This window comes from Eutrigla gurnardus (genome assembly GCF_963514095.1).
Source record: "Eutrigla gurnardus genome assembly, chromosome: 7".
NCBI lineage: Eukaryota > Metazoa > Chordata > Actinopteri > Perciformes > Triglidae > Eutrigla > Eutrigla gurnardus.
In genome coordinates this window covers 4837165-4909253 of record NC_139921.1, presented here as the reverse complement: position 1 = coordinate 4909253, position 72089 = coordinate 4837165, and the positions used below count along the sequence as shown (strand labels likewise).

Here is a 72089-nt window from a genome sequence, read left to right as displayed (position 1 = left end):
AACGCGCCCCCACGTCCCCCCACCCCACCCGCTATGCCGGATGACCTGCTACCTGTGGACAGCAAAGCCCCACGGCAACCCTTCCTGCTCCGCCACAGTGATCCTGAAAGTGACTTCTATAAGTGAGTTCATCTTAAACGCTCACAAGTCATTCGAGTTTAGATCTCACAACGTTTTTGTCTGGTATGCATCAATTCCACTTTGTCAGTCCTTGATAAGATACCTGGGCTTTGGGCATTGGCTGATACTGAGTACCAATCCGCTACCAGGTGTTAATCAATAAGCTGTACGCCTCACTGTGTGGAAGTGAAGTTATTTATAGTGTCACAGCAAAAGTCATCACAGGACACTTTACACATAGAGCTGGACTAGAACACGCTCATGAATTTCCCAACGTCACCATAAATAAACACATGCATATAAATGCACAAAATAATGAATTGTACAGCAGCAACTAAGTGAGAAATCTTCAAAATTCATGTGTAAACCTTTTTAATACAGCAACAAATTGGTCAAAAGTTAAACTGGAATAATTAAAACTCCAGAATTTAATTGATTAGCACGATTGTCACGATCCAGCTGATTGAGTTGGTATTTATTTATTTAATTGTATTTATTTACATGCTGTATTTCACAGATACAATCTCAGATACCAACCAGTCTTCTCCTTTCATCTCTCCCGGTTCTTTCCATCATTAGGGGTAAAGGCGAGCCGGTCACGGAGCTGAGCTGGCCCTCCTGCAGGCCGCTTCTCTACCAGTCGGTGGCCACCATCTTGGCCCACGCTGGCTTCGAGTCGGCCCAGGAGAGCGTGCTGGAAACCCTGACCGACCTGGCCCACGAGCACTACCTGCGGCTCGCCCGCATGCTGCGGGTGGCGGTGGACCGCGAGGCTCGGCTCGGAGCGAGTCCCTTCCCCGACGTGGTGGAGCAAGTGTTCCACGAGGTGGGCATCGGCAGCGTGCTGGCCCTGCAGCGCTTCTGGCAGGTGCGGATCAAAGATTACCACAGCTACATGCTGCAGGTGAGCTTTATATAGGTTTCAAATTAAACATAGTTCTCCTAACAGCTAAATGTAACAAATACATTCATATTTAATAAATATATTGAATTGTTATGTATTAAAATAATGGTATCCAGATCGGCCTTTTGTCACTGATAACAGATCCAGCTATTCAACATTCAAATATTCAATATCAGTGTCAGAACTGCTGCGTCTCTATTATATTTCTTTATCTATTTTAATATCTGTGGTTATATTATGTGATTGTTTGGCCAATGTTGCAAATCAATGAGACGGACTGTTTTTATGGCAGTACTGATTGTTATTATTGATTGGTATTTAATTTAAACAATAATTCCTGTCTGTTTATAATCTTGATATTGTTTCTCGTTTGATCTTCACGAAAACTATATCATATGCCAGTAAACATAAAATTACATATACTACGGTACATGATTTTATCCATATTGCCCACTCATATTGTGAGTATTTTTTTTTAAATTGCTATGCATCATGAAGCAGAGGAGAAGCTATGACATAGACTAGAAACAGTTCTGGTGCTGAAAACAATGAATCCTGTTCATCAAATAGTCCATTTAGAGAAAAGTTTAATAATCAGTTAATTGCTGAAGTCATTTATCAAACAAAACATCAAACATTCTCTACTTCCAGCTTCTCTAATATGAGTTAGCTATTGTAAAGTTAGCATTGTGAATTGAATCATTTCATTTTGTGGACGATCTCTGGGGAAACAGTAGAAGAAGTCCCCGCGGGTTCTGGTAAGCTCTGGGTTCATTGTGGCCATTTTGCATTATATTCTGACATTATATCGTCTAAAAGGAGAATTTGAGAAACAGTCAGCCGGTGACATGACAATGAAAACAATCCCGTTTGGCACAGTGCTGAAGAAAAAAGCAGACCATTTGAAAATGTCACCACAACAACGCTGAGTCATCTCAGAGAGCATACAGAACCACGTAGTGAGAACAATGGACCGGATGGCAACTCGTGTTCAAGCTGCTTGGAAATGAGACAGAAACCAAAGTGAGAGATTCACTGTCTTCGGTGCAAACATGGCTTCTAAAGATAGACAGGTTGATGGATTGAATTCAAATACTGTATAACGAACTGGTCCTGATAAGAGATTTCCTCTCCCAGGTGAGCAAAGATCTGTCGGAGGAATATGAACGCCTGGTGAACCCAGAGAAGGCTCTGGAGGACTCCAAACCCCCGAGGATCAAGGAGGAGCCCATGAGCGACATCTCCTTCCCCGTCAGTGAGGAGCCCGAGGCCGACCTGGCCTCTGGGGACCAAGCTCTGCCCATGGGGGTCCTCGGGGCCCACAGTGAGAAGCTGGCTTCAGGCCTGGATGGGGACCATTCTCCTCACACCTCAGGTGAGACCCCAGACTGTACGTTGGTTTGTGGACTTCTGTTCTAAACCATCTTGGCGATCTTTATTGAACCGGACTTTTCAAGCCTGCTATCAGAACCGTGTGGCCACACCCAGTTTAACCAAAGTCCTGCTGAAGCTTCGCCACCTGCTCTACCCAGAAATCCTACCGAGCCTTCACTTTAGGAAGTCTACACTCTCCTGCTGCATGCGCCTTGTTGAAGTCCTACTTCTCCTCATTGGTCACTTTGGTGGACTGAGGGCCATTCTAACCAATAGGAGAAAGAGGGCTTGTTCGCCCTCCTATTCTAAGGCAGTATCTGTACTTATGGGTATCTTGAGTCATTTTCGACTCTCTTGGCTCCAAAATACAACTCAGTTTACTCCCTTTATATGGGCCAAACTTCCCGTGGCTAGCTTTAAACACTTGATTAATGACTTCCTCCCAGACTGATGTGCCACTCCGGCCGAAACCTCCATGCAGAAGACCTCTCCTACCAGTTAAATCATCGCATATTTGTACCAGGCTGTACATCTTTTATTTTTGCTGTAAAATTGGGAATTTTAACATGTAAGTTGACTGGCGTTTGGGGCCACCCTCTAGTGGTCGATCCATGAACCGCAGCCTTCTGCTTTGCTGTTAGTGACGTGGAGGTCAAAGGTGCTGTGGTTGGTCTCGTAAATCGTTCAGCCAGTAACGTCTGATAAGCTCTGTGCAGAAGGTTAGCAGTGGAAATGCTTTGCTCAATGTGTGAAACTGAAAAGTAGAGATGACTTTCCTCGATATGCTTCGTTGTATTCAACACTCCATCAGAAAACAAATGGATCACCGTACCGGCAGACTCTTATTGTCATTATTAATATCTCTGAATGGGAACTCACTAGTCCCTGGCTGTTAAACCTAAAGCATCGCCATGTTGGATCAGGTGATTTAATCATGAAACTGCTTCTGCCTTCGTCGTGTGACACTCACAACAAATATGTAAACACCAAGTCAGACCGCTGATTGTATGAAAATGATTCCGTTCAAACCAGATAAATGTTGTTTACCGTCATGAACTGGTTTCTGGGTGAACGTCTTGCAGCAGAGATTCATGCTTTCCATTTATTTGGTGTTGAAGTTCTTCCCTTCTCGCTGATATTGAAGGTATTAGATCTCCTACTGTGAATGTGAATACGTTTCGCCTCCTCCCCAAAACATCGCCAGCTTCAAGTTGAGAAAGTTATCACCTCGTTGGCTTTGAAGTGTAACTACACTGTTGTTTCTCCAACCTTACAGCATATCTGCAGCGTTCTTTTACGCCTCCAGAGAGCAATTCTTTTTGCTTTGCATGTTAAACACGGCGTATTTCCACTCTCACTTTTGGAAGTGACTCATTGGATGGTAATACTCTGGTGTTGATATCAGACTTCTCCCTGAAGAAGGAAAAGATGAGAGCTCTTTTGGCTTCTCTAAAACAAATACACCAGTGCAAATGTCAAAGAGCTTTATTCTTTGCAGTAATACAAGTAGTATCATTCACACTGGGGGCAGCGACGTGCTTTAATTCAGCTTAGTCGTTCATAAGGCTTCATCTTTTCTGATCAATATTGAGATCATGATCATTGATTTTACTGACAAAATGTTTCTATTTCACATTACATAGTAGACTTACTTTCTGGCTGCATGATGTTTGGAAAAAAACTGACATTGCAATATTTTTTTTCTGTGATGTGTGTGTGTATATATATATATATATATATATATATATATATATATGTATATATATGTATATATATGTATATTGCAATAAGAAAAATAAACATGAATATTCAGCCTAAATTGTGTATACTGCATCTTAAAGTTAAGTGTACCAATCTGGTGGAAGCGAGATAAATAATTTAATCAGAAACACTTGGGTTGTGTAGCTGCTAACGGTGATGACATGGCAAAAAAAAGTCAGACCCACAACGTGGTTAACGAGAGGGGCTCGGTGTTTCAGGCTCGGGGGCTGACATCGCCCAGACCCCTCCCACTGAGGGGGTCCGGCCCGGTAGACGGCCGTGCTGGTTCAGTCCAGGTGAAGTGTGAACAGCTGAAGGTCGGAGATGATCCTCTCACAATGAGCGGCCGTTCCCGACCTTCTCATCGGAGAGCGGCGGCTCCCCAAACCTGAATCCAAAGCGTCCTGAACGCCGGCTGGTGGCTCTGAGTGAAGGTTTTTCAATTAGAAGCAGCCAAGTCTCCACATGACGGGATGTCCTGTTCATTTAATAGTGGGAAGCCACACCTGTGACCCCCCTTCATACTCAATTCATAGTGCAGCCTTACTCTTTAATTACACTGATTTTAAAAATTGCTACATTTTCTGGTGGAAAATCATCTTTGCTAAAGTGATGCTCTCTCTCTCCTAAGGTGGGGGCGGGGCCAACAACTCCCCACTCTGGCCACAGGTCAAAATGGAGCCGCAGGATGGCGACGAGGGCCAGGGTGCCGGCCACCACCACCACCACCATCACCACCACCATCATCACCACCACCACGGGGTCCTGGGGGGAGACGTGTTCGAGGAGGGGGGGCCCATGTCCACCATGAGCGAGTCGGGAGGAGCCATGGCGACCTCTCCTGGAGGCGGGGCATCAGACGCCAGCTACGCCTCGCATTCGCCCGACTCCTTGATGAGCACCTCGCCCGTCTTCAACCAAAGACCCAAGAAGCGGGCGAAGAAGATGTGAGGGCCAGATTTGTGGATGGAAGAAGCTCCGTGAACTCTGAACCTAAAGTCTTCCACATTCCCAGAATCTGACAGAAAATAGTGCCGAGACACATCAGCTGTCGAGATCACATTGGTGTCATGAATGAACTGATGTTCTGTAGTTTTTCACGTTTGTTTGTATGAGTACGTTTCTCTCTAATAGCTGAATATGTTGACTTTATAATGGGGTGAGATGTCAAAAGAATAAACATCTTTTGAAGTATCAGTTTTGTTCATTTGCGTTTATTAAGTGGTTTTCAGAGAAAGTAGGAGGAGGATGAGTATGAGCCTAATGAATAGAAGAAAACAAAGCGGTCCAAAAGCAAATCATTTAGTTTAACGGCTTAATAATTCAGCACAACGGTTTGTTTTCCCGAGCTGTTAAGTCTCGTTCTCCTCACACACCAATTACTGCCGGCGCCGTTCATTACCATTAAAGATGCTCCGCCGGAAAAGGAAAATATTGTTTTCTCCCTCGTAAAGATGCTGTTGCATATTATGATGTATCCCCCGCTGCTGTACACTTTACTGTACATGTCACAGCGGAACGACACACACACACACACACACACACTCCACACCTGTCAACCTGAAGCCGCTCCGCTAAATTAGCATCTGTTTGGGTAATGAGGCAAAGCTGGGAATGCAACACCAGAGGCAATTATGGCTGGAGTGTCTGCATCATGGAGGCGACATCAATCCCGTCTTAATGGCAAATTAATTGCGGCACGCATAATTCTGCATGCGGAAAGAGCGGGCTTCTTTGAAGCCACGTGATTGGCTTTTGTGTGGGCCTCTTTCATTCCCACAATCCGGCTGCTAATTGTCTTCACCTATGGGACGTGCTGACGGGGTCATGAGCTGATATTCAAGGCATTTAGAGTTGGTTTATGTGTGTTTGCGTGGCAGCGTAGTAAAACAGACAGCGTGTGTGATCCAGGTGAGCAGCTGGAAAACACAACCAGCATTCCAGACTCGTGGCTTCCAGCGCTCCGCTTGTCAACGTCGATACCTGGGAGAGTGTGACGTTCTGCCTGCTCTGACGTTCTGACTGCTCTGACGTTCTGACTGCTCTGACGTTCTGACTGCTCTGACGTTCTGCCACAGTCGCAGCAGAAAGACGGCATCGACGACCTCGTCACTCCCAAACCGATGGAGGCCGGTACTGTGCCTTTAAGAATGAAAAACACTCACACATGTCTACATATATCATACTTGGCAGAAGGAATATGTATATTTGACATTTTACATTAAAAAGAAATTAAAGTAAGTACATTTACTGACTGTGTAGTACTAGCACAGCTGTCGTCATGTAATGGACAAAAATTGACCTCAACAAAGTTTTTTATGTAAAATCCTGATCGGAAATATAACTAATAACCACAGCCGTCAAATCAATGTAGTGTAGTAAAAAGTAGAACAGCCTCATTATGAATTGTGGAGTAGAAGTATGAAGTATCATCGAATAGAAACACATGTAAGGCGTACCAAGGAGTACAAAATTGTACTATATTGTAAGTAAATGTATTTATTTTCCACATCTTCTGACAACTTCTTTCTTTATTCTACAGGAAACATTTATTATCCAATCAAAGCATCAGCAGCTGTGGTCGTGTAACCGTTTAACTGGAATCACGTCTTATCACAGAAAAGTAAATCTATTCCTGAGAGAAACCAGTTGTGACTGGTGGGATTGAACGGGTTCACGTCTTGTTATACTGGTGTTGTGACAACGTGACCCTCAGTCTGTCAGCAGCTGGTGAGGAGCTTCACGCCGGAGACGAGGCGTAGTTACAACAATGTCAGAAGGCTTTTTGAGCGGGGGTCTCTGAGAGGACCCAACAATGATTAATTACCTTCTACGTGGAATTTAATTCCTCCATGGAGTTTGAGTTTGCAAACAGAATGAGGAATACGTTGGTTTGCATGATGAGCTTGATGCTCCTTCGCTCATTTGTCTGTTTCCTTAACAAATCACATGGAAATGGGAGACAGTCAGCTTTGTCAGATAAGTGTCTACTTGGTGTTCATCAACATAGCGAGCCGGCTCTGCATGCTTTTTAGTGCATATATATACTGTATGTATATATATATATATATATATATATATATATATATATCATACTTTTTTAAATAAAAACTGCATCATGTTGAATAGTTCTAGGTTTCTATTCCATGGAATTATGTGCTTATTTCCTGTATATTTCAGTGATGATGCTTCAAATTCAGGCTCAGCCGTATGACCTGATATTGCAGCCTATTATTTTATGTATTATTTCTAAGAAGTATGCTAAAGTCGTGCAGTCTCTCCCCACTTATAAACCTCACAACTCATACACAAACAGGCCGACGCCGAAGACACTTTTATGTTCAAACAGGATCAGCACCACGGACAGCGCTACGCGGTGCTCAGCTCTCTTTTGTTTACTGTCATGTTTGTTTGATTGTTTCAGTTTTGTGCCTTTACTGGTTCATTCTAGTGAGACTTTACTGACGGTGGAGGCCGTTGGATATTTATAACTGATAAAGCGTCTCTAGAAAAATAACTTTTTGTTGGTTTGGACTCACATTTTGACTCATTTGAACTGACATAGTCATGTTCACTGTGTCATAACCCCTCAAACAAACTGCTATGTTGTTTCTTCTCTATGAGCTTTAATTATCTGGAGTTGAACACAACAAAAAACTACATGTTGTGTTGTGTGTGAGTCTGTACTTGAATTATATATTTCCGAGGGATACATCCTGTTTTATTCCGTGACATGTGTGGCCGAACATAACCCATAACCTCCACCATGTTTGCCCTGAAGCCTTCGATTGGTAGAGCTCAGGACTCGGGGGGGCGGGTCAAAGCAGACCGTTTCCATGTAGCTCTCTGTAACCTGCTTTTACATGATCCCTTTCATCTTTATAGAACAGGGCGACTCTGGAAATGGAGCCGCCTGGAAATCTATTTGACTGGAAACAATATTGGTCTTTTGAAGTGGCATTTCTGTGGAGTTGAATTCAGTTCATCATTCGTCCATCGGAGGGCAATCTTGTGCCGCTCACAAACTGTAGCTGGACTGCCCTCTCTGCTTCAGATGCAGGATTGAACATTCTCCCAGATGCACAGAGACCCGGGCCCTCCCAAGCCTTCAGAGGGAGGAAGGGTCGCACAGCATGAGAAGGCTGCAGACTTGTGTTGAGATGTTACTCAATGATTACGTTTCCACACGGCAGTAATTAGCTGTGGCGACTGCATGTTCTCCTGGATGTCTGAATGCCGATGCATCTAAGAAACCAACCCTGTAATGGCATGCCAAACCAGTGAGCACACGGGAGTCTTTATCAAGATAAAAAAAATGAAAAAAATGCATATAGTTCTGCAAGCTTGTCATTTCCCAGGACTTCCCCCACTCTGATGTCTGTTTTTCATCTTAATGTGCGTTTCCTTTTACCGAAAGGTGCGTCTGAATCAGGTTTTCAATCCCTAATTGCTTGTCAGTCACGGCAGCTCGTTGTGGAGTTCAGTGTTTCCTCACATCTGCCTTTGCAGCACAAGGGCGAGGTTAGCCAATTAGGGGATTGTGCCTGCACATAGCTGGCAGCAAGTGCACTAAAATAGCATCGCCATTTTCTCTATTCCATACACCAACTGATACGCCAGCGGGTAATGTATTCACATCAGCCACCGAGAGCACTTTAAATGGTACTATTGATATGATAAAGATTTCACCAATTAAGTACAATACGAGCTCTTAGTGTTCAAATGCATTAAAGTGTCTGAAACCACCTTTGCAGTGTCTGTGATGCTGTCGCCGGCAAAGAGAGAAAGTCAGCTTCCTTCTTCATCCCTGTTTTTTTTCCCTCGTCTATATTTTCTTTACGTTTCGGGTAAATCCGATGTTCTGGCGTTCTCAGTGATTTCTGAGCAGATCTATGGAGCTTTGTTCAGAATGGACATTGCAGGTTATATAATCTCATAAGGAGTTACAGTGAATCTAATAATATACGTATCATATCTAGATGTTCACATTTGACTGAGTTGTGATGACGACTATGATTTTTGACACAAATCTCAGGATTTAAAGGCTTTAAAGTAGATTTTCAGCGTTTTCCAGGCCCAGGCCCCCATTACATATAAATAAAATTATGTTGCTTATTAAACTGCTCAATAATAATGTGTAGCACAGCCTACAATGCCAGGTATAAAAGTACTTTTTATGGAATCAATACTAATACATTAAAACAAGAAATGTTGACAGATTCATATATTTATAGAACATTATTTCTACATCACAATTTCACAACATTTAACAAATAGGATTCTATTTAGGTTGTAGTCATGTGTATGTTTGGATATACTAACATTTTTGAAGAAAACAAGTTTGGGATCAAATCATTTTGGGGACCTCCTGTCCTCCTTTGCTTTTAAGCATCTTGATCGCTCACAGTTTGAAATACTCTGGCCCGGACATAAACTATCAGCACGACACATGTGGAAAATTACATCCATCTTTGCTTATATAATGCCACAGGGTAGGCCCACTTATGCCAGTTTGTCATTCTGGCATATCTTTTAATGAAACCCTCATTTTCCAGCGCTGTGGCAGAATAAAAGGGTCACGGGGTCGTTCCACCTCACCTCGCGGCCGCGTACTTGGGAAGAGGCTGCGTCAAGTGTGACACATTGTCAGGAAGCCGCTCGGCTCGGCAGCTGTGATGCTTTGATGAGTCCTCGTGTCAACCTGTTGAGTGTGTGACACCATCCCATCCCCATCAGTTGGCACATTTTCAGGAACTGTCAAAACACTTTGGAGATTGTGTGAAAGCTGAGTGCAAACGGCGACGGTTGACAGGAATGGAGGCACTCGCTTAAAAAAAAAGAAGAAATCTATATAGGTAGCACCGCTCCATCATGATGGATATTTGTTGGCATTCCCTGCAAAGCTGCTGAATTTAGATGTGCAGACGAGATGCCAGGCGGAGAGGAGGGTTTGTTTACTTGCTGGAGGTGATGTTGAGAACGGGATGAAATGGGGACCTAACCTTTCTGCCAAATCCCCATAGAGCAGCATTCCAAGTAAACAATCAGGTTTACTTCCATTCAAAAGGGCAACAAGGCAGCAAACCCACACACTGTGCACTATGTACTGAACGGCAGAGACGCGACACTGACTTATTATTTCTCTCCCACTCAAACTTTCTCCTTAAATGAATCCTCATATTTTAAGCCATAGATTTCTGTCCAACTTCACAGATTCTTGAGAACACATTTTTTTTATTAGGCTATAACACACTAATTATTATCTCACACGGAGAGAGATGGAGGATGTAAGCTTGTGCTGAGAGCTCCGTCCTCTTCCAGCTCTCTTTTATTCAGGGTGCAACAAAGTATCAGGTAGTACTTTATACACCGCTGTTGTATTTCGTAGATTAGTTGAAGTTCTTTTTAGTCTGTATCGTTGTTTCACTTTGTGAGCTTGAGCTTTTGCTGCGATCTCACTGTTTCTTGACAGAAATAAACTGCAACAAATGGTCCACAGCCTGTGGAGTTAACCCCGCTGTCTTTTGTCTCCTTTTACAGACGAATCAAACGGCAGCCGTTTCTTTTCACTGTTGCCTCCTCCTGCTGACGTTGAGACAAACGGGTTTACTTTCGAAGAAAAAACACTTTCTAAGAAAAAACGCTTTATATTGTTTGCTGCACTGTTGCCAAACATGTCTGATCTGAAGACAGTAAAACAAATGAAACTCATCACTGAATAAAGTACATGTACTCAAGTAATGTACTTATATGACTTTGACAGACTTACCTGAGTATTTAATGCTCCCTTACACTTCTATTCCACATTATCTGAGAGGCAAATATTTTACTTTTTATTCCAGCACATTTATTTGATAGTTATAGTAAAAACCATATGCTTATGGTCTACGATTTAGAATAAAAATAAATCCATTCAGTCTATCAGCCGTAGGCCTGCATAGACATTGACCAATGGGAGCCATTGCTCCGGAAGGCTCCCATTGGCTCGTACCCTCCATCCAATCCCCTCGTCTCCCCTGCTCCTCGTCATCCCGCCTCGTTGAATCGTGGAACACTGAGGGGAGGGGTTTGATGGGGGGGCGGGATGCTTTTTTTCAAATCCGTCTCAGAGGCTCACCTGATTTTCAGAATGTAGCTTTAAGTGCATAATTAATAAGCGATGTTGTGGAAAAATGAATCTGCCCAATAAAGATCAACAACCAGGATCAGCTCTTTCTCCGAGGTTTATTTCACTAAGTATTCTCATCTGCAGAGGAGGTTCACCCCTGCCTTCTGATACAAAGGTTCAGACTCAGCAGGAACGACCCTGAGTCCAACAACAGTCTCCCTTTTAAGGAGGAGGAACCAAAGGACGGATCATGTCCTATCTTACAAAGACAAGATGTACAGGCAAGGTCAAGATTTACAGAACACAGGCGTCATAGTCCTGAAATTATCTTATGTCAATGTGGCACTCATGTTCATATCATCTACAAACAGGCATTCATTTTCGTCATAGCATAACAGTCAGATGAGGAGATGCGGATCGACGTCTGGCCTGACAAATATTCTGATTATAAAGTACAAACATCCAAAATTCCCATTACAGTGACATGAAAATAAACCCCATGAAACCCCAACCACTGTGAAACTGTGTTGAAATATTCTATAACAGCACTTTTGAAGGCGCTGTTATGCAAACTGGGTACTTTTACTTTTGATAATTTAAATACATTTTGCTTTTTAAACGCAGTACTTTTTTCTTATAATGGAGTACTTTTAGACTTTCTATGTTGAGAACAGTGAGTGGGTCAACTGAAACTTCTCCTGTGGTCCTGTTTAGAGCCGGTGTTTGGTTTGTCCATTCTGGGCTACCATAGAAACATGGCAGCGGCCTCCATGAAGAGGACCTACTCTGTATGTAGATGGAAATGGCTCATTTTAAGGTAAAAAACACAGTGATCCTGATTTTCACTTATACACTAAATTCAGCATATTATGTTCAATTTAGATCCCCCTAACGCTGGACCTTTAAGTCAAGGATTCAAGGATTTCCTCCACCACTGCTGATCACATATCACTCAATATAATACCACATTTCATTGAGTAACTTGTCCCAGTAAAATGTCAGCATAATTGAGGGTTAGTGGGATTAGTAACTAATGTGATTACTGAACATCAAATTGCACCGCCTTGCACAGCTCATTACTGAAAAGGCATGATCTAATTCATTGTGTAACTCAGCGATGCTTTCTGTCCTGCTCGTGTTCATATGATCATAAAGATTGGAAACAGATAACCCAAAAACAGAGATACAAGGTGTTAGACTGTATATAACAACAGGACGTAGTCATCCTCCATCGGTTTGCAGACTGGCTTTTTTTTTGCCGTCACCATCTTGGAATATTTGCAACCAGTGAAGGAAGTGACCATATTTGGACTGTGGAGGAGTGGATTCTGGTGTGTGAAGCTGCTAACAAAGTTAGCTTCATAATTCAAGGTCATCTTTACAAGTGTTAAAGTCATCTTAGTCGCTAGCTAGCATTGGTAGCATAGTAGCAACATGTCAATCAGCAGGTAAGCCCCGCCCCCTAAAGCATCCCCTGCTTTCTGGTCTGGTGGACTCTAAATGGACCATAATGTACTAAATGAACATCATGCTGGATTGAAGAAGACTTTAAACTAGAGATTGAGACCATAAACTCATGTTTACAATGTTTACTGAGATAATACATCAAGAGAGAAGTAGGACCATTTTCTCATAGACTTCTATACAACCAGAGAGGAGTCGCCCCCTGGTGGCCAGCAGAGAGAAGTAGGACCATTTTCTCATAGACTTCTATACAACCAGAGAGGAGTCGCCCCCTGGTGGCCAGCAGAGAGAAGTAGGACCATTTTCTTATAGACTTCCATGTAATTGTTTGAGATGTTAAATGAGCTTTAAATGTGCTGGTAGACAGATTTAACTATTATGCCAATGTTTCATACAAGGAACACAATAATACACAGAAATAGGAATGAAATTGTACTGATCTTCTCATCTAAATCTCCGCAACAAGGCAACATATTTTGCAAAATGCATTTCTTTCAGTTTGGTGCAAAACTTCAAGGTCAGTTTCAGTCTTTTTGTTTTCCCTGGGTCAACTTAAATGTGGTTCCAAAAGAAACACATGGCAGTCTTGTAATATGGAGTCAGGTGACAGTCAAGTTGACATTTATTATGTCTGGAGTTATCAGGGTTTAAAAAAAAAAAAGACAAGTAACAGCAAGACAAGAACGCTCAACCTTGAGCTTCACTGCAGAGCCGGGCGGTTGACAGCAAAAGGATCCAGAGAGATTTTCTCTTGTCATCTATTTAATCCAGGAATATTGTGTGTGTGACCTACAGCTACCTTTATCACCACTAACTACTGCTTGAGACATTGCTTGAGTTATCATAGTTACGTGAGCTCAATTAAGCTTCTGTCATCCCGTTAAAATGCAGCCCATTGAAACCTCGTGAAACTGAGAAGTTACTACTTTATGCTCTCGTTTTAAGAATTTGTGGCCTTCATATGCTACACAAATGATTCAATTACTCCTCCTTTTAAATGTGCTAGCGGAGATAGCACTCTGCTGCCAGACAGCGAGGAGAGAATGAAATTAACCTCGACTAACTCTCTGTCCCCTCGACACTTGTATTATGATTTTCTATTAAAACCCTATCTTTCCTATAATGAATTCAGACCTTGTACAAGAGAACAGTCCCATACATTTGCACAGACTCATTTCGTGTTTGTGTTCATCTGAACGCTCAAATGAGAGGCCTGCTGTCGGCACGCCATGAAATATGGAATAAAACAGGGGCTTTTACACCAATCACATGAGCCAATGACTTGAATTGAAAACCTTTTTGTGTTCAGGAGAATACAGAAGCTTAGGGGATAACTTATTTGTGATATTGGTATACAAAATATATACTTTGTTATTCTATTTTCTGATTTATTACGGTAAAAACAAGATTGGAATCAGAAGTTGGAATAGAATTGTCTGCGTTTGAGTAAATTTGCCAGTGATTGAATCCCTCCAGAGCTTTCTCAGCCCTCTGTTCTTAAATCTCAACTATTTGTTCCAGTACATTTAGACGGAGGCTGTGAGTGAACGGTGGAATGATGAGAAAAAACACTCAACACATCTGGCAAGAGTTCCAGGATGATCAGCTGCTGCTCCACCAGACTGCACAGCGCTGTGAGGAATCCATCGTCCACGTAGAATATCGTTTCTTTTTCTTCTCACGTTGCAAACCGACTACTCTGTTGTAGGATGACATCACATGAAGCTTGACAAAAATACCTCTGTCTGGATCACACGATGCCTTCGATGCCTGTATTTCCCCGAGCTTTTGGTTTTCAGGGAGGTGAGGGGCTGAGTCTCCCAGCATGCACTGCATGAGAGGCAATATACGGTCTAATTAGATCCAGTTAAGAGAAATGTTTTAATCACTGGGTTCTCTAATAGGGGTCCATGTACTCAGGGTCTACTTCCCCATTCAGGAAAAGATTATTGGAGTTCAGCTAAAGGATAAAAAAAATATTTTAATATACAACACCGAATGTATGAAATTCATGTGTTTAATGTGGTTTTGTGGTTTTTTATTGGCATTATTCTCAGAATGACAGTGTAACGTTCCAGCTGAACCCCACAAGAAATCACATTCATGTATTATTACAATATTATTCCAATAGGCTGATTGCAGAGGACACGCATCAGCTTCAATTATTTTTCAATTAAGAAATGCGGAGAAAGTGGTAAGCAAGCAGAATTAAGTCTATGAATAATGGAAAGATGCAGCTTCTGCTGCGGTCGTACAAATGCAAACGTGACCAAACCTAATGGAAGTAAGGAGACAAAGACTGGTATTTGGGCTTCATTGAATCAAAAATGTTTCGGAACCAATATTTTCATCAATAGTGTGCCTTCAACTTTGCAGTTACTGTCTGGGTAAGGTCCTTTGTTTCAACATGACAGTTTCCAATCTTGGTGTGAAAGAAATGACCCCGACCCGGACCAGACTGACACCTTTGTGATGAGCTGGAACGGTGACTGGGAGCCGGGCCGTATTCCTCAATCTACTGCCCCAAGGACTGACCCCTACCTACCTCCAAGCATTAGTCAGACCCGACGCCCCAGCTCGAACGCTGGACTTCTGCTACCACCATCGCTAAGAGCAAGCAAAGGTCGCACAACAAAGTCACAACTCTTCTCTGTTTTGGCAGCGCGATGGTGGAACGAGCTGCCCGCCGATGGGAGTCGCTCCCCGGCTTCAGCAAGAGACTCAAGACTCGCTTGTTCACCTGGACTCTGCACAGCCTCCCTCCTTTACCCCGCACCGCCTCCAGTTTCAGTTCCAACTTCAGTTTTGGACTCATGGATGGATTTTGATTTTGTAATTGCCGTCAATATTATATCATCATAATTGAACCTGAACTGTGGACAGAAGGTTGGAGAGGAGGTGGCTCATGCCAGGTGGGCTAAAGGCAGAGGTGGAAAAAGTACTGAAATATTGTACTCAAGTAAAAGTACCAATACGCTGATAAAATATTACTCAAGTACAAGTGAAATTACCTGTCTGAAAAATTACTCAAGTAAAACTAATAAGGGGTTTGTTTAAAATGTATTTTAAGTAAAAGTTACTTAGTTACATTAAAAAAACCTGTAAAACAAGGCAGGGGGATCTCTCCCATGTAGTGAAAATAGGACAAGGGGTCATGAATGCAAAACTATTTTCTTTTTAATTAAATAAAAATCTATACAAATGATAAACATCTATACAAATGTTAATACTATTGCCAGTTTTGAATTTAAAAGTAAAACATTCATTCAAATGTGGCCAAGGGTTTTCGTCGTTTTGGGCAGCTTGCATTTCGACTGAAACAGTCTCTGGGCCATCTTCGCTCGCCTGATCCACCTCCATCTTCTTCTCAATCTCCAACTGAAAGACGTGGCGCCTGATGCTAATCATTTAAGTGGTTCCAGCCGCAATTTTTTTTCTTCCTTTCGTTTTCGTCAAAGTTGTTGCTGTTTTTTACTCAGTAACGGATGGGATTTGTAATGTAGCCAAATACAATATTTCACCCAAAACGTAATCAAGTAAATTTTAAATGACCAATTTTAAAAACTACTTAAAAAATACAAAATACACAAAATAATTACTCAATACAGTAGCGTGAGTAAATGTATTTTGTTACTTTCCACCTCTGGCTAAAGGTGCTCAGCAACATAATTACCCTGTCTGCTCTGAAAGACAGGGAACGACCGATATCTACTCACCATGAAGTATTTCACCAGAAAGTCTTTGTGGCCCCACAATGGGTATGACCTCTACAATCTAACAGCTGATTAACAACTCCAACCGGAGTTTCTCGGGGATCCTTAAGAAGCTGCCTTTTATTGCTTTTGTGATCAATTTCTATTCCGATCCGACGCTGTTCCTTTGGCCGCGAGACATCAGGGGTTGTTTCCATGCAGCTGCTCCGGCGAGAAGGAACTCGATAAACAAGATCAGATTGCACAGACGGGGGGGGGGGATGAGCTGTTGCTATAGCAACTCCCCCCCCCCACAGCATATCTCCCCAGAATCAACATTCTTCATTCTAGATGCCTCCAATGCCAGAGAGTCTGATGTGGCAGGACCTGGGAAGTGACAGACAGACGAGACTTGTCAGCGTAATCCAGAGTGCCACGACCCGATGACATCCGTACTGCATATTCTCCCTCTGAGCTTCAGAAAGAAACATCTGCCGGGGAGGAACGTGGAGGAAAACGTCAGCTGTTCATGCACAAGTACATTTTTAGCATTTACACACGACGAGCAGGCAGGAATAGATCTTTATACGTTTAAAAGCTCAGCACGGAGAATTATCACAACTATGGAGCGTCTCTGTCACACTCCTATATCACATCTTCTCACTTCTCTGCCTTTTTGTTCATGTTGATGATGGCGGCCATGTTATCTGCTCAGAGAGTTGTTTTTGTTGCTGCTGTTTGCATCCCTCTCTCCCTCGTTGTGCTTCCCTGCATTGCATAATGACAATAACTGATCCTATGAATAAGATGCTGCACTTGAGACGCCTGCATGCTTTCCTTGGATGTGCGCTGTCATACGCGTGTCCTTTTAAGCCGAGACAATTTCTGTAGTCTAATGAGCCCCCCCCCCCCCCAATTCGGTGTCACTCTAAAAGCCTCCTGTCACAAAGCTCATCCATAGGCAAGCATCGAGCCTATCAGGGAGGATTCTACATCGATCAATGAGACATGCACGGTGGCGACGTCACCGGCTGCCAACATAACGGAGCGTCAGCTGCACTGGGAGACGTCGCTGCTCGTACAGACAATGAGATATGTGACGTTTGTGGACGCAGATTTCAGGATTCATTGATTTATTGCGGCCGCGTGAGTCAAGCTGCAAATGCACGTTTGTCACATCCGAAAGAATCCAAGAAGACATGTCGCAAGTGGAAGCGAGGCCCCCACTGCATTATGGGTAATGATGGATAATCAAAGCCACATTTACATCAAAACAGATCATAGGGAATGTAATATAGGCGTAATATCACTCAACGTACATCATGTTCTCTGCCGGCATCTGTCGCCTGGTTTCCAGAGAAACCAGGCGACGCCGTTTCGAGTCGGAGCATCCGCCTGCATGCTATACTTTAGCTTGAATGGATGTGAGGCTGAGGCCATTTTTACACTGACAACCAACTGTGTAGCAAAGATGGATCATCAGTCAGCCCTCCTCCCTCCTACAGGGCACCATTGCTCTGCTTCACTTTCTCCTCTGCTCGCTCTCTTGAAGAGGAAGGGATGTGCTGGGGATGCACAAGTGGGGGGAGAAAAGAACTGCCAGCCAAAATAAATGCTGATCTTGGTGCTGAAGCATCTGCTCGACGGTGGACGGTGGAGGCAGAAACACACACATAAGGTGGAAGAGAAGAGCGGACTGTATCACATTAAATCCCTGGGGGGAGTGAGCAGGTGCTGCTGACATAATATCTACCAATATATGAGGAGGAGAGTTGCTTTGCTTTAACAATAATGTTGTAAAAGCAAAGCTCCTTCGAGATGAAGAGAAAAATACCTTTTAGATCCCAACACTCATATGTGCACCTGTTTAGCAAGATATGCAAAATAAATCAATTTATTTGTATATTTACATGAAAATCCAATTGTCTCTTCTTCGTCTCGCCCACTTTTTAGTCAATGAAGAAGAAGACTTTGATTTCAATTCCTCTTGTAAGCGTCCGTACTCAACTATTCTGTTTCTCTGAGGGATTTGCACAGTACAAAGGCCAATCATTTCACTGGGACTCAGTAAGACCTTCCCTTTCACACATGCCGTTTACAATGAAAGTCGAACTTCATAGTCATTTTTAAAATACTGAGTTAAAAATCCTATCTCTGGCTGACTTTTTAAAGTGACAGTCCGTAACATTTTCTATCTATTTAATTGTCTTTTAAGTTCCTATCTCTCAAAGAGTGAGTTAAAACAATGGTGATTGATCATGTGACCCACTAATGAAAGTGCTTGTTGCTCCTTTTTCCAGAAATATGATCTCTGTGTCTGTGGTGACATTCAGGGTGACAATACTTTTTACTTTTACTTGAGTCATATTATTCTAAAGTAACAGTACTCTTACTTGAGTACAATTTTTGGCTACTCTACCCACCTCTGATTCTAAATGAGTTTGATCTTTTTCCGTCAGTCAGCAGCGGTTGGTCTGCAGGTGGAGCTACTCACGGAAGTATGCTGCGTTTACTTGTAATCGGAAATCTGTAACTTCCAACTGCTGAGTCAGGCTCCCTCCAGTCTAAAGTTTTTGACCAGGTACATTTCATTAATGCTGACTCACAATGGAGGACCAACAGGCAGAGAAAGAAGACCATTCAACTTCCAGTCCAAGAAAAAGAACCAACAAACTAATGGAAGTGAAGAAAGAAAGTCATCAAGAAGCAAAGTGACGCCAACGAGGGGAAACCACGGAGCTCCTTTCAGTGTGGAGCATTTGAAGGCATCACGCAGATGAAAGACAGTCGACACTGTTGGTGAGGGAGATGAGTCCCAGAGGCCCTGCAGTTCCATCTACCACCAGAGAGGCCGCTAGAAGCAACGCATCTCAAATCTTATGGACTGTATGGCCATTATGATGAGGAAACATCAGTATTTACTCACAGATGTGATTACAACACACACAGAGGGACATGCTATTCTCTGCTCAGGTCAACATTACTCTACTATATCTTTATGTAGCTAGTAGTTGTTTGCTGCTATATTCATGCTCTGAATGCTGCATACTGCACCTTTAACACAACAAGAGAAGAAGTATTTTAAGATAAGAACTCACCACTTGGTTTGGCCAACGTAATACTATCTCGGGTAATACTTGAGCTGTGCTGGCTGTTGTGTAAACTTTAAATTTATGGCTGCATGCTCTGAGCTCTCCTGGTTGCAGTGATTCACACTTTATAAATCACAGTGGCGACGCCCAAGGAATACAATTTACCGCGGCACAAAAAGTCCAAGAATTAAAAGGCAGCCTGGATTCTCAATAGAATATGTTTGTAAAGAGTAACAGCAAAACAGGACGCAGCAGTGAAATGCAGCTTTATTGTGGCTGAAGAAGTCGCCCAATGTTTTTTAAAAGGTGCATTTATAAAGCAGTGTGTGCTGAAGGTTCCCCGACCAGAAACAGTTATTACTAAAACCATAATAATCGAATGCAGAGGCAATAATGTAATAAGAGAGTAGGTGCATTCATATTGTCTTACGGTTACCGGCAACATTCCCTTTGGGGGCAACCGTAATGTTGATGTTGCCCGGGATGAAACTCAGGTTGACACTTCTGCAATAAATCATTGCCAATCGCTCTGAAAACTCCTGAAAAACGATTGTTTTTAAATGAAGAAAGATTTTCAGCTGCTTGTCTTATCTCTCACCTCGAATGTTTTCAGAAACAAATGAACATAATGAGCCGACAGTATGTTAGCCCAGTTTGACATCCAGGAACTGGCCATGGATCAGACACTATGGCATCATGTGCATCCACGAGGTGTAAACGTTTCATGGGGCTCCGCCAATCACAAACGTTGCTGTAATACTTAAAGGGAGAGTAGGTTATATGGAAAAACCACAGAGACTTTGAACGCATCGCCAAACCGGAAAAGTCCCGCCCGTTCAATCAGACCTCTGTTTAAAGCCCCGCCCCCAGAACGCCAAACGAGTACTCGAGGTCAGCAGTGCGGCATTCAGGAAGTAAGCATTGAGAGACAGGCAGTCTGTCCAATTATCTTCTTTGTCCGACTTTTTTGATTGGACAGGATTTTTACAGTCCTGCCATGGCCAGATTACCTGATTTTTTTCTTATGTGAGAGCATTTAATTTATTAATTGCTATCAGTATGTTAGGAGGATTTCAAGTAATTTAACCAAAAGTGTTTCTGAATAGAATCACCAACTCAACCTTTAAGGATTGTGGATTGTGTAGTACTTCTCTGTTACACTGCAAATACAACCTATTTCCCATCATACAGACTTATGGGCTCTACAGGAGAATATACCATTGTTTCACAATCTCACTGCTTGTAGTCAAGTCGACCTTGGCAACATATTCTCTCGCCAATACATCAAATAGCGAAGCTTGGTCAGTGGCACTAAGCTTCAAACTATGACGGCCACAGTTTGTTCCCCGTTTTCCCCAAAAATTGTCCTATGTTCCCCGGTCGCAACACAAATATATTTAGTTTAGTTTATTTAAACTGCCAGACATAACATACCATAGGACCCAGGGAACATAGGACCCAGGGAATATAGGACCTGGGGAACATAGGACCCTGGGAACGTAGAACCCAGGGAACATAGGACCCGGGGAACATAGGACCCCTGGAGAACATAGGACCCGGAGAACATAGTACCCTGGGAACATAGGACCCGGGGAACATGGGACCCTGGGAACATAGGACCCAGGGAACATAGGACCCTGGGAACATAGGACCCGGGGAACATAGGACCCGGGGAATATAGGACCCTGGGAACATAGGACCCTGGGAACGTAGTACCCGGGGAACATAGTACCCGGGGAACATAGGACCCGGGGAACATAGGACCCTGGGAACATAGGACCCTGGGAACGTAGTACCCTGGGAACGTAGTACCCGGGGAACATAGTACCCGGGGAACATAGGACCCTGGGAACATAGGACCCGGGGAACATAGGACCCGGGGAATATAGCAATCAGGGAACATAGGATCCAGGGAACATAGGACCCAGGGAACATGAGACCCAGGGAACATGAGACCAGGGGAACATAGGACCCGGGGAACATAGGACCTTGGGAACATAGGACCCGGGGAACATAGGACCTGGGGAACATAGGACCCGGGAACATAGGACCCGGGGAACATAGGACCCGGGGAACATAGGACCCAGGGAATATAGGTACGCTCAGACTAACAAGGACTCCACATGATGAGAATCTGACACTTGCATGTAACTTTGCTTTAACTGTGTGAGCATATGTAAATAAGCACACTTCCCCTGCAGGCCATCGCTAGTTATTATTTGCAAGCAGAGCCACAGTGACAGGCAACATTAATTATGAAGTGTACCAGTCAGCCAAAATTCTCTCTACAAATAGGATCATAATCATTCGCCTCATCCATTTTCCAATATTACAATCCTGACTGAATGCAGTGATTGTGTAGACACGGAAACAACACAGAGAATATCAAGTTTAATGATCATGCAGTCGAGGGTGAGGAGAATTAATAAAACAAGGCTGTTCTTTTGGAAGCTTGTTTCTTGATGAACTGCTTCTTTTTATCTATGCTGGCTGTCTGAGGCAGATGTCACGTTCTCCATCTGAGCTTTCACCGATCTGTAGATTCGCTCTGTGACATTGTTGTTGTGTTCACTGGACGTTAAAGTTGATATTAATGACCACAATCTTTTCCAAAAGAGGCTTTTTAATACATACTATAATTCTGAATAAATAAAGCTTACTGCTCAGCATATGCATTCATATTTATATTGACATTAAATATTTATTACATTCAGAATGGGAGGAATATTTTTGAAACCCCAATGTATCAAACTGTGCAAACAAAACTGCAACCTTCTCTTTTCCTCCTGACATTTGCAATAAAAATGCTCCCGTCTTGGCATTTGGAAATGTGGATCTCGACTCTCGATCGACTGCTGGAGAATCACTCGGCGAACGCTTCCCTCTCCTCTTCTGGCTCAGACAGCCTGACATTGAACGTCTGAGCGGAACACACAGCGTGTATGCTCAGCTCACTGCTGCCGATTCTGGAAACAACATCGAATTCCACCAGAAATGATTAATGAGCTACAAATTTGATCCATACACAATTTCCTAGTTGTCTTTAGAAAAAAATATTTGTACCAGCAAACGTGAGTTCCTTCAGTTAAGCCACAGTGTTAAAGTGATTTTTCAACATTGTACTTGAATCAAACAGTATGCTTTGACCTTTTGTGGACAGTACCTACTGTAGCAGGACTACCACAGAGGCTGTGCCAGGTTTTTACATGTCTGGGGACATTTAGGATTTTGTGGTGCAGAATGTAGTCATGAAACTCTTCAGGTGTGTAGTTGAGCTCAAAATGAAAGGTGAGTTAGAAGATGCGTGGCCAGAGCAAAGGCACTGGGAGTGATGGGTTCGGAAGTGGGCCCATTTTACACACGGGTTGATCTCATTTAATTTAAAGCTCGTTATAATTGTAGTGTTTGTTTGTTTTTTGGCCACTTGGGGCCAGTGGAACAAGCTGTTAACACAGTATTGACATACCTTAAGTTGACATCAAGAGGCTAAATCACATCCCTTCTATGAATTACACATATTAAGTTTGTCTATTTAAAAGATAAATGTACACGTCATAAAGTGCCCTTGGCATCTGATAGCGAAATTAGAGAAAATGCTCAGGGAATGTGAGGACGAAGCATAAAGACTGAAAAATCCCCCACAAGGAGGAAGGGAGGTGGATGGTCTCAGTAAACCACCTACACAGGTCACAGTGTGTTCATTACAGCTTGTGTCTGCAATTGAGGTAGATGAGACAGGAATATACAGGTGATAGTAGCTGGTAATTGATGATGGTTTGTCACTAATAAATAACAATTTCATCCATTATTAGAAAAATAAGTTAGCTAGCATATATGCCGGTTGTTAGCATCGTATTAAAGTAGCAAATTTGGGACTTTTTTTCCTCTAAACTTCTCTCAACTCAATTTTTTTATTCCTCCAGTGGCCCTAATATGCCATCTTACAGGTTTAACCTCAATATTCAGTTGGCATGAATAATTAAAGTGTACCCACAACTTGGAAATAAAAATAAGTAATAGTGCTAGTACACATTTACACATCCCAGAAAACGCAGCATTTACTTTCCATTCTGGTTTCACAGTTGAGCTCAATTCAATTTCGCCCCGTCACTTTAAAAGAGTGGACCTTGAAGAATGTGCCGCACAGCACAACGTCCTCAGTGTTCCTTTATCTTACAGTTACACAGTGTCATTAGCTCCTAAATGGCATCAAGCAGACTGCTGACTTCCTAACTGCAATAAAGGAGGCGCTTCAGAGAGCAAGCGCCCCGTCATTATCGGCTGCGTTGGCTTTTCACAGATGTAGAAAAAGATGCTGAATGAGGGTTACAGAATTCAAATGCATTCAGCAGAATTGTTCCTCATCCCGAAAGCTGCGTCGCTGCATCATTTAGCAGCTCCGAAGCCGCACTGAGATTTGCTTTTCTAAACTGCTAAGAGAAGTGCACGCTCTGCAGCTAAAGGACTGCGACACACATTTAAAGCGTCAGTCCAAGTGCTACAGCATATCCACTTAGTCCACGCTGTTCTCAAGACGCTCTCCCAGGACTTCCTGCTTCCATCCTGCTCCTGCTTGTTTGTCTTTGTGACACACGGCGGTGCAGGAGCAGCACAAACTCGCCATGAAAGTCATACTGAGATGTGTCTAACAGGAAGAAGAGCTCTCTTCACAAAGGCACAAACACACTGCAGCTCCGAATCCGTCATCGGCATTTCAGGCATCATATCAACAAATGAAAAACGACGAACCCCAGCCTCTTCCTTCACAGATCGAGGGTGACGTTTTCTTCTGTTGGAGGCAGAGATAGTTAACTTTGCTGGACTTCTATTTTATCCATCCTTCAGACTTACCCACCTTCCCGGGTCACCTGACCCTCACCTGCCTGGGTCGTCTGACTCTCACCTGCCTGGGTCACCTGACCCTCACCTGCCCGGGTCACCTGACCCTCACCTGCCTGGGTCGTCTGACTCTCACCTGCCCGGGTGACCTGACTCTCACCTGCGCGGGTCACCTGACCCTCACCTGCCCGGGTCACCTGACTCTCACCTGCCCGGGTCACCTGACTCTCACCTGCCTGGGTCACCTGACCCTCACCTGCCCGGGTCACCTGACCATTCTGACTCTCACCTGCCCTCACCTGTTAGATGTGTCTAACAGGAAGAAGAGCTCTCTTCACAAAGGCACAAACACACTGCAGCTCCGAATCAGTCATCGGCATTTCAGGCATCATATCAACAAATGAAAAACGACGAACCCCAGCCTCTTCCTTCACAGATCGAGGGTGACGTTTTCTTCTGTTGGAGGCAGAGATAGTTAACTTTGCTGGACTTCTATTTGATCCATCCTTCAGACTTACCCACCTGCCCGGGTGACCTGACTCTCACCTGCGCGGGTCACCTGACCCTCACCTGCCCGGGTCACCTGACCCTCACCTGCCCGGGTCACCTGACTCTCACCTGCCCGGGTCACCTGACTCTCACCTGCCCGGGTCACCCGACTCTCACCTGCCTGGGTCACCTTACTCTCATAAATGCCGGTTGTTAGCTTCGTAATAAAGTAGCAAATCTGCAACTTTATGCAGTTGCAAATTTGCGATTTTTTTTTTCTCTGTATATTGCCCACCTCTCTCGGCTTTTCCCCCTACAGTGGCCCTAATATGCCATCGTGCGAACCTCTTGGGCCCTAGTTTCGTGGCGCAGCGCAGGGCGGCGCAGGGTGGCGGAGCCGGCGCAATGCAAGTTTCGACCCGCGCAGCCTTGCGCACGGTCAGTTTGGCAGTTTGGTGGATCGCCTGCGCCAAGATGGGTGTGGCGGCGCAGCAGGGGGAGGCGTCACAGATTCAGCTTGGCGCAGCGGAAGTTTCGTGGCAAAAAGCCTCGCCGAGACTGCGCTGAAAGCTCGCCAGCTCCGACCTAATCTACTCTCAGCGTAAGGTGCAAGGCGTAAATAAAGTCCATTCATTCAAGGCGAATCACCTCTGGCGGAGTGGAAGTTTGGCTGACGGCGCGCAGTGCGCACACGTCACCGAGACCTCATTGAAATCAATCCAGAACACATTTGTGTGTTCTGGATTGATGCTTTGAGATTTTATGTGAGAAGTGTGTGCAAACCTGAAAAATTGTGTGTTGTGTTTTGACAAGGTGATGTGAAATTGACATCAGAGTGTAAAGAAGGAAAGTCAGAGTTCTAATATGATAAGGAAATCTAAAGTAGTAAAAAATTGAGTCAAGCGATTGGGGACAGAAGTAACGGTTGTGAAAATTGTGCCTAATTTTTCCTCTGTGTTTTAGCAATCGAAAAAAACTAATGGATCTCCTTCTGTGTTATATACCAGGTGGACCCCTCAGGTCTTCAGGTGCTGGTCTGCTTCCTGTCTCCAGAGTCAGAATGAAGCCTGGAGAGGCAGCTTCTTAGTTTTCAGCTTCATGTCTGGAATAAACTTCCAGAAAACCAAAGGTTTGCCTCCAAGTTACAATCTCTTAAATCTGCTCTTCAAACATTTCTGTTCAGAACATTTTTACTGTTATTCATCTGTTTGTATTTTCTTATTTTTTATAAATTTTTACTGTTCTCATCCCCCTTTTTTCTTGTGGACTTCTTGTCTGTATTTCTGTTGTTTTTTAATGGTTTAACCTTTACTGAATTGTTTTATTGGTCTGTAAGGCACTTGAATTGAAGGTGCTTTATACCATATATAAAAAGCCCGGATCTGTTGCCATGGTGATGAATGGACTCTGATCCCTGGTTACTTCCTGGTGTATGAGATCTGCTACACATCGTCCCGTCGTCTCTCCTCCGTGTGAACAGTTTGGTAAGTGACAGTTTCTCATATTTCAAACATACAAGAATGTGACAATGTTCAGTCTTTACTGCAGTAAAAGTACTGAAGCTGTAAAATACAGCTTCCACCTGAATGCATCAGTAAGATTAATCTACTCATATCATGTATTATAGTACAACACTGCTCTGTGTACTTTAACTGTGGATACTTTAAGAACATTCAGCTGATAACAAAGCAAAACTTTCATATTTACGAGTATTTTTACTGTGAAAACTAGTTTTAAAACAGAACATACTACAGACTTACATGTAATAAACTGTAAGAGAAAAAAAATAAACTAAAAAAAATAACTATATCTATACACATTCAACATGTGTGATTCAAATTCAGTTTTAATGCAATAATAGAAGTTGAGTCATTCTAATCAACTATCAGTTATTCAAACTTTGTTTCTATGATGCATATTTCAGTCCAAACAAAGTCCACCACCAACTGGACATAATAAACTGAATAGCCAATCATCAGCTTTGATTTATGACCAATGAAGATAATAGTTGTATGGTAGTCCTTGATAAGCTCCTCTGCTCATGGTACTCGTAGTCCACCTCTCTTCATGTTGATTGGGCGACATGGATCCCAAAGACAAAGTTAAACATGGTGTGACCAGACCACGTTGAGTAGAATTATTTGTCAGCAACAACGCCACCCTGGGACTAATACCCCGGGACACAAGAACAATACACTAGATTGTACTGATATTAGATACCAATTTGCCAAGGGTCGAATACAACAGGCGGAGACGTGAATTCCAGTAAAAACAAATGTAGTTTATTGAAGGAACTGGTTTAAGAGATAATGGGGAAACTTTGCTGAAAGAAAACTGGCGTGAGTTAGAAAAATATAAAAATATGTTTTATTACAATATTTTCCTATACCACATGTTTAAATAATTATAATACGCATCAGCTGGAATATACAATAGTCAAGGGAAAGGAAGAAACCGGCAGGCGGGGCTTACCTGGAGGGGGGGGGAAGCAGACTATCTGGAAGAGGTGTCCACACGCTCACTGCAGAAAGGTGTCACCCCCCGTCACAAAAAACCACCACCAGCGCTCTCCCTGAACACGCCAAGGTGACGTTTACAAGCCCACCACCAGGTGACTAGCTACCCCCCGCCGAAGGGAAACCACAGGCCTGCCAAAGCATAAAACAATCAAAAACACACAGTAGCCACACCAGCATAGGTAGCCTACTCTATAGTACATACAAATATGACGGCTAGTTAAACAGCGGCACTAGCGGCGAGATCATGCGACAAACATGCAGTCAAAAGCACCACAAACAAATAAGAGATAACACTGCACTACACACACACACAGCAAACTAGCAGCATGCATTCGGATAAGCGGGGCAAGCGCTGCACGCAAATAAACCGGACAAAGCACATGCGCAAAGAAAAGCCAACAGCAGGGGGGCAAACAAAACAAACAAACAAACAAACAAACAAACACCCACCGCGACGCAAACGGGCAGCGGTAGGCTAAGCTAACATAAGACAATTGGGAGTGAGCCAGAATGGAGCGTTGCAACTATGGACAAGACAGCAGCGTGACCACACTAGACAGACGAGCTGGACTAAGCCATGCTACCTGCAACGTAGATAGCAAACATTTAGCTATACAGGAGGGATCATGGCAACGACTACAGTAACAGTCGGGTTTCATACATACCAAACAGAGCCGACGCTCGTAGTCGCTGATTAGGGGACGCTAAACAGGAGCCGGGCGTAATCACGATCAGCTGCAGGTATACATAAGTAAAGATGACAATTAAAACTCTGTGCACCAACTAAGGGGAGATAACGCCTTAAAACCGCATACCTCGAGGGAGAGAAATACTACGGTTAGATTCCCTACGGCACTGGCAGAGTTAGGGGACGCAGAGCTACAGGTGGAAAAGGAGTATTAAGGCTAGGCATGAATTAACCTGAACAATACAGTGGAATCGCAGCATACCTGGCGATAGCCTCCTGCGTGAAACCCAGATGCAGAAGGCGAAGGGGGCGATAGTCCTACCACTGGGCTACTTATACCCTAGTATAACCTGGGATCTGAATGAATGAACGAAGAAGATACGTGCCTGCCCCGCCCCCCTCGTTAACGGGGATCAGAGTGTAAGGGAAGCAGGGAGGGTCAAACAGAACCAGCATGCTACTGGCTACAATGGCTCCATGTCAACAACGGTGAAAGACTAGCTAATGTAGCTATCCACATTCAGAGTTCTGTGAGCGACGAAAAAGTCCCTCCGGTTGTTATTAAATATGCTATACAACAAATCTGAAGTACTGTGCATTAAAATGTCATATCCACCACTAAAGAAAAAAAATAATATCCACCACTACATGAATAAACTACACTGTGCAATAAAACTTGGATGAAAATCATCTCATCTGCCAACAACAGTCAAATTGTTACCTTCATAGCAGCTTAAAAGTCCCTTTTTGTGTTTTTAAATGTGCTATACATATAAAGTTGACTTACGTATTACAATGTAATCCCTCTCATTGACCCGCTCTGGAGTGTGACTGTCCAATCAGTGAATTAATGTTGCCTCTAGATGTTCAGCGTTGCATCTCAGAAACTTTTCATTTATCCGTTAAACACAAGAAGGACAAAACACGGAAAATAAACTCCATTACGTCGTACCAGTACGACACACTTGGTAACTGCTGACATTTGCAATTAAATAAAGGGTTCCCGATGTCTAAAAAGCCAATCTGATTTGTGGAAAACGGGGAAAATTTCAATAAGTCCAAAGGGCATTGACTCCAGTGTTTTGGTTTTTCAAGATTTTGTAAATGTTTATTAGCAATGCTAGTTGAAGTCAACATGGTCAGTTAGAATGTATCTTGATAAAAAGGCCCTTAAAAAGAACGTTCTAACCATTAAACAACATTGTGTACTATGTCTATGTAGTATTTTATTTTTTCTATGTAGTATTTTGTTGTCTAAAGCTAACGTTGGTTTTGTTGTCTAAAGCTAACGTTGGTTTTCTAGATTAATGCCGTCCTGTGTCCTGAAAGCCTTGGAGATTCTCCTGCTGTCGTCTGGACGCTGTACAACTCAAACGGGACCAAAACATTATTGGTCTCACCGTTAACTACCGTTCATAGTTCTCAAGAAATGAGGTCCCATTGGAGACACAGGAAGGGGCGGGACTTTGCCTCTCTGTTGTCAGTGTTGCCGTAGTGACAGTGTGCATCTCTGCCAGCAGGTGGAGACTCTGCTATGAATCAGTGTGAGGACCGAGAGGACGGAGTCCTTCCCTCTAAAACCACCCAGGATGGGGGACATGACAGCCAGACCAAAGCTCAGAGGTGAGACGAGGATCTCCAAGTGTCCAGGACTCAGATCACTTCACCATCATGATTCTCACTCAACAACATAAATATACATAATATTAACTAGATCGCTTTATTGAGTTTAAAATTAAACCTTTTTATTATCTGACTGTCCTGAGGTGAAGAATCAGGTCTTGGTCCAGACCTTTGTAGTCCATGTAGGGGATGATCTGAATCTAGTGTCGACTCTCCTGTTGAATCCATTTGTTTTCGCTTTGGTGAGACCAGAAGCTTTAATTGACCTCTGTACTTTTAGTTGTCTGAGAAGAAGAAGCAGTAAAGTTTGATGATAAGTGAAATAAAAAGACATTGAGATTAAATATTAACCTGACATACACCTGGACCAACACTGTAACCTGCTGACACTTCAGCTGATCAGCTTCAAATATTGAATGAAAGGAATGAAAGTTTAACTGGGAAATTCAGATTCTCTGTTGGTCTGTTGAACCACAAAAACACACGTCCATCAACATTAAGTCAAGTCTGCTGAATGAATAATGTGATGGTCTGAACTGCCAAACATACTGTGATAATAATGTTTTTTGATAATTTTGTGTTGTTGTGATGAATGAAGTTTAACTGGTGAGATTCTTGGGAAAGTATTTCCTTAAATTGTATTTATTGTATCAGGATGCAGCAGCAGAGACCAGACTCCCTTAGACCTGGACCTGGACCCAGCTGTGTGTCCATGAAGAGTGACCACTCTATGGGTCACCCTTTACTTTTTAAAGCTGAACAAGCTGCTGATGGAAGGTAAGAAATTAAACTGAACTCTCCTTACAGGATGAACCAGGTCTAGACTAGCCCCTTAAACAATAACTCTGAGTCCACCAGCCCTGAATCCTGCAAACTGTTAGGTCTTCTGAGCCACGATGATATGAGAGAGAGACAGTGTCATGTTTCACTGAAGCTCTAACAGAAAGGACCAATTCAATCCTTTTTAACTGCGATTAAACTAAAAAATAACAAATAAAGAATCAAACCTTAAAGAGACAGTGAGGAGAAAACCGTTTGAGCGGCTAATATTTCTTTCTTATGGAGTTTGACGTAGCAATAGAAAGCAGATGATGATCGGCAGCCCAGGGAAATAAGATTAGGTTGGCATGTGGAGGGCTGCTGTTGTGGCTCCACCGGTTCTTATGCAGTGAGGGGAATAGTGTACGGGTGGAAGGCTGCAGCTCAAACAGAGATCTCCAAGCTTGGAGGACACCAGGATCTCTTCTTTGGGTTTGCAGTCATCTGTGATGAAGAAGGGAGTCAACCGATGGATTGAGGACCGATGATTCAGGAATTTGGTCATGGAAGAAAAGGAGCAGAAAGCAGTATTATTCTTAGCAATGATAATTTGCAACAACAATGGAAATGGCTCTAGAGGAATTGAACTGTTTATACTTGGGATAGAGAATCGAGAGATGCTAAAATCGATAATTTTGTGTTTATTTATTTGTTTAATTATTGATTTATTTTTTTATATAGTATTATATACACTATCCAGAAGAAGGCCCAGCAGAGGTTATACTTCCTGAGACAGCTAAGAAAGTTTAATCTGCCTAAGGAGCTGCTGACCACTTTCTACTCAGCGATCATTCAGTCTGTCATCTGCACCTCCATCACTGTCTGGTTTGGGTCAGCCACCAAACGAGACAGGGCCAGACTGCAATGGACAATAAGGGCTGCAGAGAGGATTATTGGAGCTGACCTCCCTTCCATCCAGGTCCTGTCCAGGGTCAGGAAAAGGGCAGCAAAAATCTCTACAGACCCCTCACATCCTGGTCACAAACTGTTCAACCTCCTTCCCTCTGGTAGACGATATAGGGCACTGTTTGCCAAAACCAGCCGACACAAAGACAGCTTCTTCCCCCAAGCTGTCACTCTGTTGAACACTCAGAAATAGCACCACCCTTACACCGAACAAAGTCATGTGCACTTCAATCTTACAGTTACAATATTGTTATTAATACATCATCGTTGCACTGAACTGCCTTGCACTATATTTATATTTAATCTTAAAACTCAGTCTATACTGATACTGCACTATTCCCACCCTCTTTCCAACTGTATATTGCATCCTGCGTCTTGTCTGTGCCTGTTGGGGTGTCCACGACCATGGACAATTGTATTATCCCACCCATAGAATCTATTTATCTGTAAATGTATATACTGTATTTATTCATTTATTCTTATACATAGCTTACTGCCCTTATTCTATTTTTTCTATTTCTATTTTTACTGTTTCTTTTTTTTTTTTTTTTTTGTACTTGAGAGCAAAAGCTAACCGGAGTCAAATTCCTTGTTTGTTATGCAAACCTGGCCAGTAAAGTTGATTCTGATTCTGTCTATGAGAAAATGGTCCTACTTCTCTCTTGATGTATTATCTCGAGAAAAAAAAATTGTAAACATGAGTTTATGGTCTCTAGTTTCAAGTCTTCTTCAGTCCAGCATGATGTTCATTTACTACATAATGGTCCATTTAGAGTCCACCAGACCAGAAAGCAGGGGATGCTTTAGGGGGCGGGGCTTACCTACTGATTGACAGGTCCATTTAGAGTCCAACAGACCAGAAAGCAGGGGATGCTTTAGGGGGCGGGGCTACCTGCTGATTGACAGGTCTCTACCACACTACCAATGCAGTTATCTACTAAGATGACTTTAACACGTAGCTGTAAAGTTGACCTTGAATTGCGAAGCTAACTTTGTTAGCAGCTTCACACCAAAATCCAGATGGATCCAGATCCAGTTAGGTTGCTGCTTGTGGTGCCGCTCTGCTGCTAGTGTTCATCAGATCGCTCCAAGAATCCAAGACAGCAAAATGCCAAACCTGAGGATTCAAAACCGTAGTCCACAAACACAATGGGTGACGTCACCATGACGACGTCCACTTCTGATCTCCAGTCTGTGGTTTAGTGACTCTTTAAACTTGGTTTTCTCCACAGAGTTCAGCAGATCTCAGAGGTTCCGTTGACCCAGCAGCATCAAACACACCTGGACTCCATATTTATGGTGAGTACATGTACAAGCTCACCTTTCACTATTAACCACATCAACTACAGACTCAATGCTGAACAGGTTCTAGTGGTCTCCATGCTGCTCAGACCCACACATGAACCCCATGTTGGGTTCTTTAGAGTTCATGTTCAGTTTATCCTTCTGTTCCAGCTGCTGGAGGAGAACATCAGCACTTTTGTGAAGAACGAGCTGAAGAAGATCCAGAAGGTCCTGAGTCCAGATTACCCAGAATGCTTGGAGAGTGAGGACGAGGAGTTGTTGGACGGTGAGGATGAAGAGCAGAGGAGGAGCAGAGAGGCGTTTCAGAAGATCACAGTGCACTTCCTGAGGAGAATGAAGCAGGAGGAGCTGGCTGACTGTCTGCAGATCAGTAAGAGGATTTTAACAGATTTAACATGGTGGAAAGAAGAGAAGGATTCAACATGAAGAACTTCATATTTCTCCTAATAGGCTGCACACAACTTCAATGTTTAGGTTCTCTGGTTGTCTACAGACCCGATTACAGCTGATGTCATCATAAATATGCGTACACATGTTGTCAACGTTTGTCGTTTTGCTTCAACCATCCAGACGAGTTAGAAGCTTTAAACAGTGAATTTAAACTGTTAGTAGCATCTTAATATCTGCTTGTTACGTGTTCGGTTGTCAGAATCTATAATCCAACCAAGTTCTACTGAGTTCAGACAGGATCACGACCGTTTCAGAGAAACAGGTGTTTCACTTCACCCAGTGACCGTGTTAACTGGTGACTTTCAGCTCGTATAACTAAATTGTTGGTAGATGAAAAACAAAGGTGTATTTAAAATGGGCTTCTACGAGGACACCTCCATGTTCTGTTGGTGTTTTCAATGGTGGCGTCTCAGGGTGGAGGATTATATATTATATTTTCACTTCATCAGCTGAACCTGATTGATTTTGTGTCCAATAGTTATGATTTAATCATGAAAGAAGCTCATGAAGACACTACTACTGAGGACTATAGGAATACATGGCTCTAACACATGGCTTGTTCATAGACTGTTAAAGGGTCTGTAGGATCCACTAACTGGGTTCCTTTGTTGTTTATTCAGGAACCGCTGGTGCAGTGAACCAACGTAAACTCAAGACTTACCTCAAGAAGAAGTTCCAGTGTTTGTTTGAGGGCATCACTAAAGCAGGAAACCCAACCCTCCTGAATCAGGTCTACACGGAGCTCCACGTCACAGAGGGAGGGACTGCAGAGGTCAATGACCAACATGAGGTCAGACAGATTGAAACGGCATCCAGGAAACCAGACAGACCAGAAACAACCATCAGACAAGAAGACATCTTTAAAGGCTCACCTGGAAGGGATGAACCAATCAGAACAGTGATGACAAAGGGAGTGGCTGGCATCGGGAAAACAGTGTTAACACAGAAGTTCACTCTGGACTGGGCTGAAGACAAAGCCAACCAGGACATACAGTTCACGTTTCCATTCACTTTCAGAGAGCTGAACCTGCTGAAAGAGAAGAAGTTCAGCTTGGTGGAACTCCTTCATCACTTCTTCACCGAAACCAAAGAAGCAGGAATCTGCAGGTTTAAAGAGTTCCAGGTTGCGTTCATCTTTGACGGTCTGGACGAGTGTCGACTTCCTCTGGACTTCCACAACAATGAGATCCTGACTGATGTTACAGAGTCCACCTCGGTGGATGTGCTGCTGACAAACCTCATCAGGGGGAAACTGCTTCCCTCTGCTCGTCTCTGGATAACCACAAGACCTGCTGCAGCCAATCAGATCCCTCCTGGGTGTGTTGACATGGTGACAGAGGTCAGAGGGTTCACTGACCCACAGAAGGAGGACTACTTCAGGAAGAGGTTCAGAGATGAGGAGCAGGCTAACAGGATCATCTCCCACATCAAGACCTCACGAAGCCTCCACATCATGTGCCACATCCCGGTCTTCTGCTGGATCACTGCTACAGTTCTGGAGGACGTGTTGAAGACCAGGGAGGGAGGGGAGCTGCCCAAGACCCTGACCGACATGTACATCCACTTCCTGGTGGTTCAGTCCAAACTGAAGAACGTCAAGTATGATGGAGGAGCTGAGACGGATCCACACTGGAGTCCACAGAGCAGAGAGATGATTAAGTCTCTAGGAAAACTGGCTTTTGAGCAGCTGCAGAAAGGAAACCTGATCTTCTATGAACCAGACCTGAAAGAGTGTGGCATCGATATCAAAGCAGCCTCAGTGTACTCAGGAGTGTTCACACAGGTCTTCAGAGAGGAGAGAGGACTGTACCAGGACCAGGTGTTCTGCTTCGTCCATCTGAGTGTTCAGGAGTTTCTGGCTGCTCTTCATGTCCATCTGACCTTCGTCAACTCTGGTGTCAATCTGATGGCAGAAAAACAAACAACCTCCTGGTGGTCTAAAGTCTCCAGAGACAAACCTAAACTAACACATCTGCACCAGAGAGCTGTGGACAAGGCCTTACAGAGTCCAAACGGACACCTGGACCTGTTCCTCCGTTTCCTTCTGGGTCTGTCACTAGAGACCAATCAGAAACACCTACGAGGTCTGCTGACACAGACAGGAAGTAGCTCACAGACCAATCAGGAAGCAGTCCAGTACATCAAGAAGAAGCTTGATGAGGATCTGTCTCCAGAGAGAAGCATCAATCTGTTCCACTGTCTGAATGAACTGAATGATCGTTCTCTGGTGGAGGAGATCCAACAGTATCTGACTTTCGGACTTCTCTCCTCCGAAGAACTGTCTCCTGGTCAGTGGTCAGCTCTGGTCTTCATCTTACTGTCATCAGAAAAACATCTGGACGTGTTTGACCTGAAGGAATACTTTGCTTCAGAGGAGGTTCTTCTGAGGCTGCTGCCGGTGGTCCAAGCCTCCAGCAAAGCTCTGTAAATATAGTTTTTCATTCAGAAAACAACAAACCATCTTGGAATTACAAGGTTCTATCTGCATTCTGAACCATTTCATTGGTTTTCCCAACTGCAAAAGGTAAAGAAGTAAAAAGTAGTTCCAAATAGTTACTTAAGAGTAAAGGTAAGAAAGTATTTAGTGAAAAAACTACTTGAGTACTGAGTAACTTTACTGAGTAAATTCTGATTATTGTGGCCCCGCACCTGGTGATCTGAGAGACTACCGACGTTGGAAGTGAGTTTTGTCAACATAAGAATGACTCGACCCACAAGAATCCGCGTGATGAGCAGCTACAAACAGAATCTCACATCAGAAACATTCAGAAATGAACTGATTCACAACTGAAAGTGAAACTTTAATAGGATCGACAGATTCACTGACTTTAGACGGTAAAAGTCGGCGGGGATTTCAAAAAGTGGGCAGTATATTGTGACTCCTCCATAAATTATTGCACATACACTTTCATATTTATGCACATTTGTCTGAATGACAAGGATTTAGAATTAGAACTACTAGAATGTTTTTTCAGTAAATGTCTTTGATTCATCAACCACATAATTAGACACCATCTGAGGAGTTTTCATTGTTAGCTTCCACACAGTCAAGCTACACATATTTCCTCATGTTATTCTGGCAGGTAGACTGCCAGCTAATGCTAGTCAGCTTATGCTAGCTTCCTCATGTTAGTCTGGCAGCTAACCCTAGCCACCATGTGCTAGTTTCCTTATATTACCCAATAAGTTAATGCTAGCCAGCTTATGCCAGCTTCATATGATCATTCTACCCAGATAATGCAAGCTTTCTAATATTAGCCTATTAGATAATTATAGCTGCCATACCCTAGCTTCATATGCTAATGCTAGCCAGATAATGGTAGATTCCTATATATTCCTAATGTTGCCATACTAATCATAGGAAGCCAGTGTTATCTGGCTAGCATGGTAGCTGTCCTGCTGTCTTTCACAAGGCTTGATCTTGAGGTTTCTTCTAAGCGTTGCGTTGGCGTGACATTTCCTCTGCTCCTTGTTGCTGCTGCCACTGAGCAACCACAGCAACATGACAAAGAAGCACAACCCCATTGGTCTGTCTGTATGCATTTGACCTGCTGATTGGCTCACAAGTAGAACCTTAGAGAACCAAGGTGGTTTGACTTTGGAAATAGAACCTTTTTGTTTCCTACATAAAACACCTCACATAATGTTACTAAGTTGTCATAGAATAAGAATATGTGAATAACTTAATTATGACAAAAATGTCAGTTAGAACCTGAGGTGATGAACAGTTGTTTGTAATTGTTTAATCACCAATTTCCGATTCCTCTTCAGACTCAGTGGCTGTAACCTCTCAGAGAGAAGCTGTGAAGTTCTGTCCTCAGTTCTCAGCTCCCAGTCCTCCAGTCTAAGAGAACTGGACCTGAGTAACAACGACCTGCAGGATTCAGGAGTGAAGCTGCTGTCTGCTGGCCTGGAGAGTCCACACTGTCGACTGGAAACTCTCAGGTCAGATTCAACTACTTTGAGAAGTTTACCTATGAAGCTTTCGATGATGTGTTTACATGCACCAAATATTCAGTTAGGGCTGCACGGTGGTGTAGTGGGTAGCACTGTCGCCTCACAGCAGGTTTGGGTTCCTTCTATGTGGAGTTTGCATGTTCTCCCCGTGTAAGTGTCACACAGTGTGACGTTCTTATAATACCAGCAATTCAAATTTACACTGTTAAAAAAATGTCACAACCTGTGGCATTAATATAATTAATTTTAAACACAAGTAAAACTTCAGTAAAAGTCCACGTCTCTAAACAAGGGTAAAATACCGGGTAAAAGCAGTCCCAACTCCTGACTGCAGCAGATGGGGTCTCCAGTCCCACAGAAGGATGTATAAATTAATTATATAAACTAATAGGTTTGAGCCAAAATAAATTAATAACCACTTCACCCAAAAACAAACTAAATATCCATGCAATAAATAAAATAGCAAACAAAAGGCAGAAGGAAACACAAAGGCTCTCCCCTCTTCAGTATACAGTTGCTTTCAATCCTTCTGTATGGATCTACAAACGCATTGGCTCTTCACAGATAGATCAATGGTAGAAATAATGGTCAGACTTAAAGCTGTAGTCTACGATTTTTCACTTGAGCCAAAATTGATCTAATAGTAGCCATCCGGTCCACATGGCTACTATTGGCTAAATGTTCCGATCCAATCCTCGTCACTCTCCTGCTCACGTCTCGTCCCGACTCACTTCCACGTTTGAAACTACGAGCAGACGAGACGCTTGTTGCCCTGAGCAGTTCAGGCACGGAGCAGGGCTCTCACGTGAGTTCAGAGTGAGATTTTGGCTGAGGCTGCGGTGTCAGAGGGGAGGGGGGGGGGGGGGGGGTATTGAGATTGTGGCGAGCGATTGCCGAGCAGTTTGGGATCGGGGACGTACTGCAGGTCGGGGTGAGAGAGAAATCCGATCGGCACCCGCTGCATTTACACCGATAATGTTTCATCATCCGTGGCCGTAATAAACACTATTGCTGCTTTGTACATGTTGTGGAAGTCCCGGACACACCGGGAAACTAAACGGCCTGCCTGAGTTCATAAGCGGAGGGAATGTTCCCAATCATTGTCTATGTAAGAAGCCGTGTAATGCCGTCACGCCACGGCGAGTTTCGAGAAGTTGTCATAGAATAAGAATATGTGAATAACTTAATTATGACAGAAATGTCAGTTAGAACCTGAGGGGATGAACAGTTGTTTGTAATTGTTTCATCACTAATTTCTGATTCCTCTTCAGACTCAGTGGCTGTAACCTCTCAGAGAGAAGCTGTGAAGGTCTGTCCTCAGTTCTCAGCTCCCAGTCCTCCAGTCTAAGAGACCTGGACCTGAGTAACAACAACCTGCAGGATTCAGGAGTGAAGCTGCTGTCTGCTGGTCTGGAGAGTCCACACTGTCGACTGGAAACTCTCAGGTCAGATTCAACTACTTTGAGAAGTTTACCTATGAAGCTTTCAATGATGTGTTTACATGCACCAAATATTCAGTTATTTATATTCACGTATACCTAAAAAGACACGTTTGCTACTAATCTGTTAACATGGCTGATGAAGTACTGTTTCTGCTGCTAACGACTTGCCAGCAAAAGAACAAAACAAAACTTTTGTCAAAACCAAACATCTTGTTTATCTTTTCCCTGCCGTTCGATGTTTTAATAGTTTTATAAATCCACCTGGTGTTTATAAATGCTGTTGCAAACGTCAGTCTACGTTTGTGAACGTCACTCCATGAACATGTGAGCCTGAACTACAACACCAGACTGTCTCTGCTGTCAAGGTGGAGCCAGTTTGAACCACTTTCTATACAGTTGAGTTTATTGAGTTTATATGAAATGAACTAATATTCTTGTCACGGTGGCTGAAGCAGCAGGGAGGACCCACATGCAGACTCAAAGCTATGCAGATGCAATGAAGACATATTATTCATGAAAACACCCCCTAGTGGCCAGCAGAGAGAATGCAGCTTTAAGGACCTTCAGGCTTGACTTCACTTTTCTGAACCAGAGGTTGAAGCCTGATTGGAATATCAACTCTGACAACTGAACATGAACCAACCAGACATTTTGATGCTGCTGACAGTTTTAATTCAAAGTTTAAAGCTTCTAACTCGTCTGCACGGCGGAGACAAAACGCCATTTTAACACCAACATGTGCACACACATTTATGATGACAATGACTGTAAAAGGCTCTATAGCAAGGGTCACTAAGAGGTGGAGCTTGGCCCCGATCCAGACCCAGACCCCGTCCTATCTGGACCCAGACCCATAACTGATAGATCATTGAGAATTATGAAATGATGACGGAGCGTTTCTATTTTACTGCTGCAGCGTTAGCATCACTACACTGGTTCAGATGGTTGGAGGCTAAATCATCTCACTGGTTGCTACTCACAAACACGTAATTACCCGGTAATGCAACGGGGTGAAACGTTAACTCCAAACTTAATCAAATCTGTGCAAACTGGAGTTTCTGTGAGTGACGTTTCTATGGTGACAACTGACGAGACTCACTGACAGCTGACAGATCGATCAGAGAGTGGAGGTGATAAACGTCAGTCAGGTCGGTGAGATCTAGAGCCGATAGATAAGTTCACACGGCTGCTCTCAAAGAGGAACGCTGACAGTGAGAACAGAGCTTTGAATCAAGACAGACTCTTTTCTTCCAACTGGCAGTTGAACACCTGAATGCCTCATATGTTCTGAGACTCTTAAGAAGCACATTTTCAAAGCTGTGTTTTGTATTTTACTGTTATTATCAGAGTACTTGTTATTCATAATTCCTCCAGTTCAATATGAAAACTATGAACATTGTTGAAATGTTTTTGAATTACAGCCTTTTTTCTTTGCTAGATGGTTTAAATTCAATACCAGATCTTTGTTGGCACACCAGGTCTGAAGACAGACCACATAGACTGTTTCAACTGTTGTTTCTTCTCTTTTCTAATGCTTCAATTTCTCTCTCAATCATTTCAGCTCGTCTCTTTTCTTTCTTTTAATGTCCTCCTCTGTCCATCTCTGTCCATCACTCAGCCACGCTTATCCCACCCAGTACAACATCAACACAACAAAAGACAAATATCACTTTTTCTCATTTTAAAAAGTGGACAAATGGACATACGTCTATGTAAAGTCCCCAGAAGTGACAGAAGTGTGTGTGTCTTCAGTCTGTCAGGTTGTCTGATCACAGAGGACAGCTGTTCTTCTCTGGCCTCAGCTCTGGACTCCAACCCCTCCTATCTGAGACAGCTGGACCTGAGCTGCAATCATCCAGGAGACTCAGGAGTCAAGCTGCTGTCTGCTGGACTGGAGGGTCCACACTGGAGACTGGACACTCTCAGGTGAGGACAGGTGGACAGACATCAGACTGGACACTCTCAGGTGAGGACAGGTGGACAGACATCAGACTGGACACTCTCAGGTGAGGACAGGTGGACAGACATCAGACTGGACACTCTCAGGTGAGGACAGATGGACAGACATCAGACTGGACACTCTCAGGTGAGGACAGGTGGACAGACATCAGACTGGACTCTCAGGTGAGGACAGATGGACAGACACCAGACTGGACACTCTCAGGTGAGGACAGGTGGACAGACATCAGACTGGACACTCTCAGGTGAGGACAGATGGACAGGCATCAGACTGGACACTCTCAGGTGAGGACAGATGGACAGGCATCAGACTGGACACTCTCAGGTGAGGACAGATGGACAGGCATCAGACTGGACACTCTCAGGTGAGGACAGGTGGACAGACATCAGACTGGACTCTCAGGTGAGGACAGATGGACAGACACCAGACTGGACACTCTCAGGTGAGGACAGGTGGACAGACATCAGACTGGACACTCTCAGGTGAGGACAGATGGACAGACATCAGAGTGGTCTCTTAGGTGAGGACAGATGGACAGACATCAGACTGGACACTCTCAGGTGAGGACAGATGGACAGGCATCAGACTGGACACTCTCAGGTGAGGACAGGTGGACAGACATCAGACTGGACTCTCAGGTGAGGACAGATGGACAGACACCAGACTGGACACTCTCAGGTGAGGACAGGTGGACAGACATCAGACTGGACACTCTCAGGTGAGGACAGATGGACAGACATCAGAGTGGTCTCTTAGGTGAGGACAGATGGACAGACATCAGACTGGACACTCTCAGGTGAGGACAGATGGACAGACATCAGACTGGACTCTTAGGTGAGGACAGATGGACAGACACCAGACTGGACTCTCAGGTGAGGACAGATGGACAGACATCAGACTGGGCACTCAGGTGAGGACAGATGGACAGACATCAGACTGGACTCTCAGGTGAGGACAGATGGACAGACATCAGACTGGACTCTCTAATGTGAGGACAGATGGACAGACATCAGACTGGACTCTCAGGTGAGGACAGGTGGACAGACATCAGACTGGACTCTCTAATGTGAGGACAGATGGACAGACATCAGACTGGACTCTCAGGTGAGGACAGGTGGACAGACATCAGACTGAACACTCTCAGGTGAGGACAGATGGACAGACACCAGACTGGACACTCTCAGGTGAGGACAGATGGACAGACATCAGACTGGACACTCAGGTGAGGACAGATGGACAGACATCAGAGTGGACACTCAGGTGAGGACAGATGGACAACAGCTCCAGACTGTGTCTCCGTCTCTGACTGAGGAACTGGGGTTCATGTTTAATGGTGGACCTGATTGAGGTCTTTGAATGTCTTCCTGCAGGGTGGACCATGGGGGACAGCAGAGACTGAGACCTGGTCTGAGGAAGTGTGAGTATGTTTTCAGTAACTCAGCTGCTCCAGATTTGAACGTGTTCATGACTGAAATCCGATGATCACGTTTCTATCAGGATGTAGCGTTTGTTTCTTCGTGGCTGTAAAGATGTCGTGTTGTGTTCACACCAAACGCCACATTTTCACACTCAATTACACACAAAGTCAACGCAGAGACACAAACGGACGGCAATTCCTGCCAGACGGCAACGGAGACGTGTTTGTGTGAGTTTAAATATTTCAACTCAAGAGATAAATTCCTCTGTGTCTCTAAAGCGTCTCAGCGTTGAGATCGTCCTCCTGTCGTCCTGACGTCCCTGAATCCTAAATGGAGGAACCAGATGTTGTCTCCTGGGTCTGTGGTCCCCTATAGGTCTACAATAGTAGCTCACATTAGTCCAGAGACCAGACCAGACTATGTGGAGGAACCAGAGACTGTCTGTGGTCCCCCAGAGGTCTAGATAGTAGCTCACATTAGACCAGAGACCAGACCAGACTATGTGGAGGAACCAGAGACTGTCTGTGGTCCCCTAGAGGTCTAGATAGTAGCTCACATTAGTCCAGAGACCAGACCACAGGTTGGTCTGGTTTCAATCTTTAGTAATTTAAGGCCAAACCAACTTTCCTAACGGCTCTACATATATTACACTAATTATACACATATATAGAAACCTGTTCTCCAGGCAGGACCACACGGCCTCCCACAAAGAACACCCCCACTCCACATGGCTGACTGGTCGACACCCACAGCCGCCATCTTGTAACACACACACACACACACACACACACACACACACACACACACACACCCACACCCACACACACACACACACACACACACACACACACACACACTTGTATAGTATTTAGTTAGATAGGCCACTTGGACTTAGTGTATGTTTCTTTGTTTATTGTTAATAAACCCCTTATGAACATACTGCTGTGTTTATTAATGCTGTATAAGAATGAATGATATCAACCTCTTCTCTGTGAAGAATTCACTAATCCTTCAACTGTTTGTACTCATATTCTAATAGTTATTCATTATTGGCATTTGAGTACAAACACCTTTATATTGAGACTGAGTATTGATATTAATAATTATCTATCAATAACTGAATCTGCTCCTGCTAGTTTCCCAACACTGTGTTTTTCTCTGCCATCCAACAAAACACACACCACTACACACCGGTGTCCTGTTTATCAATGAAATGTATGACGTGACCCATCACCATCAAGTTACCGCCCCCTTGTGATGTCATATACTAATACCCAAAGTATATTTATTAAGCTTTAAAACACAAACCAAAAACACCCAACTGTCTCCAACAATAACCTTTAGCTGCATTGTGTTTGTTCTCTCCATCAGATGTCTGTGAACTGGAACTGGACACAAACACAGTCAGCAGAAACCTCAAACTGGACGACACCAACAGGAAGGTGACAGGTGTGTCAGACGACCAGTCATATCCAGATCATCCAGACAGATTTGACTCACAGCCTCAGATGCTGTGTAGAGACGGTCTGACTGGTCGCTGTTACTGGGAGGTCCAGTGGAGAGGAGAGGTTTATATATCAGTGAGTTACAGAGGAATCAAGAGGAGAGGAAACGAGTCTGGGTTTGGATGGAATGATCAGTCTTGGTGTCTGAGTTGTTATGGTGGTCGTTACTCTGTCTGGCACAAAAACAAAGAAACACTCATCTCCTCCTCCTCCTCCTCCTCCTCTGGTGTGGTAGCAGTGTACTTGGACTGTCCTGCTGGCACTTTGACCTTCTACAGAGTCTCCTCTAACAAACTGATCCACCTCCACACCTTCAACACCACATTCACTGAACCTCTTTATCCTGGGTTTAAAGTCTGGACTGGATCAGTGTCTCTGCGTCTCTGAAACTGTTCACAACAAACACAAAGCGGTGTGATTACATTCAGAGTCAATGCAAAGATGTGAATGAAAACATTGCAGTTTGTAATCCGTCAGGTTCATTCCTCCTTGTACTTGTTGTAAATGTATTAATGCTTGTGTAAATGTACTTAAATGAATGGAGTATATCGGGATGGCTTTGTCTTTAGACTGAACCTTGTCGTGTTGAGGAACATGCATTAGTGACTGGAGCAAATAGTTGCTGTCCAGTGAAAACCATCAACATGAAACACAGAGCACACACAGATTAGAATAGAAAACATAATGTATTTAACATATTACAAATAAAAAACATATTAAACTGTTTCTTCATTGTTGGAGAAAATGCTCCTGCTAAATCCACTAAGGAATTATAAACTATGATGATGCTGCAGCTGTGATTTTCCATTCATCAACGCTTTATAACGCTTGCTCTTGGGTGATGTTGGGACTTTGAACATCATGAGGGTGTTCTAGTCCTGCTGTATGTGAAAACATGTATGACATAACTTTTGTTATGATATGGAACAATAAATAAAATTGCATTTAAAAGAGAATAAACTGTTCTTGAACTCATATTTTAGAAAAAGTGCATTTTAATTAAGGTCCCATATTATGAAAACATGTTTTCTCTGGTCTCTACACCTATAAACTGGTCCTCCCTGAGCCTGTCAACTCCCAGGATGAGGAAAACAAGTGACTCCTGCATGGTCTCTGCAGCGCCCCCACTGGTACAACGGTGCTCCTACAGGCTGTTCAGATTCAGCTCCCGTCGGTAACGGAACCCGGGGGCATGTCTGACCCAGCAACTTGCAAACATTGGTGCATGCTACCGCTAGCGTAAGCAGCATCGTCTCCGTCTCTCTCCAAGTAGGCGATGACAGAAGGAGCTCATTAGCATTTAAAGGTGCAGACACAGAAACAGCCTGTTCTCAGCAGAGCTCATTTGAGCAACTTTTAGACAGCTGAAAATCAGGACCACGGATGGGTTTGGGGCAATGCATATCAAAAACAGATAGCCATGTGAAAAAAAGCCATGTGTACACCTGGGACACATAGTCCCAACTTCAAATATCACAACTATAACAAAATAAATCAAATGCATGTACCTTACAATATTTAATTCTTTATTTGTTATCATCCACAGTTTCCTAAAAACGACCTGCCAAACACAATATACCTGAACATCAACTCATAAACCTACCTCACTACATTTACACTATTAGAACCATTGCAAAGTACTTTTGTCCACTGAATAGACAATACTCCACACAAAAACCCAGTCCAACCCAAAAGCAACCACTTGGCCTTAAACAGCTTTTCAACAAAAGACAAGACACATCATGCATCATCATTTCCATTTCCATCACTGGAAAGATCCCCTAAATCCTAAACCCTGAATCTAAAGAAGCACACCTACCAAACTTAATACATCTTCAACTGAACAACCATGACAACATTTAAATCACAGCATTAAACTACTGATTATAAAAATATACAATTCACAATCTACTCTAAAATTAACTACTCTATAATGCAGAGAAATGAACACGTTCTCATTGTTTTATGAACACAATAATAAACCATAACTTGTACACAGAAATATGAAATACTAATCATGAGGAATATCACAACTACAAGCTCTATCATGGAGCAAACAGGAGGTCAGAGCATTAACATAAATACATGAGTAATAACACGTCTATCTATCAACGGCGTCCGAGAAAGTCCACACAAGAGGTTTGCAGGCGCGCACACCCCGCACAGGCACGCGCAGACACAGAGAGCAGGAAGGGAGGGGCTGAAGACTGAAAGTGAAACAATTCACTAGTGCAGCAGAAACGGAGAGATTAGTGTCGCAGGTAAAACACAGGGAGACATCTGATCCTGTCCTCAACAGTTACCGTTTCTACGTCCGTCCTTCAAACCGGTAAGTTGTTTAATATTGTGTGATTACGTTACTTCCTATAACTTGTTTAATATTGTGTGATTACGTTACTTCCTATAACTTGTTTTAATATTGTGTGATTACGTTACTTCCTATAACTTGTTTAATATTGTGTGATTACGTTACTTCCTATAACTTGTTTAATATTGTGTGATTACGTTACTTCCTATAACTTGTTTAATATTGTGTGATTACGTTACTTCCTAGAACTTGTTTTAATATTGTGTGATTACATAACTTCCTAGAACTTGTTTTAATATTGTGTGATTACGTTACTTCCTATTACTTGTTTAATATTGTGTGATTACGTTACTTCCTATAACTTGTTTTAATATTGTGTGATTACGTTACTTCTTATAACTTGTTTAATATTGTGTGATTACGTTACTTCCTAGAACTTGTTTTAATATTGTGTGATTACATAACTTCCTAGAACTTGTTTTAATATTGTGTGATTACGTTACTTCCTATTACTTGTTTAATATTGTGTGATTACGTTACTTCCTATAACTTGTTTAATATTGTGTGATTACGTTACTTCCTAGAACTTGTTTTAATATTGTGTGATTACATAACTTCCTAGAACTTGTTTTAATATTGTGTGATTACGTTACTTCCTATAACTTGTTTTAATATTGTGTGATTACGTTACTTCCTATAACTTGTTTAATATTGTGTGATTACGTTACTTCCTAGAACTTGTTTTAATATTGTGTGATTACATAACTTCCTAGAACTTGTTTTAATATTGTGTGATTACGTTACTTCCTATAACTTGTTTAATATTGTGTGATTACGTTACTTCCTAGAACTTGTTTTAATATTGTGTGATTACATAACTTCCTAGAACTTGTTTTAATATTGTGTGATTACGTTACTTCCTATAACTTGTTTTAATATTGTGTGATTACGTTACTTCCTATAACTTGTTTAATATTGTGTGATTACGTTACTTCCTATAACTTGTTTAATATTGTGTGTTAACGTTACTTCCTATAACTTGTTTAATATTGTGTGATTAGTTACTTCCTATAACTTGTTTTAATACTGTGTGATTACGTTACTTCCTATAACTTGTTTAATATTGTGTGATTAGTTACTTCCTATAACTTGTTTAATATTGTGTGATTACGTTACTTCCTATTACTTGTTTAATATTGTGTGACTACGTTACTTCCTATAACTTGTTTAATATTGTGTGATTACGTTACTTCCTATAACTTGTTTAATATTGTGTGATTACGTAACTTACTATAACTTGTTTTAATATTGTGTGATTACGTTACTTCCTATAACTTGTTTAATATTGTGTGATTACGTTACTTCCTATAACTTGTTTAATATTGTGTGATTACGTTACTTCCTATAACTTGTTTAATATTGTGTGATTACGTTACTTCCTATAACTTGTTTAATAATGTGTGATTACGTTACTTCCTATAACTTGTTTAATATTGTGTGATTACGTTACTTCCTATAACTTGTTTAATATTGTGTGTTTACGTTACTTCCTATAACTTGTTTAATATTGTGTGATTACGTTACTTCCTATAACTTGTTTAATATTGTGTGATTACGTTACTTCCTATAACTTGTTTAATATTGTGTGATTACGTTACTTCCTATAACTTGTTTTAATATTGTGTTGTTGGGGTTGTAGCAGGAGCAGATTTGGTTATCAACAGTTAATTATTAATATCAATATGATTATCGGTATTAATAATTATATTTAATATATTATCATGATATAATCATGAATAAACGGGGCACCACCCTGGGATCAGGGAAAAGATAACCTAAAACTGTATTCAGTCTCAATATAAAGGTTTTATACTCACATGCCAATCATCGTGATCATTGGCATAGGAGTACAAAACCAATCGAACAATTAAAAAGGCGTGAAATTCAAGCACTAGCCTTCACAACCTGCTGTTATCCAGTGACATATACACAACAAGCACAAGAGACCGCTAGTTATAATATAATAAGATTTATTAAAATCAGTAATAATGATCACAATCAATAACACTGCAATTAACAAAGCCTTATTACCTAACTACCTAACACACAAAGCTAAGCTTAAACAAAGGGAGATACACACGTGATGTGTGTGTGTGCGTGCGTGTGCATGTGCGTGTGTGTGTGTGCGTGCGTGTCGAGAGAGAGGGAGAGAGAGAGAGGGAGAGATGGCTATGGGCGGCCACCAGATGTAGCGAGAGAGAGAGAGAGGTGGAGCTATTCCTCGCAGCGTTCAGGGGCGGAGCCACTGAGGTTCGATGGGGTAGCGAGAGAGAGAGAGAGGTGGAGCTATTCCTCGCAGCGTTCAGGGGCGGAGCCACTGAGGTCTGATGGAGTAGCGAGAGAGAGAGAGAGAGAGAGAGAGATAGCCGTATGTAGCCACCAGATGTAGCTATGTCCCTAGCGCCCGCCGGGAACAGCTGGCTTAGGACACGTGTGTGCGGCGTGTATGTGTGTGTGTGTTAGCGGGACACAAACAAAGAGAGAGAGGATGCGCGAGCGATATTCGGAGGGACAGAAAGCGTGCTGTTATCACACGGGCTCGCGTGAATGAACTGGCGTTTATTCCGCGAGACCGGTCTTTTAACTGATAGTAGAGGCTTTCTGAGCTCGCGAATATGGCGGAGGTTAGTCGAAAACACTGTTACAGAAATCAACCCAGCGGCGATCACGATCAGCATTCAAATACAGCAGCACATGAACCAACGGACTCGGCGGTCCGCGATCAGAACTTAAAACCCATTAACAAGAATTACAAGCATATCCTACACTATCACTTATGTCTCTGCCCAGACTGATAGCCTCTTACTGGTATCGTTGCGTAAGACGATGACGGCGTTCCGTAACGGCCGTGGTTCGTGAGTCCCCGGCGTCAGCGGGGGACGTGCTGAGTCGGCTTCGTCCAGACGAGAGCGGAGCGGGTTTCCTCTCGTTGATCAAACTCAAATAAAGAAAACAGTCCGTGTTTCCTCCTTCCACGAGGGGCGATATAATCGCGGCTTGGCGATTTAGTCAGCTTACTTCAGACAGCGTCTGGTAGCTGGAAGGCAGGAACCGGCTTGGTTCCTCTTGTTGCAGCGGTGCGCTGCAGGAGGGGGTCGCCTCCCGTTGCAACGTGGTGTTGCGATGGAAGCGCTGGAACCAGCGCCCGGGTAGGAGTGGGAGCCAGAGAGTAAGAGTGAATAAGAGAGCGTTCTCCGGGCGGCTTCGGTTTATAAAGCTCAGGCCGCTCCAGGGGACCCCCCGGGGTTCCCTGAAGATGTCAGCCAATGGGGCACTCGTTGGGTGGCGTCGCATCTCTCACCTGGGTGAGATGTGAAACTAAAATGGCGGTGTAGTTTTTAATCCCCTTTGTCCCTTTGTCCTGGCCGCATGTGTAGGCTTCTGTAGGCCGCATTGTGTAGTCCTAACGGTTAGGTCCCAACAGTCCCCCTTTTGGTCTGAAGGTTGAGGTGTGGGACGCAACCTTCGGAGCAACATAAGGGCCGAACCGTCCATGTATTCCTTGACACATGTGGGAGTCCAAACAGTCTGTATATTCCATGGAAAAGAGGTTAAACAGTCATTCAGGTTAAAGTCCATAACTTGATGGAGGCATCGTCTGGGCAGAGATCGAGGCAAGGTCTGGGCAGAGATTTCTACGGTCTGGGCAGAGATTTCTAACCATCTAACCTATATCAAACATCTGCTAAGACACAATTTTCACAACCATCAACATTGTCATTACACTCAGGTAGTTTCAAACAGGACACACCCCAACTATGAAAACGGAACGAAGGAGGAAAAGGAAAGCGAGGAAAAGGAGAAGGGGTTAGTGGTCGTTTGGTTTACTCCTGGAGAAGATTTAAGTTAGCCATATTTACTATGTTGTGGCTCAGGGCTGTAACGCTCCATGTAGCCAGAAACAGAGGAAATGTCAGAGGCGCTGTCATTATCTGAGTTGTCATGTTTGTACACTGCTGGTTCACGTGACTGGGACAGAATTTCGGAGTAGGGCTTCCTACTACTTCTGTGTGAATGCCCATCTCGACGCAGTTGGTGGGCATGTCGGTGATGCTCAGTATCCCCACGCCGTCTCTTACCAGGCTTCTGGGGGGAGTTTAGTGATGGTTAGGTCGAGTCACGCCATAGCGCTATCGTTTTTATCAGCTTTTCGATCGGGTCGCACAGATCCCTATCTTCGTCAGTTTGGGAGTTTGTCTGATTCCAGGGGCGTGCTGGCCGCTCACCCCCTTTCGCGCTGTTATGAGGGCTCTGCTTTAAGGCGGCGGATGTTTGGGAGTTACTCTCGTTCTTTGGTTTTGTCTGATTCCTGGGGCGTGCTGGCCGCTCACCCCCTTTCGCGCTGTTACGAGGGCTATGCTTTAAGGCGGCAGACGTTTCGGACGCAGATGTGTCGAAGTTAGCGGGCTGGCTTTTAAGTTTGCGCGCTAAGTGGGTTTCCCAAGCCATCTGTGCGTAATTACGAATCTCTTGCATGGAGAGTCGATGTGTCCTGAAGTGTATGGTGGCATCGTAGCGCACACTTTCGTGTAGGTTATGCAGGAAGAGGGCCTTGAAGGCAGGCTCTTCCTCCACTCCTGGGGAGTTACGGCCCTGAGCATAGGCGGCCCTGAAGCGCCAATAGTACTCCGTGGGTGATTCCTGCCCCTCATGTACGACGGCGAGGGCACTGATCGTAGCGGCGGCGGGATCCCAGTCCCGGCTATACTCCTTCCGGAGTGCTGCACAAAGTCTGGGGTATCGGTCCTGGGTTCTGGGTGCAAGTGTTCCTATGAAACTGCGGACATGTCTGGTTGTGGTCTTCCCGACTAGTCTGAGCTTCTCCCGTGAGGAGGCATGGGGGAAGTCAATCAGGAGTCTGTCTAACTCTCTCAAATATTCGTCAATATTATGGTTCGAGTTGTCGGGATCAAAATGTTGAATATCTTTAGCCATGCTCTCAAGCTCTTCAAAGCGGAAGCGCTGTGGCGTCCTTTCTGGTGAAGGCGAGACTAAGCTAGGTTGAGGAGGCGCGTCGCAAATTACGGGTTTGTTCCAAAGATAGGAAGATTTTGGAGGAGAACTTGTGTAAGTTCCACTGCTGGTTTCTTCGCTGTCTGTGTCGGAGCAATGGGAAGCTGCGTAGCCGTTACCGCTGTCTCTCAGTGGAGTTTGTCTTAAGGACTTTGTGTCCGCTGGTAACTGTTCCCATCTTCTGCATGGCGGGGGAGTCGTATTTTCACTACAAAAAGAGTGGGAGTCGGAGAAGCCTGAATCACACTGACTGGCCGAGTCGGCTGAGGGAGGACATTCTGGTTTAGACTTCGACCACCTGTTCTTGTAGGACAAAAACTGGGACTCTGTGGTGTGCAGGACATCTAAATAACGCATGGCTCTCATGTCTGCTGCTTGAGCGTCGTGGAGGTGACAAGCACTTTGCTCCTCTAGTGCTACCACTTTTTTCTCTAGGGCAGATTTACTCTGAACCAAGAGACAGGTTTGTTTGTAGAAAGTCAGTAGCAAGCATTTTAATAATGGACCCTTGGATGATGTTACTTCATCAGATCTGCTGTTCAGTAACACGTTGATCTCCTCTTGGCACTCACTGAGATTTAGTTTCTGCAAAAACTCAGAGTAGCCTGTCTGAAGGCTCTGTGCCACAGATGAGATGAACTGTTCACAAAAGGTCTCCATTGTGTCTGGAGAGAAAGGAGGGGGGTTATGCAAAACACCTGATAAGGTGACTGGCGGTTCTCTTTTAGAGAGGTCAGCTTCACGCTCTAATGATTCTATACAGCAACTCAGACTTACTGTAGGCTGCTTACTTAATTCTTTGCCAAAGGCACGCTAACTGAAATGCACGGCAGGAACAGTTAGGGAATTATTTTGAAATTTTAACTCGAGCTAGAACCCGTGGTGGAAATAGCAAGGTACAATTTCAACGTTCACAGAGTCGGTGCACTCTGTGGCTCTATTCTCTGCTCTACTTCTAGTAAAGGGAGAATACGGTGGCTTTACTTGTTCGGTGCTAATCGCAAGAAAAAAGAATGTATTTGTTGTTATACTGATGTGGGTGCACAGGTGAGCTGCGTCGACCTGTGACTTACAATGGAGATGTTAGTACTCTTCTACAGCCTGTGGACTGTCAATGAGGTGTCTCTAGCACCTCTGGTGAGTAATAACAGTGTTATAACGCGTCTTAGTATCCCTAACCCTGTGTTTGTTAGTATTGTTGTTTAAACAATAAATGGCTAATCACAACATGCATATGCAACCCTCGACTGTATTTGCTTGGCAAATAGTAACAGGGAGCAAACAAATCGATCCTTGAACATCGATTTCTAAACAATGATATCAATAACAACAATTCCTATTATTGTTATTATTACTATAATTCTCAGGTTATTGTGCACAAATCTCTGGATAAAGCTGGTTTAAGAAGCCCTCACACGGGGCACCATTTATGTTGGGGTTGTAGCAGGAGCAGATTTGGTTATCAACAGTTAATTATTAATATCAATATGATTATCGGTATTAATAATTATATTTAATATATTATCATGATATAATCATGAATAAACGGGGCACCACCCTGGGATCAGGGAAAAGATAACCTAAAACTGTATTCAGTCTCGATATGAAGGTTTTATACTCACATGCCAATCATCGTGATCATTGGCATAGGAGTACAAAACCAATCGAACAATTAAAAAGGCGTGAAATTCAAGCACTAGCCTTCACAACCTGCTGTTATCCAGTGACATATACACAACAAGCACAAGAGACCGCTAGTTATAATATAATAAGATTTATTAAAATCAGTAATAATGATCACAATCAATAACACTGCAATTAACAAAGCCTTATTACCTAACTACCTAACACACAAAGCTAAGGTTAAACAAAGGGAGATACACACGTGGAGTGTGTGTGTGTGTGTGTGTGTGTGTGTGTGTGTGTGTGTGTGTGTGTGTGTGTGCGTGCGTGTCGAGAGAGAGGGAGAGAGAGAGAGGGAGAGATGGCTATGGGCGGCCACCAGATGTAGCGAGAGAGAGAGAGAGGTGGAGCTATTCCTCGCAGCGTTCAGGGGCGGAGCCACTGAGGTCTGACGGAGTAGCGAGAGAGAGAGAGAGAGAGATAGCCGTATGTAGCCACCAGATGTAGCTCTGTCCCTAGCGCCCGCCGGGAACAGCTGGCTTAGGACACGTGTGTGCGGCGTGTATGTGTGTGTGTGTTAGCGGGACACAAACAAAGAGAGAGAGGATGCGCGAGCGATATTCGGAGGGACAGAAAGCGTGCTGCTATCACACGGGCTCGCGTGAATGAACTGGCGTTTATTCCGCGAGACCGGTCTTTTAACTGATAGTAGAGGCTTTCTGAGCTCGCGAATATGGCGGAGGTTAGTCGCAAACACTGTTACAGAAATCAACCCAGCGGCGATCACGATCAGCATTCAAATACAGCAGCACATGAACCAACGGACTCGGCGGTCCGCGATCAGAACTTAAAACACATTAACAAGAATTACAAGCATATCCTACACTATCACTTGTGTCTCTGCCCAGACTGATAGCCTCTTACTGGTATCGTTGCGTAAGACGATGACGGCGTTCCGTAACGGCGGTAGTTCGTGAGTCCCCGGCGTCAGCGGGGGACGTGCTGAGTCGGCTTCGTCCAGACGAGAGCGGAGCGGGTTTCCTCTCGTTGATCAAACTCAAATAAAGAAAACAGTTGGTGTTTCCTCCTTCCACGAGCGGCAATATAATCGCGGCTTGGCGATTTAGTCAGCTTACTTCAGACAGCGTCTGGTAGCTGGAAGGCAGGAACCGGCTTGGTTCCTCTTGTTGCAGCGGTGCGCTGCAGGAGGGGGTCGCCTCCCGTTGCAACGTGGTGTTGCGATGGAAGCGCTGGAACCAGCGCCCGGGTAGGAGTGGGAGCCAGAGAGTAAGAGTGAATAAGAGAACGTTCTCCGGGCGGCTTCGGTTTATAAAGCTCAGGCCGCTCCAGGGGACCCCCCCGGGGACCCCCCCGGGGTTCCCTGAAGATGTCAGCCAATGGGGCACTCGTTGGGTGGCGTCGCATCTCTCACCTGGGTGAGATGTGAAACTAAAATGGCGGTGTAGTTTTTAATCCCCTTTGTCCCTTTGTCCTGGCCGCATGTGTAGGCTTCTGTAGGCCGCATTGTGTAGTCCTAACGGTTAGGTCCCAACAGTGTGATTACGTTACTTCTTATAACTTGTTTTAATATTGTGTGATTACGTTATTCCTATAACTTGTTTTAATATTGTGTGATTACGTTACTTCCTATAACTTGTTTAATATTGTGTGATTACGTTATTCCTATAACTTGTTTTAATATTGTGTGATTACGTTACTTCCTATAACTTGTTTAATATTGTGTGATTACGTTACTTCCTATAACTTGTTTTAATATTGTTTGATTACGTAACTTCCTATAACTTGTTTAATATTGTGTGATTACGTTACTTCCTATAACTTGTTTAATATTGTGTGAATACGTTACTTCCTATAACTTGTTTTAATATTGTGTGATTACGTTACTTCCTATAACTTGTTTTAATATTGTGTGATTACGTAACTTCCTATAACTTGTTTAATATTGTGTGATTACGTTACTTCCTATAACTTGTTTAATATTGTGTGATTACGTTACTTCCTATAACTTGTTTAATATTGTGTGACTACGTAGCTACATGACAAATGGGTGGCCTGCAACTTCTAAAGGCCTGCCAGCAGACATGATGCCTTACTACCAGGTTAGGAATGAACTGTCCATGCATTATCTTAAAGGAAAAGTTCGGAATTTTGGACATAAAAAAATTAAACCAACCTTGCATGACATTGGAATAGCTTATACTTTGTTCCCTGTTGTTGCTAAGGCTACGTCACTACTACTAACACGCAAAGTAAAATTCCGCTGCTGCTGAGAAACTATAGTCCCTCAAAATGTTTTATCATTGAAAATGCAAGGTTGGTTTAATTTCTAAAATTATTCTACCAACACTGACATGTACATCGATAGTCCGACGTCATAATACATTTGTCTCGGGTGTTCTGCGGAGCAGTTAAAGCTGTTTTTAGTGACAGGCTGGATGTTACCGTTGACGTGCGCTAGCTCAACACCAGTTTAGCAACAGTGACTTGTGCAACTATAAGGACTGGACCAATTGTGCTGAAAACGGTCTCCACCGACCTATATCACCTCGGGTAAGTTGGAAATGAGGTCCTATGTCCAAAATTCTGAACTTTTCCTTTAAGAGGGAGCTACAGGTTAGTGGTGCCCAGGCCCGGACTGGCCATCGGGAGAACCGGGAGGTTTCCCGAAGCGCCGGCCTATGATTGGCCTGCTGGCCTGCGTCTCTCTCTCTCTCTCTTTTTTTTTTTTTTTAAGTCTGCCGGTCAGCCGGCGCCGCGGCTATCTGACTTTTTTTTTTCTAAGTCAGAGATGCAGGCCTGGCCAATCAGAGGCCACTCAGGTCAGTAGCGTCAAGGTGCGTGTCCACAGGCAGCAGTGTTTCCCCGCGTCCCATTCATTGTCTATAGCTGTGTCCCAATTCAGGGTCTGCAGCCTTCGGAGGACCCAGCCTTCGCGGTCTACGGAGGCGACACCTTCGGAGACTCCTCCGAAGGCTGGGTCAACCGTCGGTAAATGGGACGGTCTAACCTACGGAGCATTTCCTGATTGCGTCGCGACGTCATCACTTCTGCCGGCCAAGCCCAGGAAAAACACCGGTCAAAACAAAAATACGACAGACGAACATGATGGAGAGTTTTTAATATATATATATATATTTTTTTTTTCTTTTAATTTAATTTAATTTTTATTTTTTTGAGCAAAAGGAGAGGCGGCTGCGACGACACCGGCGGCTTGTTTATCTCCGGCTGGGAGAGCCGTGGGGAGGTAACGTTAAAGCCGTTATTTTAACCCATATTAATGTTCATACATAGTTAGCGTAGTACGTGGTAATTAATATACCCGTTAATAAATGATACCGCTAAGTGACGAGCCATATCAAGTATAGATTGACATGGATAATGTCATTTAACCATAATACTTAATACAGGGTTCGTACAGGTGCTTAAAATGTAAAATCTTTGAAAATGCTGTAATTTTAATGCTGTTTTTCAAGGTCTGAAAAGTGCTTGAATCTTAGTTTAAATGCTTGGCTTATAAAGTGATTGAATTGAATAGTAAAATGTGTACGAGCCCTGTAAATAACCCTGACTTAATTCAATATTTTATTCTTGCCTCTCTTTTAAACATTTTAGTGACATGGCATCCGTCGATTGCATCAGCCCTGCAAACCCCGATGATGGACGATGTGGTGGACAGTGGAGACATGCATCCCACACCCCCCACCTTCCAGATGATGTCCCACTCAGAGCCAGAAGAGTCCAGGGTCCTCCATCCAGTCCAGCAGCACCACCAGGGACTCCTGCTCAGTCAATACTGTATATATGTTCTCTGTAAATAGTTATTTCTGATGATCTTTTGTAAATAGTTCTACATGTTAAGAACACCCACTTGTCAATAGTTATTGTAACTTTGTAAATATTTGTTAATTACACAAAAAATTAATTATTTTGTCACTGAAAAGCAGTTCAAAAGTTGACTTTAGTTGTAAATAAGAAATGGAACAGATAATGTTACAGGTTATAATATTTTAATTTAACTATATACAATATTTGGAAAAGAAAATGGAACAATACAATATTTTTAATTAACAATTTAAATTACAAATCAACACAGAACTTAATCGAACAGAAAAAAAACCACCACCCCCCAAAAATTCAATGCCGTCTCAACCATTCTCTCCAATAAACTAAAAAGTCTCTCCATCCTCTCTCTTTCTCTCCTTTCCTCGCTCTCCCTCTGTAACTTCATGTCCTCCCTGATCAAATCCAGCAAGTCATCTGTTTTCCTCTTTCTTGCTGCTGTCGGTGGCCCTGTGTTCTTGGCCTCAACAGGTGGTCGTTCTCATCCCGGACCCGGAGTTTGATCAAATCCTCAGTCTGCTCCTTGCTCTCTACAACAAAACGACATGTAAAGCACATTTCCTGTTATGTCAACATGCAAAATCATTGTACGATATAATAACGATATTAACAGTAATAATGATCCTAAGGTTAGCTCTGTATTAAATCCAAACGTTTACAGTTTTACAGCCTAGAAATACAGCGGGGCTCACAACCCATCATTAACGTTATATATTTAGCTGCGAGAGGAGCGGACTGTAGCCTACACAACTTACAACGAGAACAAATTAACTTAACAGCTCCACGGTTACAATAAGATATAAGTTACCATCGGAGCTTGTAACATTTAAAAGTGAAGAGTTTTAGGCTTATGTTACGTTTAAAGGCTAACGTTAACTGAGCTCCTCGTATCAACAGCCCTAAGCTACATCACGTAGCTGGCCCTACATTCCGGTGGCTACACGTATTAGCATTATAAACTTCACGCATTTTAACACTCAAATGTGTTTTAAGGCCCCTTGAACGTCCGACGTTAAGCAAAAACCCGTTACTTACATTTAAATGTGTAGTCGGCACTGCTGCCGGTGCCGCTTCTGCTGCCGTCTTTCGCCGCCATTGTTGGTTGAACAGCGGCGCGCAAAGCATCTTGGGATATGGGAGGCCGCGAAGGATAGTAGCTGTGCATCCTCCGAATACGGGGGAAAGGAGGACACATTTGTCGGCCGCATTTGGAGGAGCCTTCGAATTTAGACGAATTGGGACAGCCTTCGCGCAGCTCTGTGACGTAAGCGGCCTTCAAATGCAGCCTCCGAAGGCTGCAGACCCTGAATTGGGACACAGCTAGAGTGAAAAGCTGTGCAATGCATTCTGGTAGCGTCACGGCGAATGTCGAGAGACGGCCCGCGAGTTGGCCGCTCCTCATTTGCATAAAGTTGAAGTCGAATCTACTTTATGCTAATCAGAGGCGCCGGGCTCGACTCGCCGCCTCGGGAACGCTCGCGAACGCTCGCGCAAATCTTCTAAACTGAATGTTGTCGATCTAAAATAAAGACAGATTCAGCAACTGCATAGCTTATTTCTCGCTTAAGATGTTTTCAGAAACACCTTTCGGTGAACTATTTTCGTAGAATAAGAGAACGTTTCCAAACGAGCCGCCATGTTGGTCTGCGTGAACTCCGGAGCAGACAGGACAGCTGTGAAAGCGATCGTCCAATCAGGTGCAGCCATGAAGTGTGCGCGTGATTGTATGAAGGAGAGCGCCTGTCAATCATCCTCTAGTGGCAGCCCGCCAAGCGTGCAATACTGGGAAGCGGCGCGTCCACTCGCGTTTAAAATCGCCCCTGTCACAGGCAGCGGTGTTTCCCCGCGTCCCATTCATTGTCTATGTGAAAAGCTGTGCAATGCATTCTGGTAGCGTCGCGGCGAATGTCGAGAGACGGCGCGCGAGTTGGCCACTCCTCATTTGCCTAAAGTTGAAGTCGAATCTACTTTATGCTAATCAGAGGCGCCGGGCTCGACTCGCCGCCTCGGGAACGCTCGCGAAAATGTGTTGTTTAAAGGAGAGCGTCTGTCAATCATCCTCTAGTGGCAGCCCACCAAGCGTGCAATCCTGGGAAGCGGCGCGTCCACACGCGTTTAAAATCGCCTCTGTGGACACGTACCTTCTGAGTAGCATGTGAGGAGGACAAGGCGATTGGTTTGTTTTGATTAACACCCGCCCCAACAGTCCGTATCAACCACACAGACAGCGTGCGGAGGAAGGGGTGTGTGTGACACTGATGCTGCAATCGCGGTGTGTGTGTAGCGAGCGCCGAGCAGAGAGGGAGAGTCGAGGCTTCGACTAGCAGTGTGCGAGTTATACCACGGTGTCCGGGGGAGCCGGGGCTGGGGGCGGGCGATCTTTTTTTGTTTTGTTTTTTTGGAGGGGGGCAACGTTTAAATGCTGATCCTGTCATTAATAGCAACAGCATATGCCTATTATAAAGAGAAAATCCGTTGCACGCACACCATAGGTCTATGTACAATATTTACATGAAACACCCCGATCGATCATCATCACATCATACATCACATGGGCTATAGCCTATAAGGCTATAGGCTATAGCTGTACACAGAGCCAAACACGCGATAAGAGCAGCCAGCGGCACCAACCATGAACAATATGGCAATAACCTATTATTTACAATACAGCTAGGGGAGATGCAACGCCACATACACAACACAACAATGCACATAGCCCGTCTCATAAGTAGGCCTATCACAACACAGCAATCCATAGGCCTACAACACAGCACAATTGAAGTTAAAGCAGGTCTTACCTAACACAGAAGCGACCACAGCGGCCTGGGTTCAGCTGCTTTTGCTCGAGGTCCAGTAAGCCATGATGTGGTGAGCAGTGGGGTCACGTGGAGCTGCGGCCTGCAGGCAGCGCCCCCACGCTTCAAGCGCCTCCGACGTGCAAGCAGGCAACACTTTTTTCATGAATCACGAACTAAAAATACAATTTTATTTCTCTTATTTTACACCTTTGAGGGAAAACCATGGCCAAAATATAATTAATTTGGCAATCATATCAATATTTTAGAGCTCCCCCCAAATTTCACAAATCATGTTTCCAGGGGAGCTCAGGTGGCCACCAGGGGAGCCATGGCTTCCCCTGCTCCCCCGTAACTCGCACCCTGTCGACTAGTACTGTAAACCATGGACCCCAACCCCCCGGGTAAAAAAAAAAGAAAAGGCGGTGCCGAGAGGGAGAGAGAGAAAAAAAGAAAGGCGCTGGAGGAGGATGCGGCCAAATGCCGTAAACTGACAAATTTATTCAGGCCCCCCCCCCAGCCAAGATACCTCTGCAAGTAAGTTATGTAAAAAACAACAAACAACAACAACAACAACAAAACACTGGTTCTTGAGGTCCAGGGACCTGGGTCCTTGAGGCTGTACACTTTTACACAGTAGGCTATAGGTCCTGGCCATGAAATTAAACAAGCCACTTTTTTATTTACTGTTATCATTCCATTATTATGTATATGAATACAAGGGCACATTAAGTGAGACATAGGCTACACTATCTTACTGTATGAACTATAGTGTATGGAAAAACACTGTAAGCATATGTTTGCTATTCAAAGGTGGTGATGGTGATGACACAAGTCCTGCTGGTACTTCAGGGGCCCGTTTCACAAAGCAGGTTCAACAAACTCTGAGTGTAACCCTGAACTCTGAGTTGATCTACTCTGAGATAGGAAACTCTGAGTTTTCGGTTCCAGAACAGCTGATTTGAGTTAGGTTGATCAACTCGGAGTAGTTTCACCTGGAGTTAAGCTCGTGCACCACAAGTATAAAAAGACCGCATCAATGGAGCACCGATTCGACGAGACACCATGGCAACAGGGAAGCGGCGGGCGTCATTTTTCACCCCACTTGAGCTCGAAATTCTGATGCGCTCATACGGTGAGTTTGACGACGTTTTTCGAAGCAAGTGTAACACCGCTGCAGCAGCTAAAGCGAGGGAGACGGCGTGGGAGAAAATTGCTGCTCGGGTCAATGCGTAAGTTTTAATGTAGTCCTTTGCAATCACAATAATATTACAGGGTGACACTGAGTGCAGCCTAGTAATTAATTTCATTTAGGTGCAATCCCATGGGGGAGAAGCGAACTTGGCAGCAGCTGAAGATGAAACATAAAAACATTGTTCAAACAGGTAAGACCTCGGCATAATCTCACGGCGGTACCTCATTTTGATTATGTTTGACATTGTAAAGTAGCTAAATATTAAGTGGCTGTTTGACTGTACAGTTGTTTATCCCCAACATAATGTTTTCATACACATTAATGCCTTCTCATCTGTATCATGTTCTGTTAAATATATAGGCTATTTAAACTAACACAGACTTCTACTCAGCCAACAGAAAGAAAGCGGACGCCCGTAAAACGGGGGGTGGCCCCGCACCGCCTCCTCTAACGGAGGCAGAGGAGCTGGCTCTCAGCCAAAATGTAGGAAGGCCAGTGGCAGAGGGAATCCCGGGAGGGAGCTCATCATCTGAGCTCACCCCCCAAGACACAAGTGCTTTCATAAAATGTGAGATCTATCTATCTCTATCTATCTAAAGCCTATTTATTTCCCTTTCATGACTTTGTTTTTAATTTTGTCCCAACAGATTCTGATGGTGCTGTCTGCCTGGTGGAGCCCCCTCATGCCACAGCAGACCTTGCCACTGTAAGTAGCAATAATCCAAAGATTTTGTCAAATGGTAGTTTAAATATACTGAAACGTATCACTCATCTAGGATGAAGAGTATGAGGAAACGGTGTCTGCTGCCTTTACCGAGGGGGATCCAGAAAGGCCTATAGAGGTAACATGTTGATATATTACTGATAGTTCTCTTCCCATTTACATTTATTAACATTGTGGTGGAATATAGAGTGACATTTAGCCTACACTGAAGTATTAACACACTCTCATCCTTTTTTAACAGAGCATGGCTGGGCAGCAGCAGGAGGGTCCCTCAACTTCCACTGCAGAGATTGACACAGTGAGATGGATGTTCAGTTAACACCAGAGATTCATTCTGTGAATTCATGTGCAACTGTATAATGTCCTCCTTGTATGTATTCCCAGTTACCAGTAAAAGACATTTATAAAATTCACCTGCTGAAAAAAATACAAAAAACAGACAAAGAAATGCAGTACTTGGATCGGCAGATTAGAAAGGCAGACTTGGAAATTCAAATACTGGAGCACAAGTTAGAGGTTGGTACATGGTCGCAGGTGAATTATGTTAATTATGTTAACTATTGGAACATTACCTAAACTAGATCTTTAATTTGCAGGAAATAAAGAAGACCAAATGAAATGTGTAATATGTCTTTATTTGACGTTGGTGGTGGTGATGATGGTGACTCAGTCACTGAAGTGATGATGACATATTGTGTCCCTGACTGCTCTGCCGTCCTGCATAGCTGACAGGTGGATGGGGTCGTCATCATCAGCGTCTTCAATTTGTAGGGCAGGGTGTTGCTCTCCTCTAATAGTAGCAATATTATGAAGAACAACACATGCCACAATAATATCACAGGCCCTCTCAGGGGTCACCCTGAGGTGACGTAGGCACTGGAAACGGGCTTTCAGCAGGCCTATGGTCATCTCAACCCGGGCTCTCGTCCTGCAGTGAGCCTGGTTGAAGTTCTGTTGGGGGCCTGGTTCAGGGTCAGGGTAAGGGGTCAGCAGCCTCGGCTGGCATGGGTAACCCCTGTCACCCAGCAGATGGCCATCAAACTCTCCTGTTATGTATAGTAGAGTATATTAAAAGGAGGGAGACAAGTGAGTTATACAGTATTGTGCTAATCATTAGGCTGCTTACCACGTTGCAGCCTGTTGCTCAGGTTAGACTCGCGATACATTCTTGAGTCATGAACAGACCCAGGCCACTTGGCCTCCACATTACAAATTATGTGTGCAGCATCACATACGATCTTGACAGTGCAGAGAATGACAGATGTTGAATTATGATGCAGTCTTCATCATTTTGAAACAGTATACTCAATCCACATGTACCTGCACATTTATGCTGTGAATGGACTTCCTATTCACATAATCCACTTCATTCTGTGACGGAGCCGTGATGGGGATGTGTGTGCCATCTATGCATCCAATCACACTGGGAAATCCTGAAATAAATTACAATTAATAATCCCAGTCTGAGGTTGCAGCACAATGTAATTAACAGAATATTATTTAATATTAATTTAATGGATCTCTACATCATTCACCTGCAATCCTGTGGAACTCCTCCTTGATGGCTCTGACAGGTTTGTGCCCAGGGAAAACAACAAAAACAGGCAGTAGCCGTTTCAGCGCGAGGCACACCTTTCTGACCGCTCTGCATACAGTTGCCTTACTCAAGTGCTCTGCATCTCCGATGTTGTACAAAAAACTCCCGTTTGCCAAAAAACGCAGCGCAACACATAATACCTGCTGGGATGTGAGAGCATGACTTCGGTTAGTCAGATTGCAAATGTAAGGACGGATAAGGTTGTGTATGTAAATGATGGACTGTGATGTGAAACGGTAGCGCTCAAAAAGATAATTGTTTGGAAATGCAAGAACATCTAGGCGCGGTCTGATAATCATCTCCCGACGAATGTTTAATTCTCTGCGCAGTAACGCTGCGCCTTCATCCACGGGATCATTATCAAAAGGACATGCCATGATGGTGAAAATAGTCGCCACCTACAAAAAATTATTATGTACAGGTACTGACTGATGATTTACTCACAAACACACGGCAGAACTATAGTACGCCAAAACTCGCCTGCCGACTGAATGAGGAAATCAAATACCGTGTGTGGCTGAAAGAGGGCGGAGACAGAGAGAAACTCGAGGTTTGTTGAGGAAAAACCTGGTCCCGACCAGGTTAGGTTCAAAGAGTAAGTTACCATGGTAACTGACCGAGAGGTTAAGTTACCTCTCTCTGTGAAACAGGCTAGAGTTACCCCTCTTTCTCTGGTTTGAGTTACCTAGCTTTGTGAAACGGAAAACTCAGAGTTTCTCTGATTTCAGGGTTAACAGACTCAGAGTTTTCACTAAACCTGCTTTGTGAAACGGACCCCAGGAGAAGCCAGTGCAGAGCAGTTGGCAGAAGGTACAGAATCATTTCTAGAGCAACAACATGCAAGTTGCAGACATAACACCAACAGGCACTGCCATTTGACATAAATGGCTCTCATTTATAATACGGTAATAGCTGCCATTCTATTAAGCACTAGTGGTGTTGAATTTTGCTGTCTGTTGCTGACTTGCTGTTATGTATCCCAGCCCTATATTAGAATATGAGTCAATATTATGTGATTGCTTATTAGGAACTATACTCTCGGACTGTATTATACATTGCGTCTATCAGTGTGTGCATGTTCTGTGAACATGTATTCAAAGGCTGTCCCCTCATAGCTGATTAATTGTTTGATTTGGACTTTGTTGTCTTTGTTTATTAGGTTATATTGTAGGCTACACATAAAAATTATGCCAAAGAGGCAGTTGACATTCCACATGATATGATGTTTAAGTAACCTTGGCACTGCGTTAAACCTTTATTCTCTTCTAGTAAGTGTGTTAGTGGATTTTGCTGAGGATTGTTGTGTTACTGTATTTTACCAGCCCGGCCCCAAACACAAAAGTTACTGTATATTCCTTAGTTTGTACATAGGTCCCATATTTGAACTTCTATTTGGAATGCAGTGTGTGTGTGTGTGTGTGTGTGTGTGTGTGTGTACATGCGTGCCAATGCATGTAGGTGTGGGCGTGAACGTGCGCGTGTGGGCAAGGCCAGGGTGGCCTGGGGCCCGTTTCACAAAGCAGGTTCAACAAACTCTGAACCTAACCCTGAACTCTGAGTTGACCAACTCTGAGATGGGAAACTCTGAGTTTTCGGTTTCAGAACAGCGGTTTTGAATTAGTTCAGTCAACTCTGAGTATCTAAACTCTGAGTTACGCGCGTGCCTGCCGACTCTATAAAGCCATCATCGATGGAGCTCCGATACTACGATTCTCCATGGCAACGGGGAGAGCGTTATTAGATATTACTGAGTGTTTATGTAGAAAACGAGCTCATCCTGAGAAAGCGGAGCTACGTAACTGCAGCAAAGTAGCGACAGTTGGCGTGGCAGACATTTACTGCCGGATCTAATGTGTATAACTGAATGAAACAGTCTATTGATCTAAAGGTAAAAAGTGTTTCAGAATTGCACAGCGCCACTGTGGTGTAATGGTTAGCAACGCCGCCCATAGTGCTGGCGACAGCGGTTCAATCCCCGTAAATCACCAAGTAGCGCAACACATAAATTATTATTTTTATTGGGTATAATCCCCCCCCAGGCACAGAAAGAAAGTGGCTTCAGTTGAAAATTAAGCATAAGAATATTGCGCAAATATGTTGACTAAGGCATATGATTTTAATCATATTTCACATATTAAACAGTAAATATAAGCAGATATTTCAACACAGAAATGTACTTAAACATTTCATAAATCTCCCGTTCGCAAAAACACTACCTCCGCAAAGAATCTGGTTGCGGATTATGTCCACAATATGAAATGTTGAAAATGTCGGAGAATATTGTTTAGATAATATCTAATGTGATTGAAAGGAAAGGTAATCAAAATTCTCTCCCGACGCAAAGCTGCTAGAATTACTTTTATTTCCATATTAGGAAATAATAGATTAGGTTGACGATGAAAGGACGGCACATTTTTTTCAGAGTTGGTTCAGATTCCGGAAAAAGGCGGAGACATGTAGGAGAAACTCAGGGTTTGTTGAAGCAAACCTGCTAGCGAGCAGGTTAGGTTCACGGAGCATGTTACCCGGGTAACTGACTCAGATTTATGCTGAACTGGCTTTGTGAAACCGAAAAACCAGAGTTTCCCTCATCTCAGGGTTAACTAACTCAAGGTTTTCACTAAACCTGCTTTGTGAAACGGACCCCTGGTTACATGACTGACTCCTGGCCTGAAAAAGTCTCCCAGTCCGGCCCTGCCTCACAGGCAGGTTTCCACAGTTCCAGGCACATTTAAATGCAATAAATAATCACAACAAGCACTATTTAATGCAACTAATTGAATCAACACGTGAATTTATATCTATATAGATTGTCCCGTCACATCTGACGTCAGATCAAAGGCGGATGGCACGCGTAACGGAAACTCAGCCTCTCGGACCAAAACATCTCCCTCTCTCTCTCCTGTTTTTTATAATATCGGCATTGTTATTATTATGATACGCGCGCACAGCGCGTGATGCGCGTGGTGGGAGCGGCGGCGGCTTTAATGCGTTAGGGGAGGTTCAGAGCAAGTTCCGTCACTTGACAACCCGATGACAGAAGCAGCGCCGCCGCTCCTGAGTTTCCGTTACGCGTTACGCGTGCCATCCGCCTTTGATCTGACGTCAGATGTGACGGGACAATCTATATAGATATAAATTCACGTGTTGATTCAATGAGTTGCATTAAATAGTGTTTGTTGTGATTATTTATTGCATTTAAATGTGCCTGGAACTGTGGAAACCTGCCTGTGAGGTCTCGGTGACGTGTGCGCACTGCGCGCCGTCAGCCAAACTTCCGATCCGCCAGCTGTGATTCGCCTTGAATCAATGGACTTTATTTGCGCCTTGCGCCGAAAGTAGACCAGGTTGGAGCTGGCGAGCTTTCAGCGCAGTCTCGGCGAGGCTTTTTGCCACGAAACTTCCGCTACGCCAAGCTGAATCTGTGACGCCTCCCCCTGCTGCGCCGCCACACCCATCTTGGCGCAGGCTGTAATATTCACACAGAATACCCAAAGTGCTTGTTACAACAGCAATGTTATAGCTGAGATGTGATAGCCAATATTCCTACGGGACCCTGAAGTAAACATGGAATGTGATTGGTCCACAGTGCTTGGAGTTAGTCAGTTCAGATACGCCGGCAGAGCATACGGCATAGCCTGCGGTGTATAGCCTATGTTATTATTGTCTGCACAATAAATGCTACGTTAATAGCACGTCGTTGTCCTGGATATTATATGTACGCACAGTACAAAACAAGACATGGTGTCAGAGTAAAAACGATTTTTAACGGACGAAATGGACGTCGCTGGAGTACCGTCACCCCGTGTGGACTGGGATGCTAGCAACCTGCCCGAAGCATGGCGGAAGTTTAAGCTACACGTGGAGCTAATGTTTTCTGGTCCTTTCAAGAAGAAGGGAGAGGATGAAAAGTGCAGCTACCTACTCCTTTGGGTCGGAGATAAAGGCAGAGACATTTATAACACATGGACACTTACGGCAGATGAAAGTAAGGTGTTAAAATCGTACTATGACCGTTTTGAAGCATACGTCATGCCGAAGACAAATGTCATATTTGCCCGTTATAAATTCCATGAAAAAGTACAAGGAATCAACGAGCCGTTTGAACAGTTTGTGACCGATTTGAGGCTGCTTGTGAAAGACTGTAATTATGCTAACAGTGAAGAAATGATAAGAGACCGTGTAGTTTTTGGAATCCACTCACCAAGAGTGAGAGAAAAGCTACTGAACGTCGGCTCCGACTTAACGTTGGATAAAGCAATAGACATTGCCAGGTCTCATGAAATAGCACAAGCACAGCTTAGAACTATAACTGGCGGTAACAGTGGACCGTATGAACAGACTGTACATGCAATCGGTCGGCAACCTTCAAAGAATACACATTGGAAAACGCGCCACGGCAGTTACAAAAGAAACCCGCATGACAGAGAGGGAGACAGAGAGCACCCTAAAGGATGTGGCTACTGTGGGAACAAGGCTCACGGAGCAAAAGACAGCTGCCCAGCAAAAGGAAAACAGTGCAAGATATGCAGCAAATGGAACCATTTTGCAAAAGTGTGCCGTTCCAGCCAAGGAAAAGCAGTACACACAATAGGTGAAAATGAGCCAGACAAAGACACAGACTTGTTTATTGATTCAGTGAGAGGAAAAGACAGTACTGGTCAAGACAAGGCCTTTGCAGATGTGAAAATTGGCCCAAACAAAACCTCAGTCAGCTTCAAGTTAGACACTGGAGCCTCAGCAAACGTCATTCCTACACGTATTTTCAGAAAGTTGGGAATACAACATGTACTACAGCCCTCAATTCGCCCACTCTATGGCTATGGTGGTGAGCAACTAGTTGTCAGAGGCAAATGCAACATGAGTTGCCAGTACAAAGACACTCAACTAATGCTGAAGGTTCACGTTGTTGACACACATGCACCCCCAGTGCTAGGATTAGAAGCATGTCTGGACTTTGGACTAATTAAACTCATACTATCCATAGATGGCACAGCTGAGGTACCAATCATGGACGAGTTTGCAGATGTCTTCACAGGAATAGGACTGTTTCCTGGCGAGTGTACAATCCACATCGACCCCAACGCAACACCTGTAGTCTACCCACCGAGACGTGTCCTTCTCGCTCTACGTGACCGCCTCAAAGTGGAGCTACAGAACATGGAGAAACAGCAGATCATCACGAAAGTCACTGAACCAACTGAATGGGTCAATTCGATGGTGGCAGCAGAAAAGCCACGCACAGGCAAACTGAGGGTGTGCCTTGACCCTAAAGACTTGAATAAGGTCATAAAACGACCACACTACCCATTACCTACCCTCGACGACATTACATCCAAGTTGGCAGGAGCCTGCTATTTCAGTGTCATGGATGCCAGGTCAGGCTACTGGGCTATCAAGCTCACAGAGGAGTCATCCATGTTGACCACCTTCAACACGGTATTCGGACGATACAGATTCCTCCGCCTACCTTTTGGACTGATATCCGCCCAAGATGAGTTTCAGCGCAAAGTTGATGAGACTTACGAAGGTCTACAGGGAGTCACAGCAATAGTTGATGATGTCCTTATCTACGGCAGAAACAAAGAAGAGCATGACAAAAACCTTCGTGCAATGCTTCAGCGCTCCAGAGAGCGAGGAGTTAAGCTCAACCCGGAGAAAAGCACAATCTGTGCCACCGAGGTCAGCTATTTTGGACATCTCATCACGAAGGATGGAATCAAACCAGATCCAGCCAAGATTGCAGCCGTGAGAGACATGGAGCCACCCAAGGACAAAGGTGAGCTGGAAACAATCCTTGGCATGGTTAATTACTTGTCGAAATTTGCCCCTATGCTCTCAGATATCAATGCACCCATGCGTCACCTGTTAAAGGAATCGAGTGAATTCATATGGGATGCACAGCATGACAACGCATTCCGGAAGATGAAAGAGCTAATCACACGAGAGCCAGGCCCGGTCTTAACGTACTTTGACCCCAGCAAAGAGCTCAGACTGCAAGTCGACGCATCTAAGTACGGACTAGGTGCAGTCCTACTACAAGAGGGCAAGCCCATCGGTTACGCGTCCAAGTCTCTAACTGACAGTGAAGTCAACTATGCTCAGATCGAAAAGGAGCTATATGCCATATTGTTTGGATGTAAACGTTTTCACCAGTATATCTATGGCCGTCACGTCATTGTGGAAAGTGACCACAAACCACTTGAGTCCATTATGCGAAAACCACTAACAGCAGCGCCTCCAAGGCTACAGAGAATGATACTGCAACTACAGAGGTATGACTTTACCATCATTCACAGACCAGGCAAGGACATCCCTGTTGCAGACACTCTCTCCAGGAAATCACTGAATGACCAGGACAACAGCCTAAGAGAAGGCATGGACATGCAGGTACACACAGTATACAGCAGCTTACCTGTCAGTGATGCAAAGCTGAAAGAAATCAAAGCAGAAACTGACAAAGACACACAGTTCATTCTACTAAAAAAGACATTCAAAGAAGGATGGCCTGAGGAGAGAAGAATGTGCCCTCAGAGCATAGCAGAATACTGGAATCATAGAGATGAACTTTCACAAATGAATGACATCATATTCAAAGGTGAGAAAATAATTATCCCCACCTCACTGCGTGCAGAGATGTTGTCCCGCATTCATGCAGGTCACATGGGCATAGAAAAGTGCAAACAGAGAGCCCGTGACATCCTGTTTTGGCCTGGGATGAACAAGCAGATTGAGGAAATGGTGGGAAAGTGCCCCATCTGTCTCGAACACAGACCTTGCAACACTAAAGAGCCCATGATATGCCACAAGATCCCAGACAGGCCATGGCAAACAGTTGCTACTGATCTGTTCACTTGGAATAATGAGAACTATCTGGTTACAGTAGACTATTACAGCAGGTATTTTGAGCTGGACAAGCTACACGGCACAACAGCCTCCGCTGTAATACACAAACTGAAAGCAGCCTTCGCCAGGCATGGCATACCAGAAACGGTTGTATCGGATAACGGACCTCAGTACAGCTGCAGAGAGTTTGAAATCTTCGCCAGCACATGGGAGTTCACGCATACGACCAGCAGTCCGCACTATCCCCAAAGCAACGGCCTCGCAGAGAAATCTGTGCACATTGCCAAATCGCTTATGGAAAAGGCCAAAGCTGATCAGCGAGACCCCTATCTGAGTCTTCTTGAGTATCGCAACACCCCAGTTGACAATTTCAGATCACCAGCCCAGCTGCTCATGAGCCGTCGCTTACGCTCTATCCTACCCAACACCCATCAGCAACTTCAGCCCAACGTGGTCAGCCACAGAGATGTTCAGGCTACGAGAGTCCACAGACAACAGCATCAGAAGAGGTACTACAACAGATCAGCTAAGCCGATGTCAACACTGCAGGAAGGTCAAAGCATCCGATTCCAGGATCACGGACACTGGAAACCAGCTGTTGTCATCCAGCCAGCTGATACTGACAGATCATACCACATACGCACCGCTGAAGGACAGGAGTACAGACGGAACAGGCGTCACCTCCTGGACACAAAGGAAACACATGATACCCACACTGAGGGAAGTTACAACCACAACATACAGCATGCACCACATAACAACACAATACACACCTCACAGACAACGGGTGAGACTGCCACTCATACTGCCCCATATCAGACAAGGTCTGGACGGGAAGTCAAGCCCAGAGTCGTTCTGGACTTATAAAAGCATGTACATTGCTGCCCTGAGAAATGTTATTGATTGTTCTGAATTGTATTTCGAGTATATGTTTCTATACTACAGGCATGATCAAGCTAAGGGATATCTGATAAACCAATGTGTGGTGAAGTATTTTGAGTTTTGGGTTTGGCTGTATGTGATACTAATATATTTCGTTTTGATGTTTCACACTATGCTTATAACTTCTTCGGACTTCATCTGAAATATATGTTGGCAATTTCCTCAAAGAAAGGGGGATGTAATATTCACACAGAATACCCAAAGTGCTTGTTACAACAGCAATGTTATAGCTGAGATGTGATAGCCAATATTCCTACGGGACCCTGAAGTAAACATGGAATGTGATTGGTCCACAGTGCTTGGAGTTAGTCAGTTCAGATACGCCGGCAGAGCATACGGCATAGCCTGCGGTGTATAGCCTATGTTATTATTGTCTGCACAATAAATGCTACGTTAATAGCACGTCGTTGTCCTGGATATTATATGTACGCACAGTACAAAACAAGACAGGCGATCCACCAAACTGCCAAACTGACCGTGCGCAAGGCTGCGCGGGTCGAAACTTGCATTGCGCCGGCTCCGCCACCCTGCGCCGCCCTGCGCTGCGCCACGAAACTAGGGCCCATTGTCTTTAAGTCAGACACAAAGTCCGGATGTTGTTTTTCTTCATGATTTTATCTGCCGACACTGGAGAAGATCCAACTCAGTCAGATCTGATATCACGGCTAAATCATAATCATACTCAGCTCAGCAGTAATGTGTATCTGATATATTGAAGATATTGCACATGTTTTTCTCCAATAATTCGATAATAAAGATGTATGCTCCTTGCCCTGGGTGTCTGGTTATGTTTTGAAATGGGGGACCAAATATGATGAATACTGGAAAAAATATTGTCATTTAAAACAACTTCCTTTAATTCTACAAAAGCAAAACATTTTGATGAGTTATATTGAGGCTGCTATGAAAACCAACTATGCATCGGAAAAGGTTAATTGGCAGAAAGTTTCTGAGCGACGGAGAGTGCACGTAACCATGACAACCCTCTCTCACACTGCTACATGTGTGTGTGCACGGTGTAAGAGGAGAGACTGAGATGACTCTGATCAGCATGCGAACAAATTAAAATGTCATAGATTTGTGTATATTTCCCTCTTTCACCCTGATGGGCTTACTAATAATAATAATAATAATAATAATAATAATAATAATAATAACTTATATGGCACCTTTCAAGGAACCCAAAGACGCTTTACACCCAATGATGAATAAGTTTCTGCTTCTCCTTGTCTGTCAGCGACATACTGTTTAATATATATCTTATATCTATATATAGCGCTGCAGAAAAGCCTCTTTTAACACCTTGAATTTATTTGTCACCGCACAACATGAAGGATTTATTGTAGCAATAGCATTTTTTAAATATAATTTTATGTATTTGTAAACAGAATTGATTGGTGTGCTGGTCAAACAGAAACAGTGGAGACCAAAACAGAGCCAAAAATGTCGATGTGTTTTTTGTCACGCTGGGCCCCAGAACATGTTTAATTCATCACCGATCCATATAAAATGGGAGGAAAACCCTTTCTATGAAGGTCACGTATATAATGCATCATAAGCACATTTCTAACCATCATAATGCATTTATAAGGCTCCATAAAAGTGGTTATACATGTTTAAAATCATGCATGAGACCTTATAACAAGGTTTATAAAGTATTATAAGTGGTGTTCAGCATTCATAACGCTTT

At 43.8% G+C, this 72089-nt stretch overlaps 3 protein-coding genes and 2 long non-coding RNA genes across 7 annotated transcripts in view; 4 read left to right on the top strand and 1 right to left on the bottom strand.

Moving 5' to 3' along the window:
• Positions 1 to 5353, top strand: part of supt7l (SPT7 like, STAGA complex subunit gamma) — a 7963-nt gene extending 2610 nt beyond the window's left edge. For both annotated transcript variants that reach the window (XM_084013961.1, XM_084013960.1), the window contains exons 2-5: positions 1 to 122; positions 700 to 1024; positions 2162 to 2399; positions 4791 to 5353. The exon at positions 1 to 122 is cut by the window's left edge. In XM_084013961.1, coding sequence (XP_083870087.1) covers positions 1 to 122; positions 700 to 1024; positions 2162 to 2399; positions 4791 to 5110 — 1005 coding nt within the window. In that variant the 3' untranslated portion in view covers positions 5111 to 5353. The remainder of the gene's footprint in view (positions 123 to 699; positions 1025 to 2161; positions 2400 to 4790) is intronic.
• A 24222-nt stretch (positions 5354 to 29575) lies between these two features.
• On the top strand, positions 29576 to 44395 carry LOC311016323 (protein NLRC3-like). Its single transcript, XM_084013952.1, has 10 exons — positions 29576 to 29673; positions 30328 to 30450; positions 32631 to 32697; positions 32854 to 33073; positions 33774 to 35577; positions 36925 to 37098; positions 38382 to 38555; positions 40305 to 40478; positions 41883 to 41929; positions 43302 to 44395. The coding sequence occupies exons 1-10, from the start codon at positions 29585 to 29587 to the stop codon at positions 43820 to 43822; spliced, it is 3393 nt and encodes a 1130-aa protein (XP_083870078.1). The 5' UTR covers positions 29576 to 29584; the 3' UTR covers positions 43823 to 44395.
• A 1225-nt stretch (positions 44396 to 45620) lies between these two features.
• Positions 45621 to 56536, top strand: LOC311015637. Its single transcript, XR_014597382.1, has 3 exons — positions 45621 to 45764; positions 55638 to 55704; positions 56073 to 56536. It is a non-coding gene; the product is annotated as an uncharacterized lncRNA (long non-coding RNA).
• Positions 56537 to 58715: 2179 nt separating this feature from the next.
• LOC311016589 (uncharacterized protein) lies at positions 58716 to 61941 on the top strand. 2 transcript variants are annotated; one of them, XM_084014393.1, is made up of 7 exons: positions 58716 to 60327; positions 60410 to 60480; positions 60682 to 60858; positions 60938 to 60996; positions 61067 to 61132; positions 61256 to 61312; positions 61399 to 61624. In XM_084014393.1, the coding sequence occupies exons 1-7, from the start codon at positions 60161 to 60163 to the stop codon at positions 61588 to 61590; spliced, it is 789 nt and encodes a 262-aa protein (XP_083870519.1). In that variant the 5' UTR covers positions 58716 to 60160; the 3' UTR covers positions 61591 to 61624. The 2 variants fall into 2 exon arrangements, with proteins under 2 accessions (XP_083870519.1, XP_083870520.1); XM_084014394.1 differs by having other exon boundaries at positions 61256 to 61941.
• Positions 61942 to 61958: 17 nt separating this feature from the next.
• Positions 61959 to 62646, bottom strand: LOC311016590. Its single transcript, XR_014597511.1, has 4 exons — positions 62550 to 62646; positions 62335 to 62447; positions 62141 to 62252; positions 61959 to 62060 (listed from the first exon to the last, which is right to left on the bottom strand). It is a non-coding gene; the product is annotated as an uncharacterized lncRNA (long non-coding RNA).
• Positions 62647 to 72089: the final 9443 nt, after the last annotated feature.

What these genes read in the sequence shown, in the direction of transcription:
- LOC311016323 (XM_084013952.1), top strand. Translation starts at nt 29,585, where the DNA reads ATGAATCAGTGTGAGGACCGAGAGGACGGAGTCCTTCCCTCTAAAACC. An exon ending in TGTCGACTGGAAACTCTCAG is followed by an intron (nt 38,556 to 40,304) that starts GTCAGATTCAAC and finishes GTGTGTCTTCAG; the next exon opens with TCTGTCAGGTTGTCTGATCA. An exon ending in TGGAGACTGGACACTCTCAG is followed by an intron (nt 40,479 to 41,882) that starts GTGAGGACAGGT and finishes GTCTTCCTGCAG; the next exon opens with GGTGGACCATGGGGGACAGC.
- LOC311016589 (XM_084014393.1), top strand. Translation starts at nt 60,161, where the DNA reads ATGGCAACAGGGAAGCGGCGGGCGTCATTTTTCACCCCACTTGAGCTC. An exon ending in ATCCAGAAAGGCCTATAGAG is followed by an intron (nt 61,133 to 61,255) that starts GTAACATGTTGA and finishes CTTTTTTAACAG; the next exon opens with AGCATGGCTGGGCAGCAGCA. An exon ending in CCACTGCAGAGATTGACACA is followed by an intron (nt 61,313 to 61,398) that starts GTGAGATGGATG and finishes ATGTATTCCCAG; the next exon opens with TTACCAGTAAAAGACATTTA.